The sequence below is a fragment of the Equus przewalskii genome, chromosome 4, assembly GCF_037783145.1.
Source record: "Equus przewalskii isolate Varuska chromosome 4, EquPr2, whole genome shotgun sequence".
Lineage (NCBI taxonomy): Eukaryota > Metazoa > Chordata > Mammalia > Perissodactyla > Equidae > Equus > Equus przewalskii.
Genome location: NC_091834.1, coordinates 40507985 through 40580073, shown reverse-complemented (window position 1 = coordinate 40580073; position 72089 = coordinate 40507985). Strand labels below are relative to the sequence as shown.

Here is a 72089-nt window from a genome sequence, read left to right as displayed (position 1 = left end):
GCTTAGCTTGTTCCTAATTCAGCTGGTGTATCTTGGTCAATTTAAAAGTTCTGGGTGGAGGATTTCTATTTAAAACATTGCTATCAACTCATACCATGTTCATTTGCAAATTGCTTAAAACTTTGCACTTAAGAGTATTAATTTTGTAAAAGTCTACCTTGGAATGAAAAGATAGAGTATTTTGGCAAAATTTCTTTTTTAACAGAGTGGATTATATATTCATATTAATCTATTAACTTTTCTCCCTTTTTCTACCTTCTTTAAAGAATAATAAACATTTTTAGGCAAAATTGAATTACCTTTAGAGACCCTTGCTCTGAGCATAGGGAATAAACTATATTTTACAAAGTCCATTGTCAAGGATCAACATTAAGAAGTAAATAATCTTATTCAACTGGATGTCAGCTTTTATTATTTAAATTTCACTGAGTATGCTTGAATGGCATACTTTTTAAAATTAAAACACCTAAAATTATTCAGGGTTATTTTTAAAGTACATATAAAAAGTAAAAATTAATAATTTTGAAAAAGTTGATTTACATTTGGATGAATTTATATAAATTCACTTTATATAAAGTGCTTTAATAAGCACTTTAACTTATTTTAAAAATTCCATAACATCTTATGGTTTAATATCTTAAAATGCATCACTTTGGAAGAGTGACGTCAGCATCATGGTGGAGTGAGCTTCCCCATAATCTCTCCCCTCCAACAAACAATGAAAAGGACATTCATACTCCAACAGAGGACATTCAAACACAACACAGAAAACTTCAAAGAGCCCCACTCAGCCATACAATGGAGAACAGAGAGGCTGGAATCCCCCTCAGAGGAGGTGGAATGGGATGAGAGAAAATTTCGCTCCCTCCCCTAAACACTGCAATCTGGGTGGCCAGCCCCATGGCCAAGTGGTTAGGTTCACATGCTCCACTTCAACGGCCCAGAGTTTCACTGGTTTGGATCCTGGGCCAGAACATGGCACCACTCATCAGGCCACGTTGAGGCGGCATCCCACATGCCACAAATAGAAGGACCCATAACTAAAATATACAACTATGTACTGGGGGGATTTGGGGAGAAAAAAAAGCAGGGAAAAAAAAAAGAAGATTGGCAACAGTTGTTAGCTCAGGTGCCAATCTTTAGAAAAAAAGAAAGACTGCAATCCAGGACTGCAGGAGGCCTCTGAGAGAGATGGAATGGGGGAGGGGACGTTCATTCATGGGAACACCAAGGATCCCTGAGGGCTCTTGCAGCCTAGAGGGAAGCCCTCTACCAGGGCAAAAGCTTTCACAGGGGGAGGGGGAGGGGGGCAACATTATCAAGCCAACACCCCAGGAGAGCAGATAGCAAGAGCAGAGTGAGATAACCCAGTGAGCACACAGGAGAAATCGCCCCTCCCCCCACCCACCCAACCCAACTCCACTGCCTGGTATCTTGCAGAAAGCAGAGGGGTCAGAATACCCAGCTCTTGACCCCCACCCAGTGGCGATAGGCAATAACTGCGACCAAATAACACCAGGATGCAAAAAACCAGCCACTCCCTCTAGCAATATCAAACATCATATTAGATCTCCAGATCGGAGAGAAAATAACAAGTACCCAGAAATCATTCCTGAGGACACAGAAATGTGTGATCTAAATGACAAAGAATTCAAAATAGCTATCAAAAAATCTCAATGAGTTAAAAGAGAATGTAGAGAAGCAATTCAGAAGCTATTTGACAAAAGAGATTGAAACTATAAAGAGGAATCAATCAGAAATATTAGAGATGAAAGAAACAATGGGAGAAATAAAACAAAATGTGGATTCCCTGAATGCTCATGGGGACATCATAAAGAAGTGTATCAGCATAATCTAAGATAGACAAGTTGAAATGCTCCAGATAGAGGAGGAGAGAGAACTAAGACTAAAAGGAAATGAAAAAAGTCTCCAAGAAATAGCTGACTCAATTAGAAAATGAAACATAAGAATTATAGGCATTTCAGAAGGAGAAGAGAAGAAGAATGCAGCAGAAAGCATGTTCAAAGAAATAATAGTGAGAACTTCCCGAAGCTAGGGAAAGAAATGGAAATCCATGTGGAAGAGACTATCAGATCTCCTAAATATGTCAATGTAAAAAGACCTACTGCAAGGCATAGAGTAGTGAAACTGGCAAAAGGCAATGACAAAGAAAGAATACTAAGGGCAGCAAGGCAGAAGAAAATAACCTACAAAGGAACCCCTATGAGACTTTCAGCAGATTTCTCTGCAGAAAACTTACAGGCTAGGAGAGACTGGCATGACATATTCAAATCTTTGGAGGACAAAAACTTTCAGCCAAGAATACTCTATCCAGAGAAAATATCCTGTAGAGAAGATGGAGAAATAAAAACTTTTCCAGACAAACATAAGCTAAGGGAGTTCGTTGCCGCAAGACCTCCTCTACAAGAAATCCTCAAGAAGGCCCTCACACCTGAAAAAAAAGGGAGAAAAGGGTTGCAAAGCATGGAGTAAGGAGATAAACAGGTAGAGAGAATCAGAGCAGGATAGGAAATACTCAAGTATAACATTGAAGACAAAGGGAAGGAAAACATCAAAAGCAAAGATAATCTTGTCATAACACAAGATGGAATAAGATGTGAGAAAAACAACTTAGGAGGGAGGAGGGAAGGGACTGAATTGGTTTAGTCTAAGGAAATAAGAGGCCATCAGAAAAGGGACTATCTTATCCAGGAGATTTTGAACACAAACCTCATGGTAACCACTAAACAAAAAAGCAGAAGAGAGACACAAATAATAAATAAGGAGATACAAAGAAACACAACATAAAAACTACATAACTTGACTGGTAGACCAAAATACACAGGCTGAGAAACAAAGGAAATGCAGGAGAACCAGAATATGAGGGATAAAATGCCAGCATTAAGCCCTCATATATCAATAATCACCCTAAACATAAATGGATTGAATTATCCAATCAAAAGACACAGAGTGGCAAGATGGATTAAAGAACAAGACCCAACAATATGCTGCCTCTAGGAAACACACCTCAGCTCCAGTGACAAACACAGGTTCAGAGTGAAGGGATGGATGATGAAACTCCAAGCTAATGACAAACAACAGAAAGCAGGTGTTGCCATACTTACATCAGACAAAGTAGACTTCAAGATAAGACAGGTAAAGGGAGACAAAGAGGGGTAGTATGTAATGATCAAAAGAACATTCCATCAAGTAGAAATAACACTTGTAATTATCTATGCACCCAACACAGGAGCACCAAAATACACAAAGCAAATACTAACAAACCTAAAAGAAGACATTAACAATAACACAATAATAGTAGGGGACCTCAACACTCCACTCACATCAATGGATATATCATCCAGACAGAAAATCAACATGGAAACAGTGGAATTAAATGAAAAGCTAAATCCGTTGGACTTAACAGACATATATAGAACACTCCATCCAAAAACAACAGAATACACATTCTTCTCAAGCGCACATGAAACATTCTCAAGGATAGACCATATGTTAGGAAACAAGGCAAACCTCAATAAATCTAAAGGGATTGAAATAATAACAAGCATCTTTTCTGATCACAATGCTATAAAGCTACAAATTAATTACAAGGAAAATGCTGAGAAAGGGACAAAGATGTGGAGACTAAACAACATGCTATTGAACAAGCAATGGATCATAGAAGAAATTAAAGGAGAAATCAAAAAATATCTGGGGACAAATGAAAATGAAAACATACCATACCAACTCATATGGGATGCAGCAAAAGATATATTAAGAGTGAGATTCATCGCAATACAGGCTCACCTTAACAAACAAGAAAAACCCCAAATAAGCAATCTCAAACTACACCTACTTGAATTAGAAAAAGAAGAGCAAACAAAGCCAAAAGTCAGCAGAAGGAGAGAAATAATAAAAATCAGAGTTGAATAAATGCTAGTGAAACAAACAGAGCAGTAGAAAGGATCAATGAAACAAAGAGCTGGTTCTTTGAGAAGATAAATAAAATTGACAAACCCCTAGCCAGACTTACAAAGAAAAAAGAGAGAAAGCTCAGATAAATAAAATTAGAAATGAAAGGTAGAAATAACAATGGATACCACAGAAATACAACAAATTATAAGAGAATACTATGAAGTGCTATATGCCAACAAAATGAACAATCTAGAAGAAATGGATAAATTCTTAGACCCTTACAACCTCCCAAAGCTGAATCAAGAAGAAATAGAGAATCTGAATAGACAAATCACAAGTAAAGAGATTGAAACAATAATCAAAAGCATACCGAAAAATAAAATTCCAGGACCGGATGGCTTCCCTGGGGAATTCTACCAAACTTTCAGAGAGGATTTAATACCTATCCTTCTCAAGCTATTCCAAAAAATTAGGAAAGATGGAATGCTTCCTAACACATTCTATGAGGCCAACATCACTCTGATACCAAAGCCTGACAAGGACAACACAAGAAAGGAAAACTACAGGCCAATATCACTGATGACTATAGATGCAAAAATCCTCAACAAAATATTGGCAACTCGAATACAGCAATATGTCAAAAAGATCATACATCATGATCAAGTGGGATTTATACCAAGGACACAGGGATGGGTAAACATGTGCAAATCAATCAATCAATGCGACACACCACATTAATAAAATGAGAAATAAAAACCACATGATCATCTCAATAGATGCAGAGAAAGCGTTTGACAAGATCCAACAGCCATTTATGATAAAAACTCTTAAAAAATAAGGATAGAAGGAAATTACCTCAACATAATAAAGACCATATATGACAAAACCACAGCCAACATCATACTCGATGGGGAAAACTGAATGCCATCCCTCTGAGAACAGAAACAAGACAAGGATACCCACTCTCACCACTCTTATTCAACATAGTACTGGAGGTTTTGCCAGAGCAATTAGGCAAGAGAAAGGAATGAAAGGAATCCAAATAGGGAGTGAAGAAGTGAAACTCCCACTGTTTGCAGACAACATTATCTTATATATAGAAAGCCCTAAAGAATCCATAGGAAAAGTATTAGAAATAATTAACAATTACAGTAAAGTGGCAGAGTACAAAATCAACTTACAAAAATCTGTTGCATTTCTATACTCTAATAAACAACTTACAGAAAGAGAACTTGAGAATACAATTGCATCTACAATTACAACAAAAAGAATAAAGTACCTAGGAATAAATTTAACTAAGGAGGTGAAGGACTTATACAATGAAAACCATAAGACATTATTGAAAGAAATAGATAATGACATAAAGAGATGGAAAGAGATTCCATGCACAGGGGCTAGAAGAATAAACATAGTTAAAATGTCCATACTACCCAAAGCAATCTACAGATTCAATGCAATCCCCATGAGAATCCCAATGACATTCTTCACAGAAATAGAACAAAGGATCCTAAAATTCATATGGGGCAACCGAAGACCATGATTGCTAAAGCAATCCTGAGAAAAAAGAACAAAGCTGGAGGCATCACAATCCCCGACTTCAAAATGTACTACAAAGCCATAGTAATCAAAACATCATGGTACTGGTACAAAAACAGGCACACAGATCAGTGCAACAGAACTGAAAGCCCAGAAATAAAACCACACATCTACAGACAGCTAATCTTTGACAAAGGTGCCAAGAACATATAAGGGAGAAAAGACAGTCTATTCGATAAACAGTGTTGGGAAAACTGGACAGCCACATGCAAAAGAATGAAAGTAGACCATTATCTCATGCTGTACGCAAAAATAAACTCAAAATGGATCAAAGACTTGAAGATAAGTCATGAATCCATAAAACTCCTTGAAGATAATCTAGGTAGTACACTCTTTGACATTGAACTTAAAAGGATCTTTTTGAATACCATGTCTTCTCAGACAAGCAAAACAAAAGAAAAAATCAACAAGTGGGAGTTCATCACACTACAGAGCTTCTTCAAGGCAAAAGAAACCAGGATCAAAACAAAAAGACAACCCACCAACTGGGAGAAAGTATTTATAAATCATTTATCCAATAAGGGGTTAATCTCCATAATATGTAAGGAACTTACACAACTGAACAACAAAAAAACAGCCTGATCAAAAAATTGGCAGAGGATATGAACAGACATTTTTCCAAAGATATACAGAGGGCCAGTAAACATGTGAAAAGATGTTCAACATCACTAATCATCAGGGGAATGCAAATCAAAACTACTCCAAGATACCACCTTATACCTGTTAAAAATGGCTGTAATCACTAAGACTAAAAGTAACAAATGTTGGAGAGGGTGTGGAGAAAAGGGAACCCTCATACACTGCTGGTGGGAGTGTAAACTGTTGCAGCCACTTTGGAAAACAGTATGGAGATTCCTCAAAAAACTAAAAATAGAACTATCATATGACCCAGCTATCCCACTACTGGGTATCTACCCAAACAACTTGAAATCAACAATCCAAAGTAACATATGTACCCCTATGTTCATTGCAGCACTATTCACAATAGTCAAGATGTGGAAGCGATCCAAGTGCCCATTGACCGATGATTGGATAGAGAAGACGTGTTATATATATACAATGGAATACTACTCAGCCATAAAGAAAGACAAAATCATCCCATTTGCAACAACATGGATGGACCTGGAGGGTATTATGCTAAGCAAAATAAGCCAGACTGAGAAAGACAAACACCACATGATTTCACTCATAGGTGGAATATAAACAAATACACGGTCAAAGAAAACAGTTCAGGGGAAATGGGGTAAGAAGTGGGCACAGGGGTGAAAGGGAGCACTTACGTGGTCACAGTCAAGAAATAAGGTACAACTGAAATTTCACAATGATGTAAACTATTATGAAATCCAATTAAAGAAATAAAAATTTTAAAAATTTAAAAAGAAAAAAAAATCCATCACTTCATGAAAATGCAAAATGACTTAAGACTTAGCCATCTGAGGATAAGACAGTTTTATTTTTCCAATAAATCCAAAATTTCTTTAGTCCTTTCCACCTGTAACTGAATCGATCAATTTGCTCCTGCCTCTCATGTTCAGTATGATTCTGCAAAACAGTCTTGGAATACTGTGTCATTTGTCAATAATGGGGGTGGAAATATCACTTGCCTTCTCTTTTATTTGTAAAATATTAGCCTCAAAATTCTTTTTCAGGGTCAGCAATTGTGATAGTAGACTGAATACATATGAACTGAACACATTTATAAGTTTATAAGATCTTAGGTTTCTGAAGAGTATTTGTCCCCGTTTCTTTCCTGAAACTCTCCTCTGTTCTTTTCCCTCTATGAAGGAGGTTCTCCCTTCTCTCTCCTCACTATAATCTGTCACCAAGAGGCAGCAGGAAAAGATGTGACCTAAAGATCACACACTCATTCTGAGTTTAAGTACCCATACTTTAGCATATGAGGGGCAAAAAGAGAATGCAAATAAACGGATTTACAGAAAACTAAGAATTAGCTACATAAAGGACATTGTATGCTTTCCTTTTGTCTTTTCCGTCACTACAAAGAGTAGGCGCTGGTAATTAGATCACATTTTCTAAAACATGAGATGGTAGCAAAAATGGAGATAACCCTTAATACCTTTTGGTCTAGAAAAGTCCTAGAAGGGATTGCCTCTAAACTGATAACGGGCAAGTTATACACGATGGTGACTTCCACACACCTGGAGGGGCCACTGCCTACATCCCAATAGTGAAGCCAAGAGCCCCTTCTATCATCTTCCTGGCCAGAAGACCTCAGGGAAGTTGGTGTCTTTATCATTCAGCCTAACCAAACAGTGGTTTGACCTTGGGCAAATTTCTTGACCTCTCTGAATCTGTTTTAATTCCTAGGATGTTATATGGGTCAAATCATAGACTGCTTGTAATATGTCGTAATTGCATCATAGCACTCAACAATGACAGAGAGGTGAAGAACCCTAACTGTTGATGACTGCCCCATCGTTCCATTTCCCTTCCTTGTCATTCCTACCAGTTCACCCTGTATGCAAAAAAAGAAAGTGGAAACATGAACAGATGCTGAATTGAAAAAACCAAAATCGATTCACAAGATACACATTCTTGATTTGGGTTTACTGCTCTGCAATTGAGTGCAGTTTATGAGCTACTGTGCTTTGGACTGCTCTCCTTTTCTCTCCTCTATTATTATGGCCATAGGTTATTTAGCAACACTCACATGTGAGTTAGGTTCTTTAGGAAACTGACCCCTGATGATGTGTTTCCAAAGGGAATGATGCTCACTTCCAATATGGAGGCTAGATGTGGCAGTTAAACAGAATGCAGCAGCTCCCTAATACCCAGATTGCCAGTGAGAGTGCCTGTCTTTCTGCTCCTTCCTCCTGTGAGCTCCTGGTGAGGAATTAGCTTGCCAGTGGCAGTAATGCTCCCCTCAGCCACTTGTACCATTCAATCACGAGAGCCCCAGGGGAGTTACAGGAGCTGGGCCCTCCGTCTGCATGAACCATCCTTGGCACTGTGCCTGAATGCTTCCTCCTGCTTCCCTTACCTGTGATGAAATTGTCAATTTCCTCATTTAGTGTCAGGTCTCAGGTTTAATTTCTTTCCCTCTGGTTTCTAGTTTATAGCTATCTCTTATCCAGCAATCTGGAAATGTTAACTTCAGTGCAACTAATGGGAAATTTCTCATGTTTATATATTTCATTGTATACTAACTCTGAGTAAGGAAATTTATGATCCGTTTCTTCAAGAAATTTCAGCCTTTTGCCTGCATAAAATTGTTTATAGTAATTTTTCCGTCCTTCTGTCACATCAATAAGTGATGGACATTGATTGATTATAGTATAGAGTGTTCAGAAACCTGGAAATTTTCATTTCTATGAAAGGGTGGGCACAAGCAAGGGAATAACAAGGTCAGAGATCAAAGTGAAATTTCCGAGATTCAGCAATTGTTAAGGAATGATTATATTCCAGCCATCATTTTTAAAGTTTGAGTTCCAAGATTTTTCCATTAAGATTTGCTTTTAGCATAAGTCAGTTTTCATGAATATGTAATGAATTTCAGTTTATCATTAGTTCCACCATTAAGTAAAACATCATCATACCAGAAGAAAACTTCTTTTATGACTCCCAGAAAAGTCTATTAAACTGAGATTCTAAAGCTCCAGCAGGTTTTATTTCTAATCATGTTGTGCCTTCAACACAGAGGGTTGGGGGCAACCCCAAGCCTATACTCTCTATGGCATGTAAATCATCTAGGTGGAAGAAAGAAAAGTAGAAAAACTGCTGGTTTCTGGTGCTATTCAACTGCAAAGAACTATATTCAGGGAACAGAAAACATTTTGGTTTTCAGGATAAATTAAAATTCATTGTTATTTCTTTTGAGAGTGGAGAATTATAACTTGAAGACATATAAGAAGTGACGATTAAAAAAATATATTACACTCATAGTAAGGTATCCAGAGTTGGCCAGAGCAGTGCCCGTTTCTAACAGGTGTGCAGGAATCTTGTAGCCAAATCTACCCTGAATATAATCGTAGACACTTAGTAAATCTAAATATATAACTCCCAGCTCTTGGCTGAGCCAGAAAACTTTTAAAGGCTGCCTGCCAACTCGTTATATGAAAAGGGGCATGTGGCAGCCAGAGACTCCAGGGCAAACTTTTTAGGAGAAAGAAGTAACCTGGAATCCAGACCTTTGGAAAAGACACCAATTTAGTAGTGGGAGATTATGAACATTTTAGCTGACGCCCTGAGCGCCCCCTCCTCTCATCCCACTCTCAGAAAAATGATGGGGTGGGGAGAGGAAGAGCGTTGGAAAGGGAAATGGCCTCAGCTTCATGGGTTCCCTCACCTTGAAAGACCGTGGACTCCACCATTCCAAATTGATCCGAAATAAGGCCATTGATCACACAGCAGTTTTGCTTCAAAGATTTCAAAACAATTTGCCACAGTTTTCAGGTAATAATAATTTTATCATTTGTATAGCTAAAAAATATTATCACCAGTGGTAATTACATTTTTCAGCTGCCAAATGTCAAAACTTTTACCTTACTTAGAGGAAGTTTGGCCTGGGTAAGATGATCAAGAGGATTCTTTGTCTTTTTCTCCAAAGGAAACAAAACTTCCAAGTTTAGTATAGTAAACTCAGAGATATTTTTCTCATCTCCCTGTGTCCCTGTTGTCTTCATCAGAATGCCCAAAACATCTTCCTTTGCCAAGAACTGAATCCAGTCATCTAAGAAGTCAAGAGTTGTAAGTTTCCAATAAGCACCTAGGACAGCTACATAAAAAGAACAAAAAGGAGATGTCTCCCTCTTGTACTATTTCCAACGTGGTCCTTCCCTCCTTCCTCTCATGTATCCATCATTTCAAGATGGGTGCTCTAAGCCTATTTTATAGTTAAAATTTTTCAGGTAAATAGAAAAATAGAGTATTATATGTTTAACATGGGTTCTTTTCTTTTTCACATATGGAATTTCACATTTGCTTTGAAATAAATAAAAAGCTTTCAGTCTGGGGAAGGAAAATGGCCAAATGATTCCCAATACAATGGGAGATGAAGTCCAGAGCACCACTATCAACAGTACAAGAATGTGGTTTTGAGTAAACCACAACATAGCTTGCCTATGCATCTGTTCAATGGGCATTAGAATTTTGTTCCAGGTATTTGGTTCTAGAGAAATAGTTAATCTTTTCCATTGCAGCAATGCTTAATTAGCTGTGCCCTGAGGATACCACCAATTGTCTCTGTAAGTTCATTGTAAGTTGTGTGGGCATTGTGATAAGGTGTGATACCATACATGGGAAAGCCACATAGCCCAAGCGTACAAGTTAACCTGTCAAGTTCTTGCTGCAACCTCTCTCATCATAGCCAGAAGCACATTCTCTTCAGAAGAGCAACTGAACCCAAAACTCTAGGCCAGCTTAGTACATTGTCAAGTTTATTTAATTTTAAAGATATTTGCATTTATCCTCCCCAGTCTTAGTGTAGGTAAATTTCTTAAGTAACTAGATGAATAATTTTTAACCTTTCTTCATAATATCATTGTTCTGAATACACACAAACTTTAAGAATGGATTATGAGAAAAGCATAAAAATGAAATTTTATCTAGTTTCTGAGAAACAAATAATGTTTATACCACAGTGTTCTACCACAGAGGCGGTTTTTATTTTTTTCCTAAAACATAACATAAATCATAAAATTGTTCACAAAATAACCTAGGTGTCATTTATCAATCCTATCAGACATTTGAAATATTTATCTCATTTGCAGAATGTATCCATTGGGAGGAAAAATTGTACATTCCATTGTAACATTCAGCATCATTTTTTTTCCCTGCTGCTGAAAATGAAAACAGAGTTTACTTTTCATTGGAGCAAATACATTATAAACTCTGTTAAAGGCGAAACTTGGGGATTACACATCTGAGAAAATAAATTTCCTTTAATTTGTTTAAAATATGCTCTTAGTATGTGGGAGGGAGCTGACTGGGTAATAAATACCAAAGCATCCACTATTTATTAAATCTGACTTCTTAAAAATGAGTGTAAGTCTAAAGAAGACCCACATGTTGAGTGGGCTACCAGCGATCGGTGTCAACGGAAAAGAAGTAACTATAAAGGGGAGAGGGAGCTAGATGTGTGTAAAGAAACCAAAGAAGAAATTGTTAGAAACTTGGAGCAAGGTGCCATGAAGGGCTCTATTTTCTCTTTTCCTTGGGGCGATGGCATCTTTGTTGTCTGAAACTTCAGCCCAGCTTGGTAGGACTAAAGTCTTTTCTTGAAGAAGAGAAGGTCACAGACAAGACCTTCTTGCTCAGAGTAGGTGGCCGAGTCTGCCGTTCTTAGTCACACTCTTGCAACCTATTTGCATCCTAACTCAGATTGTGCAGATTCTGTTCCTATGTTCTCCGGCCGTGTTAGGAGAGCATAAATGGGAAAGATACAGAAAAGGACAGAAAGGTGAATCCTAGGGAGAAATAGTAAGATGTCTGAAAGGCGAGCCTTTTGAAATTAAACATCCTGCCTTCGTTTGTCAGCCACTTCAAATATGTCTCAGATATTCCCCAGTCGGAATTACCCACTTCCTCCTCCGTGCGCCCACAGGATTTTGTTCTTACCTCAAGTGGAGCACTTATGACACTGTGTTATTGCTTGTTCACTTGCCTCCCATTCCCAGCAACACTTAGGTTTCTCAAGGAACCATCTCTATGTAGTCATAGTTGTCTCTTCAGCACCTAGAAAAGGGTCTGTACACAGTATTTGCTTAATGCATATTGGTTGACTAAACAATCAAGTACAAAAATAAATTTGACTGTACCCAGAGGTTATGTCACCTATTCCCCCTGTATTCTCAGTACCAGGCACAGTTCTTGACTAGCAAGGTCTTAGTATAAACTAGTAGGTAAGAAAGATTCAAGACTCTGATGGCAAATAGACCCGAGTTGAGCCCCAGCTTTACCACACATGAGCTATGTGAGCTGGAACAAAGTACTTTACGTCTCTGTGCTTCAGTTTTCTCACCTATAAAATGGGGTTAATGATAGATTAACCAGGTAACACATATAGGAAAGGCCTTGGTGCAGTACAGTTTTGACTAAGGCCTCACTTAAACATCAGCAAATCTTGTAGTAAAGTCTATAAGATTGACGTTAATTCTTCACTCTATATTTAGCCTGAATGTTCATTTAATTTTTGAGGTCCAAAATTCCATGAGAAAAAGGCTAATGTGATCATAAAAAGCTTTGCATATCTGGCATGTTATCCATGAAACAGTTGTGAGATATGGAATTACCCCAAAATCAAGGGGCTATAAAAGTCACAAATATTGACTGCCTCCAGTTAACTCTAGGTGTTCATTTAGCCGGCCCCACTGTTCACATGGTCACTGTCCATTGCCTTCGCCCCCAGCTCACCAACTTCTTTCTATGAGGTGAAAAGGCAGTGAGCTAGCATATCACAAGTTAAATTTGTTTACCACTTGATATCCCAGAGGCATTCTCAGAGCCTCATACACTGGAGCTTTAGTTTCACCACATTCTGTTGCCTGACACAGAAAATGTGATTCTTGTTTTTCAGACATCACTGGAGTTTGGATTAAGTAATCTGACCTAAGACAGTAAATATTTTTGTAAGGAAATATTTAACTCTCTGTTGAATGATAATTAGTGGTTGGATCATCCTAGCCCAGGGTCCAGGTCTGCCTTAACTAACTGGGCACACTTGGGTTCATCTTTTAACTTCTCTGAGCTTTAATGTCTTTATTTGTAAAATGTGAGTAATAGTCTCTGCTCCTCTTAACTCATGTAACTTTTGTGAAGATCATATAACATCACATACCTGAAACATTTTTAGAAGATGTAAAACAAATGTTAAATATTAAATCCTACATCAAGTGCCTCATGTCGGTTGCCTCTGTCTTTAAAAGGGTCTCTCTTTCAAAACATTGCTGGGACATAAACAAATGTTGCAGCAGTTTGCTTTGGAGGAATCTTTTCTCAATCGGCTCAAAGATTAATCAGTTCTCAAAGTTATCTAGCATGATTATATTGACTTAACAAATGAGGAAAGTGGAACACAGAAGCGCTCTAACTTGCTCTGATTTCCTACCGCAGGCTAGTGTGGTGGCTTCTACATCAAGAAACCAAGCCTAATGCTTTTCTGTTTACTGCACCAACCGCAGAATTAGGAGGCCTTTGTATTTTATGTGTAGAGAAATAAACCCAGAAGTAATGGGCTGACACAAATAGGCCGCCTGTTTTCCCAGAACTGAATCTTTTGAATATTCAGTTAAATATATATGATTTAGCAAAAGGGAAAGATACAGAGAATTGACATTTATTCGAGGCAGCGTCGGGGATTTGGAGCTCTGTAACTGTCTCCTTGAAGGAAGAAGCTCTCTGGAAAGCTTGTGTTGAAGCGCATACGGAACTGGTAGAACCCTGTTTGCACTTGCCTGTTCCTACTGCAGATAGCACCTGAGCTGTAATTGAGGCTGTGGCTGTAGCAGGTCCCTGGAAGGTCCTTCATTGTCTGTCACAGCCAAGAGAAGCAGCAGCAGCTGAGAGACCACAGGAGACAATGCCAGCAGCTACCCTGGAGCAGTGGTCATTAAGCAATATCTCGCAGCCTAGATAGAGTGTTTTGGTATGCCACCCAGCAGCAGGCCTGCAACCATTTCTAGCGTAAATAGAGATTCAGTTTTTCTCTTTGAATATCAACAGGGACAAGCAATTAATTTATTGACTGATTAATGGTGTGTGTTCAGCTCTATTATCGAAGATAATCATTCGGTCATGTTTAATGAGACACTCTGCCTTCATTAAAGTCAGAATCATTAATAAATAAATATATGATTGGATTTCACAGAAGTTGTACCTCATAATAGAGACTAGGCTAAGTCAACATTTCCCTGAAACAAACACTTAGAAAAAAAAACGAAAAAAATGGAGTTAATTCAACAGATGATCATTTTTCTCTGGAGTCAAAAATCACCAGTGTCCAAGAAGGACATAAAAGACGATCCTTTGAGACATAGGGAGAAAGTATTAGAATTTCCATTAATATTTCCTTTTAATCTGAAAAAAATAAGCAAGAAATTACCCTGGACACATTAATGTGTGCTGACACTGGTGCCCTCACTCTGACTACATCCCCCGCTGTCTTTTGTCATGAGGTATGCTGAGGTTTTCTACAATGCCACAGGTGACAGTGCTCTCATGCATTCGTTCAGTTTCACATTCAACAGATATTCACTGAGTGTCTCCTATGTGCCAGACCCCACTTGGGGTCCCTGGGATACCTCAACATTTCTGCCTGCATGGAAAATACATTCTGACAAGGGCAATGAGCTCAGCTAAGTGGACGTAGAAATTATATTGTTTAGTTGTAATTAATTTAACTAATTCTTCTCAAGCACACACACAACATTCTCTAGGATAAATTACATGTTAGGTCTTAACAAATTTAAGAAGATAGAAATCATATAAACTATCTTTTTGACCACAATGAAAATGACTAGAAATCAATAACAGTAATAAAATGGGAAAATTCACAAATATATGGAAACAAAACAGCACACTCTTGAATAACTGTTGGGCTGAAGAGAAAATCAACAGGGAATTGAAATAATATCTTGAGACAAGTGAAATGAAAACAAAACATACCAAAAATTACGGGATACAGCAAAAGCAATTTATAGTGATTTTTTAAAAGTTTATCATGATAAACACCTATATTTAAAAAAAGGAAAGATCTCAAATAAACAAACCAGCTTTTAAACCTCAAGGAACTAGAAAATGAAGAACAAACTAAGCCCAAGGAAGGAAATGATAAAAATTAGAGCAGAAATAGAGAATAGAAAAAAATCAACAAAACTGAGTTGGTTTTTACAAAAGATGAAAAAAAGTCAACAAACCCTTAGCTAGACTACAAAAAAAGAGAGAGAAGACTCAAAAAATATATAATCATAAACGAAAGAGGAGACATTACAATGGATGCCTCAGAAACAAAAAAGATTATAAGGGATTATTATGAACAATTATGTACCAACAAATGGATAACCTAGAAGAAACTGGTAAAATCCTAGACACATACAACCTACCAAGACTGAGTCAAGAAGAAAAAGAAAGATTGAACAGACCAGACCAATAATGCGGGAGGGGGGAAAAGGGGAGATGTTGGTCAAAGGATATAACGTTTCAGTTACACAAGATGAAGAGTTCTGAGGGTCTAATGTACAGCACTGTGACTATAGATAACAATAGTGTATTGTATACTTGAAATTTGCTAAGAGGGTAGATCTTGTGTTCTCACCACAAAAAAAGAACATGATAACTATGTGAGTTGATGGATTTCTTAATTAGCTTGATTGTAATTATTTTACAATATATACGTATATCAAAAATCAAGTTTCACACCTTCAATATATACAATCTTTATTTGTCAATTATACCTCAGTAAAGCTGAAAAAAAAAGAACAAAAAAGACCTTCAAAGTGTGGCATAAATATATGTTAAACTAAGATTTACAACTATAATGAAACACATTCCATCATTTTATACTTACTAACAATAATCTAGTGAGAAGTAAATGGTTTTTGTACCTTTAATTAATAAAATATTGTTTTAAAAATGCTACTTGCTTTTAGTTAATTCATCATTAAGTCTATTTTGCCTGTTTCACGATGTGCCTAATGTATTAATTATAGTATTCACTTCATGTAATTTACAAATAAATAGAAGAACATGCACTGAAAATGCATGCTTTTTAATTTTTTGTGTGTACAGCCGCAAACGTAGACTCCTGGACTATCTAACAAGCATGGTGGTGAATTTGTATATCCTGTTTCCTGCTGTAGAGTTTAGCCGGATATTAGATTCCCTGTGTTACAAAAGATCCCTAAACACAGAGGAAACTAGTCTCAGAGAAAGACTCCTGCTGGCTTGCTCAAACTTCTTGGCTGTTTCCATTCATTTGTTACACATGAAATTATATGAAAGAACATTGGTGATTTCAAAGTACTAAAAAGTTGAGAAAGTAGGTCTATCTACCTCAAGCTGCATAGTCTCTCTTTTTCTCCCTCTCTCTTCATTCTGCATGCTGGATATTAGAAATATTTAAATGTTGAATCTCACACCCATGAAGATGGCTATCACCCGCAAAAAACAAGAAATAACGAGAACTGGTGAGGATGTGGAGAAATTAGAAGACTTGTGGTTTACTGGTGGGAATACAAAATGACGCAGCCACTGTGGAAGACAATATGTATGGTGGTTCCTCAAAATATTTGGACCAGCCCTGGTGGCCTAGTGGTTAAGTTCAGTGTACTCCACTTCAGTGGCCCGGGTTCAGTGCCCGGTGCAGACCTACACCATTTATCTGTCAGTGGCCATGCTGCGGTGGGGCTCACATACAAAAAAAGGAATATTGGCAATAGATGTTAGCTCAGGGCAAATATTCCTCAGCAAAAGAAAAGAAAGAAAATTAAACATACAATTACCATGTGATCTAGCAATTTCACTTCTAGACATATACTCAAAAGAGTTGATAGCAGCAACTCAAACAGATATTTGTACACCTTTGTTCACAGAAGCAGTATTCACAAGAGCCAAAAGGCGGAAACAACCCAAATGTTCATTGATGGATGAATATAAACAAATAGTAGTATATACATATAATGCAATATTATTCAACCTTTAAAAAGAGTGAAATTCTGATATATGCCACAACATGGATGACCCTTGAAAACTTTATGCTAAGTAAAATAAGCCAGACACAAAAGGACAGATGTTATACAATTCCACTTATAATTGCCATTCCTAGAATAGGTAAATTCATACAGAAAAAAAGAAAGTGGCTACAGGGGCTGGAAGGAGAGAGGAATGTGGATTTACTGTTTAATGGGTACAGAGTTTCTGTTTGGGATGATGGAAAAGTTCTGGAGATGGACAGCAGAGGTGATTGCACTGCAACGTGAGAGTACTTAATGTCACTGAATTGTACACTCAAAAAGCATAAAGCAGGGGCCAGCCTGGTGGTGTAGTGGTTAAGTTCACACGCTCCACTTCAGCAGCCCAGGGTTTGCAGTTTTGGATCCCGGGAGTGGACCTAGCACCACTTGCCAAGCCATGCTGTGGTGCCATCCCACATAAAATAGAGGAAGACTGGCACAGATGTTGGCTCAGGGCCAATCTTCCTCACACACACAACAAAGCACTAAGGGGCTGACTTTGTGGCATAGTGGTTAAGTTCAGTGTGCTCCACTTCAGTGGCCTGGATGCACTGGTTTAGATCCTGGGCACAGATCTACACCCCAGTCAACCATGCTGTGGCAGTGACCCACATAGAAATTAGAGGAGGACTGGCACAGATGTTAGCTCAGGGCTAATCTTCCTCAAGCAAAAAAGGAGGAAGATTGGCAACAGATGTTAGCTCAGGATGAATCTTCCTCAGCAAAAAAAAAAAAAAAAAAAAAACAGAAACCAGCATTAAAATGGTAACTTTTATGTTTGTGTATTTTGCCAGAATTATTTTCTGAAATGCTGAATCTGTGGTCTTTATTTTCACAACCTCTTAGCCCATTTTCCACAGAACAGACATTTTTAAATGTCTCTTTGCTGTTGAAAGCTCCCCAGAGGCTTTCCTTTATACTTCACATGGAATCCAGAATGCTTTTCAGGGCCCCTGGTCCTATAGGGCCTGGCTCTCTTTCCTACCACTTCCCCTCACTCACTCTGCTCCAGCCACACTAGCCTTGCTGTACCCTAAATGTACCCTAACTGTACCCTCAGTCCTGCTCAAGGTCTTTACACTTCCTTTCCCCTGCCTGAAATACTCTTACCCTGAGTTGTCACCCCACTTGTCCCAATTAATCAAGTCTCTACTGAAGTGTCACCTTCTCAGAGAGGACTTCCCTGACCACCGGCCTAAGCCAGCACCTCCCTCGCCCCTACCCAATCTTTCTCTATCTTCTCACCCCACTTTATCTTCTTCAAATCACTTGCCATTATCAAAATTATATTATTTATAGATTGATTTGCCTTTTTATTATCTAATTCCCTTCCTAGAATGAGGGCAGAGACTTCTCATCACCATATCATCGCATCTAAAACAGTGCCCGATGCCCACCTCCAATGACCGGTGGAGGAGGGGGCACGGCCATTTCATCCAATGCAGGCCAACGCAGAAGGGCCATTTAGCTTCAGAGCAAGCCATGGGGTCTGCAGAGGCTGTCCTCGGGGATGACTCACAGTGCCACTTCTCCCTGTGTCCACATTGGTTCCCTTCCCTCCCTTTCACAGGTGCTGATGCCAAAACAGTCCCAAATGAACAACCTGTACGCTCAACTCCGTCTCAGCTCCACATCCCTGGGAAGCAACCTACAGCAACTCATATGTATAAAATAAATATGAAAGAAGCACATTCCAAATGTGTCCCCTTGAGTTATAGATGACCAAATGTGGTTTGTGAAAGCCTGACACCAATCAGACGCTTTAGAGTATTGCTGGTGGGGCTGGAGAAAGCTCCAGTGGTGGCAGATTTTTCCCACCTGGGGAGGGTTGTCCATGACCTTTGGGTCTAGGGTTGTGTTCATTTCATTACTCTACTATACTTGTGTGCCTCCTATGTTGCCTGCCCCCTAACTGGTAAGCAGGGATGAAATAAAGCAAAGGATTTACCCTTGGAAGTGGTAGGTGCCTGCTGGTACCATGAGGGGAGCAGGCCCAAGGAAAGACACCTACTTGGTGCGGTGCACACCGCAGGGGAGATGCCTTGGGCAGTTTGCTAAGAGGGAAGGTCCAAGCTTTAACAGCTCACAGATGAGCTTCAGGGGACCTGGAGTTTCCCCAAAATTACAAGCAAAATGTTGTGCGCATGCACGTTTTCCAGGAATCCAGATTATCAAAGGGGCCAATACCAATATAGTAAAAATGGTTGAGAAGACCTTGAGCTTTGAGAACTTTTGTCTCCAATTGTGTCCTGTAAGATTTCCCTATCTTGTCCTTGGTGCTTGCACTAGGGATTTATCAGCTGATAAATAAAATAAATAAATAAATAAAATAATAAATAAATTAATAAAATAAAATAAATAAATAAATAAGCCCCCAGATTCAGATAACTGGTCTCATCTGCCCCTTGAGTTTGTAGGTTTGTGTTTGTTCTAGATTCTTGGCTTAATGGATTGACCATAGCAGTTTACTTTTACTGTTTCATCTATTCTCCTTCTGGAATTTTATCTCGTAGTTTATTTTTCCCTTTTTGTCTCATATATCTTATTATCTTTTACTTTTCAAATGAGGAAAAGCTAGCACAAGGAAGATAGCCTCAAGCACAGCCCTGCTTGAATAAGGAATGAATTTTTACTCCTCAATTTACTCCTCAGGGGCTCTCCCAGGGTAGCAAACACAATTTCCAGGTTAGTAGCAAGCGTTTGGAGTAAAATCAGATTCCAGGAAAGCCTCATTTTAAACTGACTGGGCCCCGATGTGCACACTAACATGAAAACACACAAGCACACACACAAACAAGGAAGAATTTGTGCCTTCCTGTCACACCACCATTTGCAAAACAAATTATAAATGCAAACATTAAACCTACTCTTCCCCACCTCTAAAAGTGGATTTGAAGATGAACTCTCTATTTTTTCTTGGAGATGGCCAATATTTATTAGCTAATTTGGGCATTTAGCCATATTAGACTGACCCCGAGGAAATCATGAAGCAGTCAGCTTGTTGGGTGTCTTGACATCTCCTTTCCTGAATATCAAACATTTGGCATCTACTATGTGCAGACATGGATAAAGCATAATTTCTACCCTCAATATACGCAGAATTTATTATGACATGCGAGCCTGTTCTTGGAGCCCTGTGACTGGCACTGATAAAATACGAGAGCAAATTGTGTCTAATTGTGTGTGCAAGGCCATGTGTATATGTAAGTTTAGCCCCTAAATCTAATGACTTCTTGGTTGCTTCTTCACTCATTCTTACTGACACTCATTACTCATGAATGGTCCTATCATTGGTGTCTCCATTTCAGGGTCTCCAGCTCAGACAAGTTCCATAGAGTGGTGTTAACATCAATCTTTATATGTCAAAGAACCAGTCCTTAGATATTTAAACTCTGAAACTTTTTCTGCTGTAATATTTAGTTCTAGCTTTATATTTGGGAAGCAACTTCCTAGCATACCACAGATGGAGAGTTCCTCTACAATGTAAATGTCTCTTATAAGGGTAAGTAAATTCTACTTTTCAGTTAGTTTCTTTCCTGTCTGCAAAGTAACTAGCCTCAAATAATCATCATGCCAAAGAGACATATCTTGGGGTGGCCATTTCCAGGTCCCCACACTACCAACATTTTTTTTGAGATGACCTTTGTATCTATATTTGTAATTATGTTTAATTGATTTGTCCCCTTGTTTTCTTGGGTATTTACACTGGGCTATGTTTATGCTTCCTCAATGCATTTTTAACAAATGTTTTATTATGTGGTTATGCATAGATTAGATCAAGAGGGTAGACTGTGGGCATATGTGTGTAACAATCTTCCCATTAGATATCCTTAAAATATTGTAAAATATATATTTGAAGATAAAACTTCAAAATAATACAAGGGAAGTCTTAATATGTAAAAATTTAAAATGATATGAGTATATACTTATCCCCAAACTCAGAGTTGTATATATTAAATATGTTCAGCTCTTTATATGCCAATCATACCTCAATAAAGTAGTTTAAAACAAAAAGAATTTAAAATGGTAAAGAATGTGAACACGTGGAACTGGATGAGGAGTGGAGTCAATAAATGATGAGGTTGTTAACGTGTTCAGTGGAAGGGGAAAGGCAAGAATTGATTCTAAACAAGAAGATAAAAACATAGCTTCAACATGCACTTCAAAATGTTATTGTAAACACTTAAAGATAGATATAGGGTGCATAACTTCAAAATGACTAGAAAGAAAGAAAATAGAATACTTCACAATTAAAATAACAAACCTTAATCCAACAAAACACAAGGAAAAGAAACAAAAAGAAGACAGCAAGGTGTATGAAGATTAAGTTTGGCTTCATATGACAGAATACCCGAAATACCAGTGAGTCAAGCATTTAAGAAATGCATTCAAGAACAACAGAACAACAGCAGAGCTAGGCAATCCAAAACAGGTAAGGGTGCTCCAAACTCTCAGGAACACAGGCTCCTTCTCTATTTCTCAGAATACTCCAAACGTGTGACTTGTTTCTGTAAGGCCGCTTCATGATGTAAGAAGGCTTCTGGAGCTCAAGCGTGATATCTGTGTTGCACACCAAATCAAGAAGAAAACATAAAACAATGAAAAGGAGTATACTTTTCAGTCAGTCAGACTTCCTATAAGCAATTTTCCCAAGGGAAACAAGGGACGGAGATAAAGGGGGGAGTCACACACTCACACACACACACACACCCCTAGAGTGGTCTGAACAATTACCTGGGCCACTGGGAGAATGAACAACTGCTTTATCCCCAATTTTGGTTCCTATGTTAATGCAAATAATCCATAACCAGTCTATAAATGAATATTGGGGTGAGTTTATTCTGAGCCAAAATGTGAGGACCATATAACCCAGGGCCTTCCTTCCCCAAAGAAGGAAGGGCACCAAAGATGTGGGGTGTACAGAGTGGTTATATACCCTCAAAGAGGATGATTCCCATATGATTGAAATGTCCCTTTTACAATAGTCACGAGACTGCTCTGTCAGCACAGTGATGGATGGACACAGCAGGTAGTAGGTCTGTTGTCTCGGTGGACACCACAGGGTCGCAGGTCTGTTGTCTTGAGCTGGGTCAATGAAATGGGGCCAGCCCAGTGGCCGAGTGGTTAAGTTCATGTGCTACACTTCCGTGGCTCGGGGTTTCACCGGTTTGGGTCCTGGGCATGGACATGGCACCGATCATCAGGCCATGTTGAGGCAGTGTCCCACATAGTACAACCTGAGGGACCTACAACTAGAATATACAACTGTGCACTGGGGGGCTTTGGGGAGAAGAAAAAGAAAGAAAAAAAAGGAGACTGGTAACAGTTATTAGCTCAGGTGCCAATCTTTTAAAAAAAAAAAAAAACAATGAAATCTTTCCCAGACACTCCCTTAGCACACTTATTGGTCAGATCATGTCTCCTTGCCTTTGTCTAACACAGTCACTGCCAGGGGAGTGAGATTACTAGAATTGTCTTAGATTTGTCGGGAGTTAGCCTGAGCTGGGAGAGGGTCACCCTCCCTGAGAAATGAACACCTATACAAAACTGGGCTCATTTAAAAAGAAGAAGATATGGATATTAGAGAGGCAAACATAATTTTCTGCTACAATGGTTGATTGTATGGAAATAATAACAATAATAATAATGTTTGCTAAATATGCACTACGAGCTTGGCACAGAGCTGCCTAAACACTTTCTATGAAATATCTTAAATTTATGAGACAGGTGCTAATATCAGCTCCAATTTGTAGATTAGGAAATAAGCTTAAAGACTGTAAATAACATGTCCCAAAAGATAGGAAGTAGAAATGGGCAGAATCTGTGTTCTTAACGACTTCACATTGTATACTCCTTCATGTGTTCTAAGATGGTCTCTCATGTACTTTTTTCTTATTTGTATACTTGCTTTAAGAATGCTTGCTCTTTTGAATTTATTGTGATAAAGTCTGGAGAAGTTGCAAGCTATTCTCTATTGCAAACCATACCTAAAGTACAAACCTGGATATCTGGGGTTTTCATGAAGGACCAAGCCCCCAGTTCTATTTCCTCTACAGTTTCTTCATTCCATTCTCATTTTCCTCACTTCTCATACATCCAATGAAAAAAGCTGGAAATAGCAATCTCTATATTTTAATTATTATTCCCCTACGCCCTCCCCTTTTATCATCAGATCCATATTATGAGTTGACTTACCGCTTAAGTGTCACAACAAAGCACATTCTTTCACAACATATTCCATCTGCCAAAACCCGGAGTCTCAGTAGGGGATACTGCCAGTGACTTAATTTGACGTCCTTCTGCCAGAAGCTCCTTCTAGGCCCCTGCACAAGATGGAGTTGTGGAGGTCCGAAGGCCCTACTCCGGGAAACGCCTAATGAGGAAGTGTAAATTTCATTATGTATGACATTTTGTTGTCTGAGCCTTGCTACAGGCTATTAATACCTAGCACCAGACTGCAAGACAGGATTTCATAAGCACAAAATTTGCTTAAAGCTGTAGTTTTTTTTAAGTTTTTGTTTGCATTTGTTGCTCACTCTTCAGATGTGTTTAAGTTTCTGAGAGGGAAGGTTAAACTTTGCAGGTGATTCATCAAAGCTTCTGGTCTCCAGTCTGATAAATGGGGGGGTTAAGTATTGAATTTGGATATATCTGAGTGAGCTTCAAAGTCAAAGATGAATCATCTGAACGTGTTTAATTTAGGATTTCTTTGGAATTTAAAACATTACAGTTGTGTGTGTGTGTGTGTGTGTGTGTGTGTTTAACACGGCGGGTGAGACCAAACACTGAGAACTTTTTTTGAAGTATGCCATTTGATGCAGAGATGGAAAACTGTCATTTTAAAATCGTACCAAGTCTTCTGCCTTGTTAAGAACAAAAGCTTAAATTATTCCTGAAAAAGCCTCATGTTGGATAATGGGAAAAGTTGGTCTGGTCCAAAATGCTTGGTTTGTCAGTAAGAAAGCAATTGAAGAGGCTTCCCCAAGGTCACCCTGGTCATTAGTATCAGCACTGAAGCAGGACCCTGTTTCTACTTCTCAGACCAAGGCCCTTTCCCTTCACGCACACTGCCACCTGTCACTCCTCAGCTCGGAAGGGCCCTGTACTTAGGGTTTAATGTTCTACAGTCACCATCCTGAAATTCTTAATATTTTTATCTCTGAATTTGTAACTGAAGTCCAATGGAATGATGCCTAAACAAGTTCAAGTTGGTTTTCTGACCCTTGCAACTAAAAGAGATTTGACATATTTTGTAGATCTTTATAGGCCTATGAAATATCCACATGGGAATGGTACACTACTTATCAAGTACTCCTATCATGTCAGAATTTGATTTGAAGACGGTGGGATCCTATGAGACTTATTTGCATGAAATTTTAAATCTTAGGATGACCTCTCTTCACTCTCTAGCATGTTGGCATGTAAGCTGCTTCATCTTTAAATATATGAAAATTGATGGATTGCAGCCTTTTGGAGACAGAAAGCACCAGAAACTAAAACTTCGTAATTTATTCGGAGCAAAAATAATTGAATTATTTGTCCAAAGGAGATGGATATTTGTCTTAAACACTGACATTAGGAATAATACAATTAAAAGGAAAGTAGCTTCCATCTGGAACAGACTTTGACACACGCTATCACGTTAATCCAAAGGAGATAAGTAGTACATTGCAATGAAGAAAACAAAATCTAAAAGGTAAAAATGTCGGCTGTTTTTCTGCAAAGAAAGAACACACATTTTTTGAAAGTTAAGATGAGCCAAAATAATGAAGTTTTCTTCAATGAGAGAAAGCCTTTATGGCAGGCTCGCAAATTTGTCAGGCTGCCAAATCCCTGCTGTTATCTGTGCTGGCATTTTGCTCACAGGCCCTCAGGCCCTGCCTGGCTCAGATGAAAGGCTTTGCTGTGCTGTAGACCTTGTGAAACAGTGTTTGGAGAGATCCTGCCCTGGGACTCCGCAAAGCCTCTGTTCTCCTCTCATCCAAGTTCCTGCTAAGTAACCTTAATAAAGTTGCACTCAGCATTCCCCTCGGAAGGCGAGGGGCCGCAGCTCTTCCGTGCTTGGTACAAGCCCGTGCTGCTTGCACCTGTACTAAGGTTCAGCTCTTTTCCCTTAAGCGTGGGTGGTTTTTTCCCATTACTTTCAAATTGGAAAGATTTCTTAGCATTTGAGAAAGAAAAAAAATCACTTCTATCTCATCTGCTATGGTTCAGTGTCATTCTGCAAGCACTTACAAACTTTTCTCCCAAACAAATGGAACTGTTAACTCTAAATCTCATGAAAGTACAAGGAAAGACTAGGGCTTTTTCCTGGAATTTTCAAAATCCTCTGTTGCACATACAGTAAGTCAGAACATCCTTTTAACATCCTTTTAACCCACAAGTCCAGGGTGAGTAGCAATAGGAGGATACGAGTCACCGTTGTTTAAAAAGCGAACTATAGCTCTCAATATATTCAATCTCATATAACTGTTAAGTCACTAACACTAACATTGCTTAGCGAGTGTTTCTTGTTGACCAACTAAAGTAAATTCTTCTTTTTGTGATACAACAGAATTTTTATAATAGTCCTCCCCAAGAGCAAGTGTGTTCCACCTAAGTCATTCGTAGTCTAGGTAGAGTGTGTGTGTGAATGGTCGGGGGTAGGAGGGCGGGAGGTCTTCTTAGATTTTTACATACGTTGGACATTAGCCACTGTTTCATGCTCAAAGAAAATCAAATCACAAGAACACTTTCTTCCATCTTCCTCACTACTCACAATTTACATCAATTGTCAAAGAAAGAATTACAAGATTGAAAATTGATTACACTATGCGAGTTGCAGAGATAAGATGTATTCTGATGTAAAAAAAAAACAAAAACAAAGAAAACCAGCCTTCCATATTACACACCCTGGCTCCAGGAGGAAAGCCACCCCTAGACCTTGAGAGGAATCCTGTAGAAATATTTCTGTAATAAATAATGATTCTAGCCTGACTTCTACTTAGTATTCAGGTCAGATTAAAATGACCTTGTAAATCAGTCAACAAATATGTATTACGCATTTACAGGAAAGAAGATTGCAGATGACACTGTCAACTGGAAATCTGACACACAACACAGAAGATGCTTCTTGGTTATCATAACTTTCATGAGATGGACAATCAACTCATAAAAACAGTACATACATTGCCATAGCACCCACGAAAGTATGTCCGTCTCCAGGAGACACAAAAATGGCCCTGGGATTTTACCCTAAGGAACCCCAGAATTCCCCGGCAATTACATGCTCCAATGTGCCTAACGATTGCAGAAGAGGCTTCCTCTAAACTTCTCAGTTCTAACTCAAGTCTGAAAGGCCAGGGGCCACGTGGTACATCATCTTCAACCCTTCTGAAGGTTCTGGGTGGCAGAATCGGCATGCAACAGAGCCAGTCATGGGCACAACAGTGAAGTAAACAAAGATGGACTTTGATGTCGTACCCTCTTCCATTCACCAGCATCCCTCCAGGCCTTCTGCGTCTCCCTACTTTGCATTCCACTCCTCTCCTCAGAAGACTAACTAAATCACTCCATGAAGAACTACTGATCCGTGCTAGTATGTCCATTTTAATTGTGATCCTCCACAGAAAGGTTTGGTGGGATTTCCAGTATCATTTCTGGAAGTATAAAATAATGAAAAAGAGAACACACATTTGGAGTCAGGGAAACCTGGGTTCAGATTCAATTCCTGCACTTTGTATATGAGTGATCTTAGGCAAGATACCTAAATTGTCTGAGTCCTTTGTTATTTTCTATAAAATGGGTAGTGATAATATTAATCTATCTCATTTAAGACAATTTATGCAGTAGTGTTTTTTTAACCTTTTAAGATAATTGTAGATTTACATACAGATGTAAGATATATTACAGAGGGAATCCATGTACCCTTCACTCTGATTTCCCCCAATGATAATATCTTGAATAACCATAGAACAATATCACAACCAGGAAACTGACATTTATACAATCCACCAACTTTATTTAGATTTCACGAATTTTTTAATACATTTCTGTACATGTGTATTTAATTCTATTAATTTTATCCTGTGTGCAGATTTGTGTGACTACTACCATAGTCACGATACAGAACAATTTCATTATAAGGATCCTTCTTGCTACCCTGTTATAGCCACAGCTACCTACCTCCTCTCTCTGGCAACCACTATCTGTCCTCCATCTCTATAAGTTTCCTATGGCAAGAATGATATTTAAAGAAATCTTACAGTATATCACTTTTTGAGATTGACTTTTTCCACTCAGCATAATTCATTTGAGATCTGTCCAATTTGTTGCAGGTATTAATAGCTCCTTTTTATTGGGTGAGCAGTATTCCATGGTGCTGGTATACTAGAGTTTGTTTAACCATTCACTTGTTGAAGGACTTCTGGAGTTGTTTCCAGTGTTTGGCCATTATGAATAAAGCTGCTCTAAACATTCGTGTACAGGTTTTTGTGTGAACTCTAGTTTTCATTTCCCTGGGATAAACGCCCAAAAATGTAGTTGCTGGGTCATATGTTAAGCACACATTTAGTTTTGGAAGAAACCACCATACTCTTCCCCAAAGTGACTGTTCCATTCTACATTCCCACCAGCACTGTATGACCACTCCAGTTTCTCTGTGTCTTCACCAGCATTTGGTGTTACAACTTTTTCATTTTAGCCATTCTGATAAGTGTGTAATAGTTCATTGTAGTTTTAACTTGCATTTTCCTAATGGTTAATGGTGTTGAACAACTTACCATGTGCTTCTTTGCCACCTGTATATCCACTTCAGTTAAATGTCTCTTCATGTCTTTTGCCCATTTTCTAATTGAATTGTTTGAGTTTTCTACTGTTGAATTTTGAGAGTTCTTTGTATGTTCTATATATTTGTCCTTTGTTAAATATGTGATTTGAAAATATTTTTACCCACTCTGTAGCTTGTCTTTTCATCATCTTCACAGGGTCTTTTGCAGAGAAAAAGTTTTTAACTTTGATGAGGTCCAATTTATCAATTTTCCTTTTATGGATTTTGTGTTGAATGTCAAGTCTAAGAATGTTTTGCTTAGCCTGAGATCCTGAATGTTTTCTCCTATGTTGTAAGAGTATTTTATTAAAAAAGAATTTTGCAGGTGTCAGTCATCACATCTTCTCAACAGCTTATTTGTCAATATTGTTCTATCCTTCTCAGAGGCTCTCTGAGGCCAAAGTCTATTAAGAAAGCTCTAGGGGTGCCTGCCTGGTGGCGCAGTAGTTAAGTTCACATGTTCCCCTTCGGCAGCCCGGGGTCCACTGGTTCGGATCCCAAGTAGATCAGTTCGCAAACTCTGCTTCTGTAGCCCAGGGTCTTGCAGGTTCGGATCTTGGGTAAGGACATGGCACCGCTCATCAAGCCATGCTGAGGTGGCGTCCCACATAGCACAACCAAAGGACCTACAACTAGAATAAACAACTATGTACTGGGGGGCTTTGGGGAGAAGAAGAAAAATATATAAGATTGGCAACAGATGTTAGCTCAGGTGCCAATATTTAAGAAAAAAAAAAAGAAAGCTCTAAAGCAGTTCCATTCTGGTCTAGGGTCTTAGAAAAGCCAGAAGCCAATAGCCTGTGTTTTAAAGCCACAAACTATGAAGGTAATGTGCTATTGTTTTAAGTAAATCTTGCAAATGTTGGGTGCCTACTATGAGTTAACCAATTTCTAGACCCAGGGGAAACAAAGATGAGTAAGACCAGGTCCCTGCTCTCAAGGAGCTCAAAATTAAGCCAAGAAGATTGTGCCAGAACAGCATGGAAACTCACCCAAATGGCATTTAATAATAAAATGGTGGTTTCCTAAATTCAACAAGCATTTATTGAGCACCAACTGTGTACCAAACATTATATCTGGGAATGCAAAGATGAGTCATATTTAGGCCCTGCCCTGAGAAGCTTATTGTCAGTGGAAGAAAGAGAGACATGTAAGAAATATCCACAACATGAGAACATGATGGTGCACTGGGAAAAGCATACAATTTGAAGTCAGGAAAATCTCAGCTCTGACACTTACAAGGTGTATGAACTTGGACAAGTTACATAATATCTGTGAGTCTGCATCATCCCTTACAAAATGGAGATGTTAATACATAATTTGCAGTTTTTTATGAGTAGTAGGCAAAAATGTTATGTAGAGAATCTTTCACAGAAAATAAACATAAATACAACTCAGACAGCACCTCTTAGTAAAGGAAAGTGCAAAGTTCACAAGTGACAAAGTAGAATGAGTGACTAATAAATACTTACTGGAAAGAGAGGATATTAGGAAAAGTTCCAAAGAGGAGTGAATACTAAGTGGCCAGACAGAGAGGTGCGGTTGGGTGTTTCAAACAGGATCAACAGCATGGGTCATATGAGCAAAACCGTATCTAGTTCAGTTTCACTCAGAAGAAGTGAGAGGGAATGGAGAGAGCTGGGGAGATAAAGCCAGAGAGGCAGCCAGGCCCCAGTGGAACCAGGGGTGGTCCTTCCCCACCCCACAGGGAATGGACATTTTGGAAGGTGATTGTTGCTGGCAGATGACAGTAGGGACAAGGGATGCTAAACATCCAGCTGTGCAGGGCAAAGTGACATACAGTGAATAAGCATCCCACCCAAAATGTCAGTGATACTCCTGTTGAGAAGCTGGATGAGACTATGAGGAGTGGTGTAATAATTTTGATAATGATGATGATAATTACTATAATGATGATAATAGCAACCACAGCTTAATAGCCCTTACTGCATGCCAGACACTCTGCAAAGCACTAGAAATACAGTGTCACCTTTAATCTTTAAAAAACCTTGATGAGGGGCCGGCCCCGTGGCCCAGTGGTTGGGTTCTCACACTCCGCTTCAGCCACCCAGGGTTTTGCCCATTGGAATCCTGGGTGTGGACATGGCATGGCTCATCGGGCCAAGCTGAGGAGGCGTCCCACATACCACAACTAGAAGGACCCATAACTAAAATATATATACAACTATGTACTGGGGGGCTTTGGGGAGAAAAAGGAAAAATAAAATCTTTAAAAAAAAAACAAAAACCTTGATGAAATACATACTATTCTTATTCTCATCTCAGAGATGATGAAACCTAGAGATCAAACAACTTGCCCCAAATCACAAAGCTAGTAAGTGACGAAGTGAAGAGTAGGGCCCAATTCAGTCTGATTCCAGAACTTACTCTCTTGAGCTCTATGGCATTCTGTAGAGTCTAGATCCAGGATGTACAGAGTAAACAATATTACTAATGCCTATTTGTACCCTAGACCAATTAAATCAGCCTTGGGATTGGGTCCCAGGCATCAGGATTTTTTCAAAGCTTCCTAGTTGATTCAAATGGCAGCCAGCTTTGAGAACCACTGCCCTTCTCCAAGGCCAGTCAGAGACCAGAGTCAAGGGGTTTTATGCAGGGAAGAGAAGTTACCATATTTGTGCTTTAGAAAGAGTGAACCCTAGTTCTGGATGGAATAAGGAAAATGAATTTGAGGGGGCATTTACAAAAGGTAGGAAGACCTATGAGAGGGCACTTGCAAAAGTTCTACCAAAAGATGCTAAGGGTTTGGGTGAAGATCACAATGAAAACAAACAGCAGGTAATTATTGGAAGGGAAGGTCAACAGGATTTGGTAAAGGATGGGATGTGTATGAGGTGATAGGAAGTAAGAAGTACAGGATGGTTCCCAGGTTTCTCATCCTTGCACATTGTCCATGAATTTACTCTAAGTTTTCTTAGTGCTAATGGAGTCCCCAACAGGCAACATATATACAGACTAGAGGAATAGCTTTGGTTGTTTTGTTTGGGGCCAGGGACACATTGGTCAGGAGGAAGATCAGAGAGACACATGAGAGAAGATGGAGACTTTGGTGCCTGTGCAGCCTCCAGAGATGCCTGATGAATAGTTGAAAAAACAATCTGAGCTTAAGTTAAAAATGTCACTGAAAACAGTCATTAGCAAGTAGGCACTCATCGCGACTTTTCCTATCCTGGCAACAAGATCAAGCAGGTTTCCGTCTGGACTTGTTAAAAAATTTCTTTTTAATTCAACCTCAGTTGTTTTTGTCCTATTGCAAGTCCCCTTTAGAACTGTAAAGGGCACATCTAAATATATATACTGTGATCCGTCAATGGATCCATCAATGGATTTCCGCTAATGGATCATGAGTTTCTGGACTTTTTTCAACAAACCACAACCTGTAGAATCCCTTATATTTAAATGGCACTTTTCAATTTGCAAAACCCTTGCCCATTCATCAAGTCACCTGATTCTTACAAAATCTCTTCCAAATGAGGAAACTCAGACTTAAATTGCTGAGATGACTTGACCAAACTGACACAGGTAGTAAGCGGAAGAGCTGGTCCTCACGTTCCCTTCTTTTGACTCCTAAGCCAGCACTGAGTGGAAACTGGGCTGCAATACATCCCAACTTTTCCCGGCACATCAGGCTCCCAGAATCAAACTTTGTGGACTCTGTTGCCTCAATATTCTGAGGGGGTGTTAGGGAAAATGGAAACTCCCAAGAATTTAGTTGAATGTTCAGTATTAGAGTGGACTAAGCTACTAGCATGGCACTAAGAAATTCTCGCATTCCTTCATGATTTAATTTGTGCATTTTGATTGATATTTTGCCTCATGCATATGAGAAAAGCAATGTCTAAGGCAATTCTTTCAAACTGTAAACTATATTCATCTTTATTCATGTGTTCTCTTTCTCTGCTAAAGGTCAGAGTTAACAAAGAAGGTGGCATCCATGATCAGTCTGAAATTATTGAAGACCTGCGATATGCTGCTGCAATCTCTGAACTGAAAAGCCCCCACTTGTTCTCCAGAAACAAAGGTAAGATGAGTCAAATGACACTGTACACAGCTTCAATTGTTTTTGTGGAGAACAATTTATTATTATCTCTTGTCTTGGGTAGCTGTCATCTGCCTGGGGATTTGATGAATAGAGTGTGTAGACGTGTGGGCCTCAGTGAATTAGCCAGTGATTCAGACCTATTGGAAGGTCACATCTCATTTTTCATGCCTAGTTGAAAATCTGAAGTGCTAACAGTGTAGGATACCCAAAACTGCCTTGCAGCCCTTCAGACAAATTATGTTTTTAATCAGTATTTTAATACTAAATTTATTCAATAATGAAATAAATATATTCAAAACCTAGTTGTTTCTTAAGATTTTAAGTTCTTTATAAACTTTATTATGTTACAAATCTGGCAAAGTTTAAAAATAATTTTAAGAGGTTTTTGATTAATGATTGGTCCGAATTTCAAACTAATTTAACTAGATCCCTTAGATATTTTAACCCTCATTTATAAATTTAACATTTTTGATTACTTTACATGCACTACTTCCATTCATATCCTACAGGCCATGCTCAAAGCAAGGAAACCTGGGAAATGCAGTCTCGACATAGGTGACTATGTCTCCAACTAAAGCACGAATAGATTCTATTTTTAAAAGGAAAAAGAAGACTGGGCGCTAAGGGGACATTAGCAGTCTCTGCCACATCCGTGTTGCCTCTGATAAGTTAGACCAGTAGCTGATCCTCCCAACCTTATTTTTTTCCCAGCAGCCTCTTGGGGTCCAGCACCTCTCTGTAATTACTACGGGAGCCTCAAGCACATATACACTCAGGATACGGCCCTGGCATTGGTACAGGTCTCCTAGGTCATGGCATCTTTCTGGTGGAATTGTTATGTAGAGACTGGAGCTATATGAAAGTACGGCTAAGGGATACAATTCCGCCAGGTATGTCAACTCTGCATAATCAACTATGTTCATAGCGATGTTCTTCAGAAGTATCTCCATATAGGGTCTTGAATATCGAGGATTTTCAAACTTGTCCCTCTGTGATCCTCTATATTCAGAACCTTGGTTTGGGGGAGCTAAGAAGAGGCAAATTAGAAAATGAATGTGAGGTCAAAAATCTTCACTTAAAAAATAAAACAAAACTGGGTATTAAAGCCTTTTTGATGAAGGCTATTTCTGCCTAATTGACTCAGGCTGTGGAAGGAAAGTTTACATAGAGGTTAGTAGCTATATACGTTTAACAACAAATCAGATCTGAACCCAAACAGTCAACTTATTTTCTTAAAGGTCTTTGATATTTTCTAAAAGATCACATTTCCAAACTACTATTTAGCTGGAGGGATTTTTTTTTTCCCATAGACTTTGCTTGGCATTTGAAAAAGTTATTTCTTTTTGATAGCTTAATAAATCTCTAGTCTTTCCTGTATCAATAACCTGAGCTCAAACGTAGGACAGAAAAACAAGGCTGATTGAGAAAGACAAGAAGGAGCTACGTGAGGATAAAGGATAACGGAACAACCAAGTTTCTTCTCCTTTAACACAAATAAGGCTTTATTTTCAAAACATAAATCATTTCACACTGCTTTCCATTATTGCTACAAATTCCTGAATCTATCTACCAGGTGAAAAGTTATTGTATTTCAAACAAAAGCCTCCCATCAATATAGGAATAGGTAATTTATATTAGATTATTCTCAGAGGTTTTGCTACTATTTCTACATCAAGCTAGAGAGAGAGAACCATTACTTTTTACATCTTATTTTGTTTCCTTTCCACTTGGTTGAGCACGAGCCTTCAGATGTATGTTTCCTGAGCCTGCTTACTTGCTTTCAGGCGTTCTCCCTTCCACTCGTGCAGTTAGCACAGAGGGAGGAGAGCTAGCCTGTGCTAGGAAAGAGGTGGACTCAGCTTTTACCCTGGGCGGGTGTCAGGGGGTCTGGAAACTGCTCATGGCGTTGTCTGTAAGAACATATTTCAGTTTTCTGAGGAGAGCCTCCAAAAGTTTTCATTAGATTCTCAAAGGTACCTGTCACCGAAGGTAGGTTTAAAATTGTGTTCTTTATTCCTTCTCTTAATTCTAGAGGACATCACTTACCTCTAAGGAAGTGCCCATGTTCCACATCTCCTTTCTCCACCTGGGGGAGGTATGGTGGAGGCTGAGAGAAAGGCCAGGATAAGAAGGTTGGCTGTGAATAAAAAGAGATGTAGTGGTCAAAGCAGGAAGAGCCATCCCACCTCTCGGGCGTCTGCCATTCTGATCCAGCCTGGGCTCCTCCATGACATTTCTCCACTCAGTGCTTCAGGTTCTCCATTTGTAAAGTGTATGTTTTAGGCAGGAAAACACTGCCTAGCCCTTGTTTCCTCAAGACGTGTATTTTAGACAGCAATTCCCAGGTAGGAGTAGACTAAACTCTTAGCCTTCTTGCAATATGCCTCAGGTATAGTAAGTGTTCCACAAAGGCTTACTGAATTGAATTAAGCATAAGAATTAGATATGTTTCATACTGTGTGTTTATCAGGTCACTTGGGATTTATAAAAAATCCTGTTCCTCTGATTTATTAAACAAGCAAAATTTCCCTTGGGCTTCAAGTACTGTGCAAAGTAACAAATTCAATTGCATCTAGCAGCAAAATTCCCCATAGACAAAAATCACATTCGTACCTACTGGAGAATTCCTTTCACTTAACACAGGAATTAGCCCTATACATGCTGGATCTCCCTCCTTCAGTTCGTCTATAAACTTAGACATGTGGACATGTCCAGAAAAAAAGAATGACCCATAGAAAATGCCCAGCCTTTGCTCTGCTGAGATTTAAACCAAGGTATATTTATATCATTTTATTATTGGTTGTAGTTGATGTTTAACTAGATACATCCACTTAATGTTATGTATTTAATTGGTTTTTGTTCTTGTAGTTTTTTTCTCCTTAGAGTACAAAAGACTTCGAATAAACAAACTATGAATTAAATATCCTAATCCAGAGTAATTGATAAGGAGAACAGAAACAACAAATAGAAGGAAATTAAAAAGGAAGGAAATGTATGTAGTCCAAGAGCTTTATCTTATCTCTTGGGCTTTTATTTGTTCTGTTTGATATGACCACAAGTATTTGTTGAGCACCTACGGCAGGCTCTGTGCCAGGCATGAGAAGTACAATGAAGAATAAGACAAAGATGATGCCCTCAATCATTGGGGGACATAAATAACTAAAAACTTCAGAATCACAGACACAGAGAGTAGGATGGTGGTTGCCAGGGGCTGGGGTTGGGGGAAAATGAGGAGATGTTGGTTAAAGGGTGTAAGATGAATAAGTTCTGGGGATCTAAGGTATAGCCTGGTGACTATAATTAACAATACTGTATTATATAATAGAAAGTTGCTGTGAAAGTAGAACTGTAATGTTCTCACTGTAACAACAACAAAATGGTAATTATGTGAGGTGATGGCTGTGTTAGCTAACCTTATTGTCGTAAACATTTCACAATATATATGCATATCAAATCATCACATTGTACACTTTAAACTTACATATGTTATATGTCAATTATATCTCAATAAAGCTGGAAAAAATGAGAATAGGATTTATCCAACTCACCTTCAACCTCAACACATTATTTTGTTCTGAATAACTCATCATATTTACCACCAACTAGCCCCATCCCACTTGCCAGACATACACACACCTTGGAATCCACATACTCATAACTGTTTTCTAAATATTTCAAGCATAAATAGTTAATTCCATGACCAACTGCTAATGAGAACCACCTTCTCTCTCCACCCACCCAATCACCCCACTCCCACCATCTCCCTCCTGAAAACTGTCTAGAAAGCAATCCTCAACTTACAAGACAGCCAAGAAAGTTTTCCACTTTCAGGCAACAGCCAAGAGACATTTTGAATGTTTAATAGGTTAAGGTTTTAGGAAGAAGAAATTAAAACTTTGTTTAAAAATGCATATGCAGTTTTTTTATTCCTATTTAAAATTAAAGCAGATGTTCACATTGTAATAAAAAGAAATCTAAATGTCCAACAGTAGAGGAATAGTTAAATATTAATACCTATATATATTAAAATACCATGTAGCTGTTTAAAATTGTTTAGGAAAATCATTTAATGATGTGGAAAAATGCACAGTACTGCATGATAAATTAAGTGAAGGAAGCAAACCACAAAACAGGATATGAAAGAAGCAAAGCAGAAAACAGGATATTTTACTGCATTTATAAAGTATGTAAATGAATAGAAAAACATTGAAGTATAAACTTCAAAATATTATGTGATGGGATTGTGAGTGATTTTTATTTCCTTTATACTTTTCTGTATTTTCCAAATTTTTAAGCACAAATATGTGTTGCTTTAAAGTAATTATAAAGGTCAAAATTATTTTAAAAAGAGGGGAAAAAGTTTTTCTATAGCTTGCTCAAATACCAAGAATCTCAAAAAGCTATTGCTTTTGAATTTCACATTTGACTCAGGGAAAAAATGGAATGGCTGTTGATTGAAGTAAAGGGAATTGAATTATAGAATAACTTTCCCTCTTTCTTTAGGCAGAACACAGCACCCTGCAGAGAATTCTCCACCTACCCCCATCAGTATGTCCCCTTTCCTTGTCCTTCCCTAGCTGCAGTTTGGAGAGGCAGAGCAATCTACCTTCCCAAGAACTTATTAACATCGTTGGCCCATCTATCCCCCAGAGGTCCAGTGTCCAACGTCTCAGACCCCACAGGGAACAGCCTCTTTTAGTTCAGAGATAAAGACATGTATCTTCAGGGGAAAAAAATTAAAGAAAAAAGAAAACTACAGAAGCCTCTAGGGGGTTACATGTGCCTCTTACAAGTAAACAGTTGTTATGCAAGGCGAAAACCTCCCGTATACCATGAACTGCTTCAATTCCACCTTCCTACTATACTGATAGCTACCTTGTCCTCTCAATTTTCAATGCCTTTTCTGTAAACTGAAACATCTGCCTAAAGACCTAACTCATGGATGACAGAATATGCATGTGCCCTTTGTTTTCCACTGGTCCTAATCTAGGGATCAAGGTTTAAAGACACATCCCAAAGGAAAATGTGAGAAAAGGCTCCAATGTCATTTGTTTATCAAAAAATAATTCTAGCAGAAAGGGCCTGCCTTCCTAGTAGGGCATCTTGGATTCCACGTACGCCTGTGACCTAACATCTGGTACAGAAATTCTTCTTCAGGAGTTAGTTTTACCATATTATTTCAGGATGATTTTCTTCCTGATTTTCTTCAGCTACCTCCTACTCTTCCTTTCCTCCTTCTAGGCACTTAGCCAATGATCAATTTCTGCAACCTTATTAAAAGCTAGCTGTTAATGATGGACATTTGCCATAAAGTGTTAGCTTCTATATTATTTGCTCTGAGCACAAGAGCATCTTAAGAAGATACTCTTTTTTTTTTTTTTTTTTTTTTTGAGGAAGGTTAGCCCTGAGCTAACATCTGCTGCCAATCCTCCTCTTTTTGCTGAGGAAGCCTGGCCCTATGCTAACATCCGTGCCCATCCCCTCTACTTTATATGTGGGACACCTACCACAGCATGGCTTGCCAAGCAGTGCCATGTCCACACCCGGGATCCGAACCGGCGAACCCTGGGTCGCTGAAGGAGAACATGCACATTTAACCGCTGCGCCACAGGGCTGGGCCCAAGAACATACTCTTTAGAACAACAAAAAAATCTCCAGTTCTAATAGGGATAGATTCCTAATGGTGGAATTCTAGATCCTACGAAAGCTGAGATGCAAAGAATACTTTGAGCAAGAGGTCCTCTTGTACACCCTCAAAGCATTCATCTCTGGAAACTTCCAGATCTGCCAGCAAGCCAGGGCTCTACCTCAGACTTGGAATCAGAAGTGCCTTGAGCTGTTTTTCCAGAGGTGGGAATGAGTTTGGGTTGACCCAGCTCCTATGTTGGCGGTCCAGCATGTGATCAGTCATAGTGATCTGTAAGACCAAAAGTGTGCACTTAATTCCATCTCCTTGAGGAACCCTAGATGCTCTCACACTTTCTAAGGAAACTTCAACATTATCTGTCTCTCTGAGAAACACAGTTTACCCATAACTTTGACTTAATCACAATGAAGACTGTATCTTTGGCCAAAGGAGTTGGGCCACTTACATCAACTCTGGTATCACCACATTCTTTGTTAGATAAATGTCCTATCACAGACGGTGCAGGGTACCCAGCATAAGATCAACCAAACGTAGGAAGCCTACGAACCTCTATTACAGAAAAAGTTCAGGTTTGTAGTTTTCCATTTATTTACCTATCCATTAAACAAATATTTATTGAGAACCTACTATGTGTCAGGAATTGAATTCCTAGGTGCTAGGAATTCAGCAGTATGTGGTAGAGGTTAGTGAGAAAAATCTCCCTGCTCTAATAGAATCTCTGTCTAAAAAGGGGAAACTGATGATAGCAAAATAAACCAGCACAATACGTATACATTAGTTGCTAATAATTGCTACAAGGAAAAATAAAGCAAGGAAGGGGAATAAAAAGATTCATGTCTTGGAGGGGGAGGGAGGGTATTACATTTTAAATACAATGACTAGGGAAGGTGTCCTTTGAGTAAAGGCCTGGAGCTGGGAGGAGGGGAGCAATGTAGATAGCTGGGCAGGAAGCATTACAAGAAGCAAGAACTGAAGTGCAAGAGCCCATAGGCATGGGCATTCCTCCTGTGTCTGAAGAGCGACAAAGAGGCCAGGGTGGCTAGAAGGGAGTGAGCAAGGGGAGGAAGTGGAAGAGGAGGTCAGAGAGGTCGAGGGGCAGGGCCACGCTGACCACGTAGGGATTTAAGTTTTGCTCTGAGAGACATGAGAAGGAGTCAGAGCAAACTTATTTTAACACATCACTCTAGTTGTTGTGTTGAGCATAAGTTGCAGCAAGGTAAGGGCAGGAGCACAGAGTCCAGATGGAAGATTTCTGCAAAAATCCAGACCAAATACGATGGTGAATTGGGCCAGCCAGGTAGCAAGTGGAAGCAGTAAGTTTTAAAACTACTCAACTAAACACGCCATTTATTCTTAATGATACCATATCTACACAGAAAAGAAAATGAGTGTTTGTTCCCTGCTGGAATATCCAACTCCAGGAGAATTTGAACAGGCTTTTATACTGATTGAATTAATTATAACACAATTGGTAAAACAACAGTCAGTGTTAACTACTATACGGTGGGTGAGCAAATTTAAATATAATTTCCCATAACAAACACACAAGGAGTGACTATAGTTTCCCACATCCAGTAAGTAAACAAGCATTGTAGATTCAAGGTTAATAGCTGTCTAACAATAAACCATTGCAGGAAATTTCTTGCAAATAAACTAGCCAGCACTCATTTTATGATGACAAGATAGAAAAAAGATATAAATCTGACAAGAAAGCATCTTCATTCCAAACTGGCCAGTGTTTATAGTCTGGGGATCTTTAAGATAGCCGATTTATAAACAGACCCCAGACTTCTTCCCTCATTGAAAGGAGGTGGGACAGGAGGCTCTTTGGGAATTCAGACCCCTGGGGCCTAGACTGTCTCTACGCTTTCAAGATTCTTCATTCAAATGCTGATTGAACTTTGTGGCCTATATCACAAACCAACGCTAACACTCTCCAAGGCTGAATCAAAGAATCCAGGCCTCGCATTTCTCAGTGCTCTGCCTATGCTGTGTCCAGCCATAAGAAGCTCTCCCCAAACAGGGATGATGATTGGTAGGCCAACTGGACTTCCCCTTTGGGAATTCAAATTATGGAAAATCTGAAAGATTCGAACAACTGGCAACTGCAGAAATGGAGGGAAAGAAAGAGCAGCAGAGCTACACTCACAGGACGGGGCAGAAGTGCCTACAACCGCTGTGGATCCTGACCCGCCCCAGGGCCGGTCTCCATGAGGCTGCCACATCTCAGTCCTGTTTTCAGATTCCTCTCCCTTCCATCACCTTAGGAATCCTTGCTTGAGGTACCATGAGTGAGCTGGCTTCTTGCACCTAGAAGTGCCTCCACAGAGACTGAGAAAAAGAGACTAAGACTTATTTCTAACTTATGACAGTAAGATACTTTAAGAAAAAGAAAGAACGGTTTATCTTTAAGACTTACCTCACTAGCCCATGAACTGTATATTAGGAATGATTTTTCTGGAAGAGGTATGGGCTTGCTTTCAGACATTAATTCATATCAAGTCTATGGCCACTATGGAACAGAAAAAAAGGCAACTCAATCTTTCTTGTCCTCATAAGCTCTGTAATCAATTTAATTCCACTCTATAATTTACCTTTTTCAGGAAGCACATGGCCTTGTGAGTAAAACTATTTACTGATGGTCCATTCGTAAACGTGATATACATAGTAAGGTTATTAACTACTATTTACCAGTACTTTGTAGGTGTCAGGCCCTGTGCTAGGAGCTTTATGTACGTTATTGTAATTAATCCTCACAACAAACCTAAGAGGCCATTTTTATCCACTTTAAAGGAGGAGAGACCTATAGCTTAGAGAAGTTGCATGAGCTGCTAGAGTCACACAGCTAGTGAGTAAGAGCCAGGATTTGAATCCAGGTATGTCTGTCGGCCCCTTCCCTATTCCCCACCCACATCAAAAACCAAGAGGAACTCTGATGCTGGTGGTGTGGGTGGGCAGGGGCAGGGTTGTTGGGAGTGGTGACTTTCTGTGGGTACAGAGCTAGTGAGGAGCTGGAACACCATGAATGCCTGCTGCCAGCCGATATTTAGTCTCAAGATGCCCGAATGCCTCATGATGACCAGGCAGAGAAAGCAGGAAGTTTAGGGTCAAAGGGCACTAACCTGGTTAGGGCCAGGAGGACTCAGTCATACTGTTCAGATTGCTCAGTGGTTTATGTGGACAAACAAGAGAAAAGACCTACCCATGTGCCTGTCCTTTAACCTCAGGGATTAGTTTCTCTTCTGACTGCAAACTCTTTCAAAATGCATAACAGCCCTCATACAGACATTCCCTCTCTAAACTTTCCATTTTGTAGTCAATTCCACATCTAAATACCTCTTGCCTCTCAGCCACTTACACACAAAAGCCCATGTGGAATATCATAAAATATGACTAAGGGTATGTGTTTATTCCTCAGGGAAATTGTCTTACATGATTAAGCTTTTATGAAAATAGCAAGAATGACATAAAAAGCTTCTTGGCTCGGGGTGGCTAATTAGTAGCCCAGAGTCTTAGTTCTCAGGTAACATTTCAAGATAGTCAATTATTCATGGATAGCTTCCCCAGATTCAAAGGCTGAGTGCAAGCCCCAGATGACTTCAGGAAAGCCCGCAAGTTGTTCACCATGCACTTGACTGAATTAACCGTCTGAGAAAATGCATTCGACAGTAAAACTGTTTTGTGAGGCAGAACCTCAGTAAGTAATACAATTCATGGCCCCCAGTAACTGTTTTGTCATCTGCCACCCTGCCACAACCACCACTGCCCCCTCAAAGCACAGGGCAGGTGTTCATGTCAGCAGCAGACTGGATGCGGGAAGAACAAAACGAAAAGTAAATAACCTGCAGCTTGTGCATCTTCACAAATAGAAACAAAGCACCTGAGGTGCCGGGACGGAAAGGAGCCCAGTGTTGGTGTTACAGCACAGAAGGCCCACAGCCTGGGGACAGTCCATCAGAGCAGAGGACCACCCCTCTCCCTATAGTACCTTCTCCTCCCACCCCAGCCCCTTCCTGGCTAGCATCACAGTTAGCAAAAGAGGACCATGGATTTTCGTAAAGAAGGTTGTCAAGTCCTTTGGGTTTAAACAGTCTTCCTGAATATTTTCTCACGACAACAGCCATTTCCGTAGCCTCTGTTCCATTTCCACTCCTACTGGGTTTACTACAAGTCAGTTCTGACAATAACTACCCAGAACTAAAAACCAGAGGTTTAGGGGCAAGGTTCTCCATAAGCCCCCTCTCACCTCAGAGGCCAACTGCAAGTTCTACATGTCTCCAGGCAACTCACACTTCTGACTTGACTACCCATTTGAGGGTTCCCATGTTTCCTCTCAGTTTTGACAATTTCCAAGAACAACTCTCAGAATTCAGGAAGGCGCTATATTTACAATTATAGTTTTATTACAAAGGATCCACATAGGGCAAATTCTAGAAGAGTCCTGGATGCAGAATTTCCATGCCCTCTCCCCATGCAGTCAGGATGTGTCACCCTCCTGGCACATCCATGTGTTCCCCAACCAGGAAACTCCACCAAGCCTCGGTGTCCAGTTTTTATTGGGGCTTTCATTAGTTTTCATTATGTAGGCATGATTGATTAAATCATTGGCCATGGGATTGAAACTCAATCTCTAGCCCTACTCCCCTCTCTGGGCTGGCCCAAAATTCAAACTCTCTAATCACATGTTTGGTCTTTCTGGTGATCAGCCTCCATCCTGAAGCTATCTGGAGGTCCAACATGAGTCACTTGATTAGCATAACAAAGGCATTCCTATCACTTAGAAAATCCCAAGGGGTTTTGAAGCTCTTCGCCAAGAACTAAAGACAAAGAGCAGATATATTATTTATTTTACCACGGCCCCCATTATCACATATATGATAATACTCCTTGAATTTATATCATCTTTGATCCCTAGACTTGAATATCCAGCTTCCTATTTGACATCTCCATTTGGCTGTCTCACAGGCCCTTCAAATTCAGTACAGATCAAATTAAATGGATTTTCCTCTAACACAATGTATCCATCAGGGTTCAACCAGAGAAACAGAACCACTAGATGCAACAGGTAATAAGATATTTACCATAGTGACTGCAATTGATGCAGGTATGGGAACTGGTTAAACCATCTACGTGAGGCTGTGGTCTTTGCACTTGGTGCTGGAGCCTTAAGTTAGCAGGGAAGGAAAGATGGATGTGAAGGAGGGTAGAGCCAGGAAAACTGAAACACGTGAAGATGAGCTGGAAGTCACATTGGTCTCTCACTGCTTCCAAGACTCCAACTTGCATGATGCGTCCTTCAACAGAAGGTGGCGCCCTTCATTATGGAGCTATACATGCATCTCATCCAGGAGTCAGAGAAGCTAAAGGAAGATTCAGCAGGAGCTAGAAGAGCTGCAAGCCTGGCTGCTGCCCCCACACTAACAAGGTGCACCTGTAGATAAATGACAACACTGATGAGCTGAAATGACCTCTGATGTTCCCACACCAATCTTCTGGCGTACAAATATGGCTGCTGTTTCACTTGTGCTTTCCAAGTCTTATGCAAAACAGCTGTTGTTGCCTCTGCTAATTTGGAATTATTCAGGGAAGGGGAGTCTGAGAAATGTAGTTCCAACTTAGCTAAATTGATATAATACCAATCAACAGTGCACAAACCCAAGAAAAATTATTCCTCCTAACATTCTCCCATATCTCACTGAATGGACCCCTCCTCTACCCAGACCTTTAAGTCATAAATATTGAGGAGACATCCTCAGCTCCTCCTTCTCCCACATAGTCTTTTCAATTATACCTCCTAATTTTTGACTCCCTTGCTTCCCACTACTCCTATCAAGTCGAAGCCACTATCAGGGTTTAATTTCCTCAATAACCCCTTGGCTGGATTCTCCACACTGTAGGGGAGGAGAAATACTCCTCTAGGTTCTTCTGGCTGGTCTAAGAATTATATTGACATGAGACAGAATAACGGGAGAAAGTCAAACAAATTTAATAGCATGTATATATGGGAGAAACCCAGGAAAACTGAGTAACTTACCAAAATGGCTGAAGCCACCACCTTAAATACCGTATTTAGTTAAAGACAAAGGAGAATATTGGGGATAATGGTTTGGGACTTCCATGGGGAGGAAAGCAATTCACATGGAGATGTAAAAGCAAATGTTTGGTAAACTAATGTTTGCTGGGCCATCTATAATCAATGAGAGGGAACTGATAAAATGGGCTTTGCTAGGTGCCTTCCTGTCTACCACACCTAGAGTTATTTATGGCAACAGCTCCTCTCTGGGACAGGCCTTTCATCCTAAACTCTTTTAGGCAGTTAGGGGGAAGGTCAAAGTTTGTTTCTGAGTCTTTTGTTCTTAAAAATAATCAAGCCAGAGAGACACATTTTGGGGTGGCAAATTCTGATCCCCCACAATACCAAAGGCAAAAATATAGTCTAAAATCATTTCCAAAGTGTGTAAGGCTCTTCACAATCTGCCTGTTGCTTACCTTACTGCCTCTCCTACACCTGGCCACACTGGGCAGATTTCAATTCCTCACATGTTCCATGATCTCTCTGCCCTCAGGGCCTTGGCACCTGCTTTGCCCTCTAATGGATCATTCTTCTCCTCACTCCTGGCCTAGCTAAAAGCTCCAACTCCTCTCTGACAGTGATAAAAGAGATGAAATTATGAAGCATTTGCCAGTGAAAAGACCAAAAGCTTCCCTTCTTCTTGTTCAAGGGAGAAAACACTTGTCAACATACAATTCACATGCGTATCTTCTAAGTGGGGGACTGTCTCTTACTGGATCAATCTTGGGCCCTGCCTTTCTTGTGGCAGCTGGGGTAATGAGTCAGCTGACAATGGGAGAAAAAAGGCCAAAGACAATAAATTACTCTACCTTAAAAAGCCTAAACTGGAGAAGATAGAGAGGAAGAGTCAGGAAAATAAGGGAGCTAAGTTTGGGGAATAATTTTTTGGGTCCTTTACATGTAGAGTGTAAAGGGAGAAAAGAAAAGAACAAAAAAGAGGCTTTTAAGAAATGTTGCTTTCTAAGTGACATTACAACTGTTACCACACAAAATTGGGATTCTCTTGCCTGATGCACATAAACAGCCACTTGATTATGGCATCACTTTTGGGGAGAAATCGCTTTATTCTGTGAGATCAATCTGCAGGGAGACGGAGCATGTGTCCTCAGATCTGTCTCCCAGATTCAGGATTTAGGGTGAAATTTAAGAGGTTAGGGAGAACAGGCTGGTGCACAGAAAGGCTGGTGGGACAGGTTTTGATTGGTGGGTTTCAAGCATTTATGGTAAAGTTTTAAACATATATGACAATGTTCTGAACATTTATGATGAGGTTCTAAACTTTCGTGATAAGGTTCTAAATGTTTATGATGAGGTAGAGAAAGAATTTTAAGACCAGATCTTCCTGAATAAGGGACCCCTCACTTCAGATTAAAGTCCAACTTTTAAGTTCCAGTCATGTCCCAGTCCTTGGGAGGAGAATCTTTGGTTCTGTGGTTGTTTCAGGTCAAGATTTCTTCTGCACATGCTCTGCTGTGTGTCTTCGCTAATTTTCTGAAAGGCAATTCTTAATCACTCTGATGATAAGAAATAGGGTCAGTTGAACTGGTCCTGGAGAGCTGTGGTTATGCAAAGAAGTGGTTAAGAATCAGAATATTTGGATTTAAGTCCAATTTCTGTTACTTACTAGCTGTGTGACCTTAGGCAGTTACTTAATCTCCCTGTGGTTCAGCGTCCTTATTCATAAAACAGGGGCATTCATAGTTTCTACCCCATAAGAATGCTATGCCTCACACATCGTACCTGCCTTGGTACTCATACCATGTTCTGTAGGAAATCCTTCTTTGGCATTTTGTCAAGAAACTGCACTAAAATTTTAATTTTCAATGATTTTTGGAAGCCAGAGTGATATTTCTGGAAATGTGTCACCACAACAAGACGGTGTCATGATGTGAGCCTTCTAATTGTATCTCAAAGATGACCTTGGCCAAGTCCCTCCATTACAGAATCTCACCCCCTCCCCCCCAATGTCTTGGCAACACTCATCTCATGTGACAGTTCTTTGATGTCTGATCCCCAGTGGGACATAAACTCCAAAAGGGCATGAACCATGTATCTCTTACTCATCCCTGTATCCCCAGCAGGTAGCAGAGTGCCTAGAAGCTAGTAGGTGCTCAATATACATTCTTTGAATGGATAAATGAATGAATGAATGAATGAACAAATCAATCCATGCCTAAAGCCAGGACAGGAAATACGAAGCACTGTGCCTCTAACTCTTCACAGTTAATACATGCCTGTCCATTGACTCCAGAGGAGGATCTGACACATGTCATGCCACCTCTTGGCATTGTATTGAAGGCAATCCCAGAACTAGGTTTGGGTGACATGAGAAGCCCATCAGCAATGCCATACACTGAGTTTGCGGCTATTTCCTTAACCCTTCCAGAATTGGCCAACATGTGACAATTGGGCAAGTATCAATACACGTAAGATTTAGTAATGAGTAAAAGACCTTTTGCTTTGAAAATTTTCTTTAGATATTATCTTTCCATGTCATTATGATATAATATAGAAGTTAGAAAAGAATCAAGATAATTATATCATCGCTAAAAACCAAACCCAGAAAAGAATAACAAAAAATTCATGATAATTATAAATCAAATATAAAAAATTTTAAAGATTGGTAGATTACCCTGAGCCCAGCAAAATGGAGCTCAAGGCCATGAGCGGGTATTCCAGCACAGCGAAACTGGCTGTCTTCCCCCATCTGACTGTGGTGTGCTTGGCCATTGGCATGTTTTTCACTGCCTGGTTCTTCGTTTATGAAGACACCTCCACCAAAGACACTCGGGCTACCTACAAAGAGCTCCCACTGTGCATGGACTTTGGAGCCCTCTTCTTGCTGCTCTGGGTTGGCATCTAGGTACGAGCTCCCAAGGGTTCCAATCAGGTGACTTCACTGAGTCCCTGCTTTTGTAAATTAATTTTTTATTATTGCTGGAAGTATCCCACCTGCTGCTCACAATAAATGCAGATGTGTGACAAAAAAAAGACAAAGATCCTATGACTTGATTATGACAGGAACTGTGTGAAGACAATGACTAAAAATGAGTGCTCTGGTAAACTGAAGATATGAAACTTAAATGAAATATTGCTGATTATCTCTAATTTGCAAGGCACCATTCCACAGTTACTGAACTGAGGGATATTATCATTGACTGGCAGGCACTCTAGTCAGTACAAAACCCAGAAATGATGAATTTGATGTGATTGTAACTGACAATGTAAGTGTAACATACTCTTAATTAATTATATCACTGGACTTTAGCCTTTGGATATTGTCACAGAAATTTTATGAAGCCATTTTATCCTCAGTGACTCCTGCATATGCTGATTTTTTTAAACCAAGGAAGATCGGCTGTAATCGTCTCCTCCTCTAGCTGTTCTACCCTGAGATCCCCTGTCTCATCAATATTTCTCCAGATTGTGAAACTTACACTTAATAAACTTGCTCAACACAGATTCAGAACTACTGAAATTTTTGTTTTTCTCTAATTTGCCCCCAAAGCAACCAAAATTATCAGCCATGACGGGTTAGTCACAGCTAAATTGTGTTTTGGATGTTACTGCACAGTCTTTCAAAACAAAATTTCTAAGAACCATTCATGAGGAATCTTGATTGACAGGCTAGGAGATACACATTGGCAAACTGTAAATATTTATTCAATTATACTAAGAGACTAAAATCTGGCCTATCTTTGTTAATATTGTTAATCAATTTTAAGGTTTACATTGTTTGCATGGGCTTGCAGATTCCTTGGGAAGTGGTAATAACTCACCAATTCACCCAACTACTTACTGAGCACTTCTCAAGGCAGCCCGTTCCCTCCAGAGAGGAGGAAATCACCTTCCCCTCTCCCCGCTTACCATTCCTGCCCTCTGGCAGTTCACTCGGTCCTGCAACCCGCTCTACTCTAGGGAAGGCTCCAAAAGGAGAGGAAATCACTCTCCTGAACCTCCCCTTCAGAATTTTCAGGGCAGCACATGGCTTGAACACTGGAGCAAAGAAGGCTATGTTCTGCGCTATCGCAGCGTGAGCTTCACAGAAGGAAGGGGAACTCTGTGATCCTCTCAGGGTGCACATGGGCTTCATGGGGCATTGCCCCTGGACTCAGCTCTGGCGGCCCAGGCCTCCTGTGCTAACAATAGAAGTTAGCATTTGGGGCTCTCTCTGTATGCCAGGCAATTCACATACTTTACGACATTTAATAGTGCCAACAACACTATGAGGGAGGTACTGGTATTATGTCTACTGTATAGATGTATAAACTGTGTCATAGAGAGTCTAAGCAGTTTGCCCAAGATGTTGCAAGAATCAGACTCAGAGCCATGTCTCTTAAATTCCCAAGTCTCTGCTTTTGATCACGATACCGTATTGAGGTCCCGTTTAATACTAAAAATAAAAACAAAAATAAATCCATACATGCTAAGTCATTGGTTCCTTCAATATGACAAGAATGGCAAGCAGTAGGATATTTGAGTACATGAGGAAGCCATTTGGTGTAAACTTTATTCAGCCTGACTTTGTTTTTCCAAAAGGGCCTGACATGACCTTTGAGCTTGCATTTTATATCTATTTTAAGCATTTGTTATGTCTCACAGACAAGAACAAATGGCCTTAAGATAAAGGTGCAACTGTGGGCATCTCCTTAAGGATAAGCATCTCTCCCTAGGCTAGGAACTGATTGCTGCGCTCACCTGTGACCACGCAGCTCAAGACAACAGACCTGCCACTCTGCTCTGTCTACTGAGACAGCAGACCACTGCCTGCTGTGTCCATCAATTGCTGTGCCCAACAGAACAGTCCTGTGACTACTGTAAAAGGGACATTTCAATCATATGGGAAACACGCTCTTTGAGGGTACACAACCACTGTATACACCCCACTGTTTTAGTGCCCTTCCTTCCTCAGGGAAGGAAGGCCCCGGGCTATATGGTTCTCACGTTTTGGCTCAGAATAAGCTCACCCCAATTCTCATTTATAGATTGGTTATGGATTATTTGCATTGACAAATGTGTTTTGAGCACATGCTCTGTGCCACTGTGTAAGGCCAGCATCTCCCCTGCATACTGGATCCCACCTCCTCTCACCACTCAAGGATGTCACTCCTGCAACCCTCTCCTCTCTCTGCATCATCAGCTTTTCCATCTCTGTTAGACTGTTCCCATCAATACGCAAGTATGCTGTTATTTCTTCCATCTTAAAACAGTTATTTCTTGACCCCACATCCCCCTCCACCTACCACGCCATTTCTCTCTTACCCTTTAGGGAAAAACTCACCAAATAAATCATGTATTCTCACTGGCATTCAGTAACCCAAGTGGCTTTGTATTCCTTCTATATTGTCCACCAGAATCTGAGGTTTAAAATTATGGAGACGTCTTCAGCACCTTTTCCCTGGGCCATTTCTGTGAGCAGATTGAGTATTCAATTGTAGTTTTCATTTCAAATGTGGCTGGGTTTTTTGACATTAAGTTGGAATTTAGCAGTTAAGAGGCCTAAATTCAGCCTTGGAAGGGACAGTAAATTCTGTTGTTTCCTTGGCCACTCTTGCCATTTTGCCAGCATTGCAGGATGCCAGAGTTGGGAGTATGGAGAATCAGTGGAAACCCATTGCCACAACTGAAAGAAAGGAAGTTCCCTCCTAGTGATGTCTGAGAAGTGTTCTTTTCCTACAGAGTCTATTTGATGCAATATTTTGCTATAAAGTTTATATATAAAGGATTTTCTGTAAATGAAATTATGTTTTAAGCATAGTTCAGGACCTTGCTCTGTAAAAAGACAGGTGAGACAGAATGAGCAAAAAGAACATAGAGGCGCAAAAGAGCATTATGTGAATTATTGTGGATCCTTTTGTAATCCAGAGAATGCTTTTGTAATGAAAGCATTTATCTTGTGTGCAGCTCCGAATGTTTGTGTATCACCTCTTCTTTACCAAGCACACCTGTGAAGGAAGGACAGCATTATTTGTTACTCTGTATTTTGTAGACGTTCTTTTTGTATTGCATGATTCATTTGAAATTCTATAATGAGCATATATTTGGGAGTTTCTCTCTTTCAAATGAATTTTAAAAGCAGTTTTAAATGACCCTCGTGAAATATAGTACTCAGAAAGCAACGTCATGTGGTAATTCTGATATGGTTATTTGCATAAACTTGTGTCCCAGTGGTTTACTCAGTGTTCTCAGAAAGGAGGTTGGGGACTATGGACTGAGAACAAACTCTCTAAAAGAAACTCTGGTATAAGGTTTTTACACAAATGTAAACTGTTGTAGGAAGGAAGAGTGGGAATGAAAGAAGGAAGAGAGGGAGAATGGAGGGGGATAGGAGGAGAGAGAGAGGAGGGTAAAAAAATGGAAAGGAAGGAAAACAAGCTGTTTCCTAGAATAACTAACGTGTCATCAATGAGTTCAGGAATGCCCTTATCTGTACAAGAGGTAAATCTGGGACCAAACTGCTAAATCATAAGTAGCTACTTTTTCAATGATTAACAAAATTTTAAAAATAAGTAACTACTTTTTCAACAATTAAAAAAGTGTTAAATAATATTCTTAATTTTGGATATGAAGAAACTGTATTTGGCTAATCATATATAGATTTTTAAATCCTTGCAAAATAGACTGATAAGATGCATTTTCAAATTTCCTACAAATCAACAGGAAAAAACAATCCAATTAAAAATAGGAAAAAATTTAAACTGCAAATTAAAATCACTGTTAAATACCAAAATACAGAATGAAAAAGAATGAGAATACTGCTATGCAGCAACTAGCACTGCCGTATAGGGCTGGTGGGAGTTAACTTGGTATAACCATTTTGAAAATTATTTTGCATTGTCTACTGAAGCTGAACATATGCATATCCTGTGGCCCAGCTATTCCAATCCTCTATATATAACCAACAAAATGCATATTTATAGGCACCAAAAGACATGTACAGGAATGTTCATAGAAGCATAATTCATAGCAGCCAAAAGCCAGAAACAACCCAGATGTGTATCAGCAGTAGAATACATAAATAAATCATGGTATATTTATAAATAAATCATGGCATATATTAAGCAATGGGATATTAAGCAACAGGAATAAATGAATTACTGCCACATAAAACAGCATGGATGAACCTCAGAAACAAAAGGCTGAGCAACAGAAGCCCAGACAAAAAAGAGTAAATATGTATGATTTCATTTATATGAAGTTCAAAAACATAAAAACTACTCTATAGTGAGAAAAGTCAGGATGCTGGTGATCTTCAGGGAGGATAGTGTAAATGAATGAGAAAGGGTGTAAGGGAGTTTTTGGGTGCTGGTGATTATCCATTTTTTGATCTGGGTGCTAGTGAATGGGTCTGTTCCTGTTGCAGAAGTTCACGCAGCTGTGCATGTATGACCTGAGCAGTTTTCTATACATGTATTTCAACTAAAAATTTAATTAAACAATGAATCGCATTGGTGAGATAGACAACTGCATGTGGTTTCTTCACTGTTGAAATATATCTTCCATACTGGACATAGGCAAGGTCTGTCTCTGCCCCTTCCTGGGTGCCCCTCCCCATGGGAGGACCATCCTCCCTGCCCCTTTGGATGGCAGGTTTGGCCATGCTCAGAATTCAAAATGCCCTTATGGCATGTCCTTTATGAAAGAAGACCCCACTAGACAGCCTCTGTTTAAATCCCACCCCTACCACTTTGGACTTGTGTGACTTCAGACAAAGGATGTAACCTAAGGCCTCAGTTTCCTCATCTGTAAAGCAGGATTAATACTGCAAAGTCTTGTTTTGAAAATTATGTGACTGAATTCAGGTCAGCACATAGGGCAACCCCTGGCTCATAGTAAACCCTCAATAAACACAAGTTAGTGTTATTATTGGAGCAGGTGGCAGGGTCTAGGTTCCACAGGGCTCCTGCGGCCTCAGAAAGAATCTGGTTTTATTCAGAGTATATGGCAAGAACTGCAGGAATAAGCCCATAGCGAGAGGCCTACACAAGGAAGAAAACAAAGATAGTGACCGTTAACTGTGCCTCCCCTGTGCTTAGGACTCAGGAAATAGGGAGGCTTTTGGGTGATTTGATAGGAAGAGCTTTGACAGACCTTCGCTGATGCAGTCTATTGGCACCAGACCCCATGCTAAAGTCAGGATAATACGCAGCTTTGGCCCCATCTGGGATGCTGCCAATTTTCTGGCTTCCTGAAAAGCTCCCCCATCCTCATCCTTTTGTCTCAAATTTGACTGCTATATTTTCAGTCTTGTGCCTTAGTGAAAAAAAAAAAATCCCCTAGAAGAGGTGACTGTATCGAGAGCAAGAAAGCGGCAAGGAGAGGCACTAGATGCCAAGAATGGAGAGAGGGTCATTGAGAAGAAAAGTAGAAAGATGTTAAGATAATCTAAAACTCTCACACATGCAAATCTTGCCTTTCAAAGAAGTTACTGGCATAGTCCACAGTATAGCATAATGCTGAGAACTCAAAATGTGCTTAATAAATCCTTGTGAACAAAATCTCCACACAGATCTAATAATTCTCAAATATGTAAATGTAGATTTTTCAGGACTCAAAACGGGAGACTGTGAATTTAGGACTAACCCAGATTGGAAAAGCATAAATCTATTTCAGGCTCAGGTTAACAAAACAATATTGCCCTTTTTTGCCACAAGTAAAATATCTTGTTTTTCAAACAGCATTTGTAACTTCAATGCAGTAATATCTGAAATTTTTGAAAACCATACTTACAGGGAACACTCTACATTTTGAGTCTGGGCCAACCTCTGAGTTAGATGTAGTACCTCATTTTCTATAATAAGTAAGTAGTGGTACTCACGAGAGCCCATTGTTAAATCTTCAGGAAATTTGTGAGCCAGTTCTGTCGGTAACTTGAAATCTGCAATGATGAGAGAATTTACACCTTGGAAATTGGCACATATCACAAATCAGCCTCCCCTCCAGAGAGCCAGTTGTTATGCATTTACCAGCTCACCATTGCACTGATTATTATGCTCATCTTATAAATAAGGAAACTTGGGCTCAGACAGGTTATGTGTCCTCTCCAAAGTTACCCATTTATTACTGCAGTCAGGTTTCTGAGCTGGGTCTCCAACTTCAAAACCCATGCTTTATCCCTGAAGTCTAGATTTATAATTTGAGATCATCACTAATGATCCACTTCATTAGGGATATAATTTGAGTTTAATTGAAAAGCCTAACTTGAAATTTAAACAATCATTTTCTTAATTTGTTATGTTACTACTTGATTATTAAAAAATTATAAGGACCCTTCAAATGGCACAGCTGAGGGAAACTTACTTAATTATGTTTTCATTAATTTTGCTAAGACAGTCCGATGCCAATGACTGCATAATTTGGTCCCAGAAGCAAAATCACTTGGAGTGCAGGTCTTGCTCAGAAAAAGATGGCTCCCATCTAATGAAAACAAAGCAGTTCCCTGGTAATAATCCTATTGATTTACTCAACATCAGGAGACCAGCAACCTCAGAGTAGTGATTTGTTACCAAGAGAGACAACTGTGGAAGGCAAAGCTGTGAAATCAGTGACACCAAATCCTGCTGTTCAGGAAATGAAGTGAAATCCTAGGACAGTGATTTCTTAACCCTGGCTGCATATTACATTTAAAAATGTCTGGGACTCCCCCCAGACGAATGTAATCAATCAGAATCTCTGGAGATGGGACCCGGGCATTGGTATTTCTTACCAAGCACTCAGGTGATAATTCATCCAAGACCAAATCCCATCAAAAGACTTGTTTTCTTCCTCTTTCACATTGTCACACAATACTGTTGTGTCAATGGTTGGATCTCCCTCCCTATCAATATAGACTATCCTGCTAGTCCCATCTTCTAACTGCACATTCTATGCTCTGGCACCCCCTGCCAGCACACTACACTTCTTCCAAAGAGCTCAGAACTGGACAAAAGAGTACCTTGTCTACCTTGCTTCCATCTCTAGAATAAGCAGATTGCAATTCATACATGATTAAAATCTCATTTATTCTCACTCAGTTAAGATGAATTACTTGCCTTTATACTCCATATTCACTCATTCATTCTTTTCTTCATTCTGTCCAGCATTGAAAGAATATATCTTTTGAGTCTAGTTTCTTGTCCCATTTCTCTCTCTGCCTCTGTTCTTTAGAAGCTGTGTGACAATAGACAAATGCTTGATTTTCCAAGCCTATGTCCTTTCCTACAATATGTGAATACCAATGCCTAACTTGTACTAGATTTATGAAAACTAAGGGAAATGTTATATACAAAGTACCTACCATGGTGTCTGGTACATGGCATATACTCATTAAATGATAATGTCATCAACTGATTCTTTAAACAAATGTTTTTGAGCTCTACATAGCATTATATGATGAACTATCAAAAAGTAGGAAGATGAATAAGTTAAGGACCTGTCCTCTAAAAGTCTGGACGACTAGATGAACTCACAAATTTCAAGAAGATAGGAAGTACACACTTCCATAAAAGAGACATAGAGACAAGGAGAGAAATTATGGCTTTTAATAGAGAATGGGATGGAGAAGAAGCCAATTTCACTTAATGCTCTGAGTCTGCAGATGATGAGCGCCAGGACTAAGGTTATTCAGGTAAAATAGACCTCCCACTTCAAATCTTATCTTTCTGTGCTGCCTAGAAATGTTACCTGGAAGCCAAGAGTTATATCGAACAAATATTTATTGAACATTCACCTTTCTGATCTTCTCAGTGCATCCTACCATGGCCTCTGTGCCTTGGTCAGGACTGTCTCTCCTCATTGTGCCTTCTTGTAGGGCCCATTCCCACCTGCAGGCCCTGGCTCGTGACATGTTCTTTCATGTGAAAGATTCATCTCTCCTTTCCAGACATAAAAACCCAAGTCATGGTTTAAGACCCACCTCACCTCTTCCTTCAGGTCTTCCCTGACAGAAATTTGGCCTAAAATAGCCTTTCAAGTACTTGATTAGAAGCTCCACTTGTCATGTTCCTCAAAATGAATTACCTGGAGCGTTTTCAAAAATGCTGTTCCCAGGCCTTAAACCAAATCTACTGAATCTGAATCTCTGGCAGTAGAGGCCCCAAAATCTGCATTTTATATGCATGGTAGATGATTTATACATTATACACATTAATGTTTAAGAGCCATCTCCCAGTCTATTTTATTTCATTTGTTTATGTTGTTACCTCAACAAGGATGCAAATTGTTGATTCACAAAAGAGTAAATCTTTTGTAGCCTTCAGCCTCACAATAGTTTATTTCCACAACCAACACCTACCACTGTGCTAAGTGTAGAGCAATAGAAGGAAACGGGCACACTAACCTTGTGTGTGTGCTCTTATGCATTAGGTTGCCCATAGGCAATTGAAGGAACCTGGGGACCTTACTTGGGGACCATTGCTGAGCGCGGAATTTCTCCAGTTTTTGAAAGAAAGGGTTTACGGGATGAAAGTGTCATCCTATTTGTCAAATGTAATTATTGTAAATAAGATTTTAGAATTATGGTGGCATTCTCCTTTGCTTTTAATAATTTGCTGAGATTAATTTCTGAAAGAAATGGAGGTAAGATTTGTTTAAACATTGATCTTGTTTATTGTTTTTGATCTTGTCATTTCTCAGAACTTTTATCATTCAGGCTTATTGCTACCTTAGCATTTGACCTCAAGCTGCCTTAGCCTGTGTGGGTTTTTTTTCCTGAGGAAGGAGTTTCTATAAACAATTTTCTAATGTACCTATTTCTCCTGTAGAAACAGATAATTATAAGCTTACTATTGTTTAACTCAGCCTTGGCTAGAAAATATAATTGCTGTACAAGAAACTTTAATGGGAAAAAGAATGAGAAACTTGACATAAGGCTTTGAGAAGACCCATCAGGCAGTAATTGCATCTTGTTGGATAAGGAAAAGCTTAGAAAGATGTACATACCAATTGCCATAGACATTAAGTAAAATTTGAGTTTCTGTCTTAGACTGTTTTCTTGGAAAGACAAAATGCTTCTCTGCAATATGAAAAGTTTTGTTTTAATATTTCCAAAGGCTGTCAACTTGTAACCTTGAGCCTAAGGACATTTATCATCAGTAACATTGATTAAAATATTATTGTAAAAATTGTATGTCCACTTACAATTAACTTTGTCAATTAACTTTGCCCCAGCTTTGTCAAGATTACTCATTAACTAAGACATTAGAGATCTAGCTCTAATTAGCTCAACCATACTAAAAAGAGGTGTAGATTCCCTTAAACTCAGAAACATACATAGCTAAGGTATTCCTCTTTCTACAAATAAAAAAAATTTCTTTAAAACCCAGAGCAGAAACTCAATTTTACATTTCAAATTCCTGGCTAGAAGAAATATGTTTCTATAAAATTCCAACTAGCATAGGCAGAACGTTTAGAAAAACAAAAATAAATTCAGCATAGACTTCTGTTTCTGGCAACAAGGTAGACTAGAGATCACTATGCAGTCTGGCTCCAAAATGTCCAAAGATGCAAGGAAAAAAAATGGATACAATATTCTTTTAAATCAATGGAAGAACTGAGAAGACAGTAAAAAATAAATAAATAAATAAAAAGAAAAAAATCTCTCAGAGGAACCAAGAAGGAAGGACGCCATGTCGATCTCTAGGAATATAGAGCCTAAGAGGAGCCAAGGGGGTGATACCGGGGTCTAAACCTTGAACCCATGTTGGTAGAGTGTCAGAAGAAAGACCACACCACAAAAGGCTAGGAATCAGGACAGACTATAAATTGAGGGAAATGCTCGGCAGGGGCAGAAAGCAAGGACAAGAAAATTTATAATCTGGAGGAAGATACTCATCGCACATACGGTTGACACAGTGTTAGGATCAGGATCACACAAATAACTCCTAAAAAGAAAAAGGCAAATGACTCCACAGTGCAATGGACAAAAGACATGAACAGGCAGCTCACAGATGAGAAAACACACTGCCAATAAATACAAGAAAATATTCTCAATCTTCTTTAGAATTAGAGAAGTGTGATTTGGGGAGTACTTCACTTAAACAAGGAGAATGTTGATAAATGCATGAAGGCTAAAAGTCCCATGGTGCTTCCACCACTGTATGTCCCAGAACCCTGAAAAGCAGCCCTTTACCAGCCAAGCAGAAAATTGTAAGAGATTTATCTAAGAAAACTGATCACCCTGGAGGAAAGACCTAAACATATTATCAAGTCTTCTTCCAGATAGCTCAACGACATCACCCAAGAGTTAGCCTCCAGTCAACAGCCCTACCCATGTGCTCAGAGATTCCAATAAGCTATGTATCCCCTGTTCTTAATCATGAGTATACAGCCAAGGAAAATTTCCAACGTGGAAGATAGAAACCACAAATAACATATAATAATAAAATGAAAATAAAATAACTTGGAGGAAACAGAAACTATGCAGGGAACTATGCTGGTTGCAAGAAGAAAATTTCTTATCCTCAGAAGGATAAGAGAGGATTTTGAACCCATAAAATAAGAATCTGATGCAACTGGGCGGGGCTGGGGGTAGGGGATGTGAGGAACATTCAGATCAGCCTGAATCAGCTGAGAGAATGTTGAAAGACGGTTTTCTGTAGGTCATTCATGTTTCTGCACATCTTCCCAGTAAGATACTTACTGTTCTTTGTTCTAGACCATCTATTAAAGGATGTTTCCAAAGCAAAAAGCCTTGGAATATAAAGACAGTGTCTCCCCCTGGAGCAAAGGGCAGACATGCTTACTGCCTGTTAACAAAGATTCAAGTCACCTAACCTCAGGGTTCCTCTCCTATAAGACAACCTACTATATGTGCAGCTACCATCTGTTCCTCTTTGCATCTCTTGGTGGAATTAAATCTCTGGAAACCAGCTCAAAGAATTCTGATAGCTGATGGCTATTGCTGTTACTATGAGTAATATACTGTCTCTTATCTCTGACTCATGAGTCTCATGTCTTCTCCCAGCACCCATGAAAGTGCATCAGACTAACTTGCTGGGTTGCAAGTGGGATAAAAATCTCAAACGCTTCACAGTTCTCAACATGGAACTCATTTCTTCTTCTTTGATCTTCTCTTGAGAGCCAAAATTGGCCCCTACTGAGTTTAAAAGCAGGAAATGCAGAGCAGGTTTTAGATTGTTTTATTTTGTAAAACTGAGTAGCAAGTTCAAACCTAGCTGGGAAAGGAAGGGGAACTCTTGACTATATTAGATGAAGGCTCTCAAGAAGAGAGAGCCATGATTTACCATGGCCTAGTTTCAGCTTTCCTGGGAGTTTGCTAGAGCCCTTCATACAATAGTAGGTAGGCAGTCATGAGTGGTTCCTGGGAAACATAAGACTTACCATTCCTGGGGTATCTAGCTGCAGAGTGAATTGGGTAATATGAAAAAAGTATATATATCTTTCTACGCTTGATGCATTTTGCAATAGAAAAATCATTTTAAAGTTAATACATTCAAGATAAAGCCTATTGTAGTTCCATCATCTTCAGTTTTCCCTTCAGTTAACAGTCTTGCAAACTGACGGCTAAGTTGTGTCTATGACCTGATAACTGTCTTGTTCTAACATAAACACCTCAATTCCAGAAAGAAAGAGTGACGTACTTAAGAATGTGAGGAGCTGTGTGTCTCTTTTGTAGATAACAGGCTTATATTACCCTCAAATTCCAGGAAATTGTAAAACTGTAATAATGCTTTTTCACCTGGCCCCATCCCCTAGAAACTGAATAACATTTGGCAAAATTGAGTTCAATGAGATGCTCCCTATAGGAAACTATTTAAGTGGGCCTGCTGATTGACTTAAAGCTTATTTTCAAGATCTCACTCATGATGCATTAACTAAAATAACACATGCGAAAATAATATAGTTTGAATGAAAGAGAAGATGAAAATATTGTTATTGGGTAAGATGTACTGAAAAAAACTTAAGCTAAAGAGAGAGCAATGGATCTTTTTAAATTAATAACTCCACAGAAGAGAACATACCTGAGGAGAAGACAATATCAGCAGATATTCTGTACTTTTCCTTAGTGCCCTAAATTTGAGGATATAACTTTTAATTCTTCAAAATGCTTACATTTGGAGTTTGTTCCCACAAAATGTGAAAAATGATAAATCAAAGTAAGAGATAATTTCAAAGCTTTCCCTCATCTAGGCATTATCAATAATAAAGATATATTGACAGGATTTTTTAAACTTTCTCTACAGTAATATTATATAATGATATTCTTTCCTAGTACATGATAATGTATTCTAAATAGATTAAACCTTTTGGATAAATACATTATTCTGCATCTATAATCTTTTCTCACAAACATGATTCACTAATATTAAGCCATAAAATGTATTCTATAATTCCAAGGAAAAACATTTAAGGCTGATTTTTGTAATGCCATTACATTTTAATGGTTTCTTCTGTGCCAACTTCTTAATATGACTCCAAGACATTTATTTCTACCAGTTTAGTAGGAGAGAAGCTTGTTGGACTACTCCAACAAAGCACACTGGGAAAAGTCTTTCATTCATCGATTCAACACACATTGATTGATCATTTGTAGCTGTTAAGCACTGAGATAAATACCATGGGGAAACAATAATAAGTTGTAAACTGAGGCTAGCATCAAACAACTTACTGTCTAGTAGGAGAATGACGTGTCCACAAATGATGAAAACGTGGTGAGTGCCATCAGAGAAATACAGATAAAGGATGATAAGTTCTCTGAGGATAGAGACCACTTACATCCTACTTTCTGTTGGCTCTTCTGCACCAGGAAGATACCTGGGCATGTAGTAGGTGTTCCCTGAAAAATAAGCAAACAGGTAGCATTCGACCCAGGTTTGAAAGATGTAATGATATGTGCAAGAGATGATAAACCAAGCATGTTTGTAAAAATCAGAATTATATTTGTGGGTTTTATTTAACTAATTCAGTCCTTTTCCAGCTTGTGATAAATGGCACAATACAGTTCCAAACCAACCCCTCCATATTTTCCTGTCATTGCAAGTCAGGAAGTCATCAATAGGCCTAAGGGCATTGCCAGCCCAGTAGGAAACACACTGAATAATGGTCCATCCATCCAACAAGTACTGTTTTTTTCAAAGGAGTCACTTTGAAATACGCTTAGCTCAATTACGCTACTATCATTCAATACACACTTGAAATTATTCTTTGTAAATTACCTTCAGAGTCTGCATCAGTTGGTTTTAAATATCTTGATGATCCTCAGTATTCACAAAGGATTAGAAATCAGAACGGCCTCAGACCTCTCAATAAACAAAAAATGGAAACTAAGTGACAGTAGAGCAAAGCCTGCAAAATTCTGAAGGAACTGTATTACAGGACATATTTACTGTCTATATTATAGATTTCTGAATCTTTTTAATCTTTCACAAAGATTATGTAATATAATATGTTAGTATTTGAGGGGGGGAAACAAAGGTTGAGAAAAACAATGTGTCTTCCTCCAGCCCAAATCACTATTAGTGTGACAGAAAATGCCCGTTTTCTAAGTATATATCTCAGCAGTTTCTACTTCTGCCTTTGATAAAAATGCTCTCTGACTTGTCATTGCTTCTTTTTTGTTTTTTAATTTATTTTTATTGAGATATACTGGACGTACAACATCGTAAGCTTAAGATGTACAACATGTTCATTTGATATATTTGTATATTGCAGTATGATTGCTACTGTGGCGTCAGCCAACACCTTTATCATGTCACATAATTATTATTTCTCTTTTGTGGTGAGAACAATTAAGATCTAGTCTCCTGGTGACTTTGAAGTATGTAATACAGTATTGTTGACTATAATCTCTATGCTGTGTATTATATCTCCAGGACTTATTTATCTACCGGTTACATGTTTATATCCTTAACAGCATCTCCCCTGTTCCCCCACTTCCCAGCCCCTGGTAACCACCATTCCACTCTGCTTTTATGAGTTTGGCTTATTTTTTTATTTATTTACTTATTTTCAATTATTTTATTGAAGTCATATTGGTTTATAACCTAGTGTAATTTCACATATACAATATTATATATCAGTTTCTGTATAGATTGCATCATGCTCACCACCAATAGTCTAATTTTTATCTATCATCATACATATGTGCTCCTTTACCCCTTTCAGTCACTCCCTCACCCCCCTACTCCCTTCTTCTCTGGTAACCACTAATCTGTTCTCTTTATCTATGTGTTTATCTTCCACAAACGAGAGAAATTGTACCGTGTTTGTCTTTCTCTGTCTGGCTTATTTCGCTTATCATCATACCCTCAAGGTCCATCCATGTTGTTGCAAATGGGATGATTTTGTCTTTTTTATGGCTAAGTAGTACTCCATTGTGTGTGTATATATATATATCTATATATCTATATATATATACACACACACACACAAAAGATACTCAATCTGATTTCAATCTTCTTAAATTTGCTAATATTTGTTTTGTATCCTATATATATATATACCACATCTTCTTCACCCATTCATCAGTTGATGGGCATTTGGGTTGCTTCCATGTCTAGACTATTGTGAATAATGCTGCAACGAATAAAGGGGTGCATAGGTCTCTTTGAATTGTTCATTTCAAGTTCTTTAGATAAATATCCAGTAGTAGGACAGCCAGATTGTACTATATTTCTATTTGTAATTTTTTGAGAAATCTCCAGGGGCCGGCCCTGTGGCCGAGTCTTTAAGTTCATGCGCTCCGCTGCGGCGGCCCAGGGTTTCACTGGTTCGGATCCTGGGCGTGGACATGGCACTGCTTGTCGGGCCATGTTGAGGTGGTGTCCCATATTCCACAACTAGAAGGACCTGCAACTAAGATATACAACTATGTACCAGGGGGGATGTGGGGAGATGAAGCAGGAAAAAAAAAAAAAAGACTGGCCACAGTTGTTACCTCAGGTGCCAATCTTTAAGGAAAAAAAAAAGAAATCTCCATTCTATTTTCCATAGTGGCTGCACCAGTTTGAATTCCTACCAGCAGTGTGTAAGAGTTCCTATTTCTCTGCATCCTCTCCAACATTTATTTTTTGTCTTGGTAATTATAGGAGTTTGGCTTCTTTAGATTCCACATATAAGTGATATCATAGAGAATTTGTCTTTCTCATTCTGTCTTGCCTCACTTAGCATAATGCTCTCAAGTTCTGTCTATGTTGTCACAAATGGCAGAATTCCCTTCTTTCTCATGGCTGAATGTTTCATTGTATTTATATATATATCACATTTTCTTTATCCACTCATCCATTGACAGACATTCAGGTTGTTTCCATACCTTAGCTATTGTGAATAATGCTACAGTGAACATGGGAATGCAGATATCTCTTCTATATCCTGTTTTCATTTCCTTTGGATATATACCCAGAAGTGTGATTCCTGGATCACATGGTAGTCCTATTTTTAATTTTTTGAGGAGTCTCCATACTGTGTTCCATAATGGCTACACCAATTTACATTCTCACCAACAATATCCAATGCTTTCCTTTTCTCTAAATCCTCGCTACCACTTACTACCTCTTGTCTTCTTGATGATAGCCATTCTAACAGGTGTGAGGTAATATCTCACTATGGTTTTGATTTGCATTTCTCTGATGATTAGTGACGTTGAGCATCTTTTTATGTACCTATTGGCTATTTGGATGTCTTCTTTGGAAAAATGTCTATTTAGTTCCTCTGCCCATTTTTTAATAGGATTGTTGGCTTTTGTTATTGAGTTGTATAAGCTCTTTACATATTTTGGACATTAACACCTTATCTGATATATGGTTTGCAAATATTTTCTCCCATTCCATGGATTTCCTTCTCCTTTTTTGATTGTTTATTTTGCTGTGCAGAAGCTTTTTAATTTGATGCAGTCCCATTTGTTAATTTTTGCTTTTGTTGCCTGTGCTCTTGGTATCACATCTAAAAGTTCATTGCCAAGACCAATGTCTAAGAGCTTCTTCCCTATGCTTTCTTAGAGGAGTTTTATGGTATCAGATCTTATGCCTGATCTTTAATCCATCTTGAGCTTTTGGGGGGTTTTTTTGAGGAAGATTAGCCCTGAGCTAACTGCTGCCAATCCTCCTCTTTTCGCTGAGGAAGACTGGCCCTGAGCTAACTGCTGCCAATCCTCCTCTTTTCGTTGAGGAAGACTGGCCCTGAGCTAACATCTGTGCCCATCTTCCTGTACTTTATAAGTGGGACACCTACCACAGCATGGCATGTCAAGCAGTGCCATGTCCACACCTGGGAACCGAACCAGCAAACCCCGGGCCACCAAAGCAGAATGTGCACACTTAACTGCTGCACCACTGGGACGGCCCCTGAGTTATTTTTTGTGAGTGGTGTAATATGGAATCCAATTGGATTTTTCAGCATGTGATTATCTAGTTTTCCCAATAACATTTGTTGAGGCAACTATCCTTTACTCATTGAGTGTTCTTGGCTCCCTTGTCAAATGTTAGTTGACCATAAGTGCAGGGGTTTATTTCTGGCCTCTCTATTGATTCCTTTGGTCTTATATGTCTATTTTTATGCCAGTACCATACTGAGGAAAAGGTTTCAATATTTCACTGCTGAGTATAATGTTAGCCGTCAGTTTGTCATATATGGCCTTTATTGTGTTGCGGTATGTTCCTTCTATACCCAATTTCTTGATTTTTATCATAAAAAGGATATTGTATTTTGTCAAATGCTTTTTCTGCAGCTATCAAGATGATCTTGTGATTTTTATCTTTCATTCTGTTAATGCGGTGTACCACATTTGATTTGTGTATATTGAACCATCCTTGCGTTTCAGGGATAAATGTCATTTGGTCATGGTGTACAATCCTTTCAATGTGTTGTTGAATTTGGTTTGCTAATATTTCTTAGAGATTTTTTTGCTTCTATATTCATCTGGGATATTGGTCTAGTTCTCTTTGTTTGTAGTGTCCTTGTCTGGCTTTGGTATCAGGGTCATGCTGGTGATGTAAAATGAGTTTGGAAGTGTTCTCTCTTCTTTGATTTTTTGGGAGAGTTTGAGAAGGATTGGCATTAATTCTTCTTTAACTGGTAGAATTCATAAGTGAAGCCATATAGCCCTGGCCTTTTCTGTGTTAAGAAGTTTTGATTACTGATTCAATCTCCTTGGTAGTAATTAGTCTGTTCAGATTTTCTGTTTCTTCCTGATTGAGTCTGGGTAGTTGTATGTTTCTATGCATTTATCCATTTCTAGGTTATCCAATTTGTTAGCATATGATTGTTTAATAGTAGTCTCTTATGATCTTCTATTTCTGTAGTATGTTTTCTTTTTTAAAGATTCGCACCTGAGCTAACATCTGTTGCCAATCTTCTTCCTTTTTTCTTCTTCTTCTCCCCAAAGCCCACCAGTATATAGTTGTATATTCTAGTTGTGTCTGTAGTATGTTTTAATATTTCCTCTTTCATTTCTAATTTTATTTATGTCTTCACTTTTTTTATTAGTTAGTCTAGCTAAAGGTTTAACTATTTTGTTTATCTTTTTGATAAACCAGCTCTTAATTTTGTTGATTTTTTTCCTATTGTTTTTCTGGTCTCCATTTCATTTATTTCCTCTGATCTTTGTTATTTCCTTCCTTCTGCTAACTTTGGGCTTAGTTTGTTCTTCTTTTTTTATTTCCTTTAGGTGTAAAATTAGTTTGTTTATTTGAGATATTTCTATTTTCTTATTATATGCATTTATTGCTATAAACTTCCCTCTCAGAACTCCTTTTGCATCATCCCATAGATTTTGTTATGTGTGTTTCCATTTTCTTTTATTTTGAGATTTTTTAAATTTCCCTTCTGATTCCTTCTTTGATCCATTGGTTGTTCAGGAGCACAATGATTTATTTCCACATATTTGTAGATTTTCCAGCTCTCCTTTTGTTGTTGATTTCTAGTTTTACACACCGTTGTAGTCAAAAAAGATACTCAATCTGATTTCAATCTTCTTAAATTTGCTAAGATTTGTTTTGTATCCTATTATATAGTTTGTCCTGGAGAATGCTCCACGTGCACTAGAGAAGAATGTGTGTTTTATTGCTGTTGGATGGATTGTTCTATGCATGTCTGTTAGGTCCATTTGGTCTAATGTATGGTTCAAGTCTATTTCCTTATTGATTTCCTATCTGGGTGATCTATCCATCACTGAAAGCAGGGTGTTCAAGTCCCCTAGTATTTTTGTAGTGTTGTCTATTTCTCCCTTCTGATATGTTAGCGTGTGCTTAATATTTTTAAGTACTCCAATATTGGGTGTTTATATATTTACAACTGTTATATCTTCTGATGAATTGACCCCTTTATCATTATATAATGATCATCTTTGTCTCTTTTTACTATTTTTGGCTTAAAGTCTATTTGTCTGATATAAATATAGCTGCTTTCTTTTTCATTTCCACTTGCATGGAATAGCATTTTTCCATCCCTTCACTTTGAGCCTATATTTGTCCATAAAGCTGAAGTGAGTCTCTTGTAAGCAGCATATAGTTGGGTCTTATTTTTTTTATCCATCCAGCCACTTTGTCTTTTGATTGGAGAATTAAATCCATTTACATTTAGAGTTATTATTGATATGCAGGAACTTACAAATGACATCTTATTAATTGCTTTCTGGTTATTCTGTATGTTCATTGTTTCTTTTCCCCTCTGTTTCTCCCTACCTTTGTAAATTGGTGATTTTTTTCTGGTGGTACACTCTATTTTCCCTTTCTTTATCTTTTGCAAGCCTACTCTAGGTTTTTGCTTTGTGGTTACCATGAGGCTTACATAAGATATCTCACAGATAAAACAGTCCATTCTAAACAAAAACTTCACTCTTTTATTCCCCATTTTATGTTTTTTATGTTATTACTTACCTCTCTTTGTATTGTATATTTGTTAACAAATTTCAATTTTATAATTATTTTGAATACTCCTTTCCTTTAACCTCTATACTATAATTTAGTAGTTAACACACCATCCGACTACAGAATTAGAGTTTTCTAAGTCTACTTGTATTGTATACTTTCATATGTTTTCATGTCACTGATTAGTGCCTTTTCATTTCAGCTTGAAGCACTCCTTTCAGCATTTCTTGCAAGGCAGATCTAGTGGTGATAAAGTCCCTCAGTTATTGTTTATCTGGGAAAGTCTGTATTTCTCCTTCATATCTGAAAATAAGTCTACCAGGTTGTGTGTTTCTTGGCAGGTTTTTTTTCTTTCACTACTTTAAATGTCATTCTACTCTCTCCTGGCCTATAGGGCTTCTGCTGAGAAATCTGATGGCCCAATGGGAGTTCCTTTGTAGATTACAATCTTTTCCACTCTGGTTGCCTTTAGGATTCCCTTTATCTTTAAGTCTGGATAGTTTTGTTATAATGTGTCTTAGAGAAGGCCTTTTTCATTGAGTTAATGGAGTGATCTATTAGCTTTATGAACTTGGATGTCCAAATCTATCCCTAGGTTTGGGAAGTTCTCAGCAATTATTTCTTTAAATAAACTTTCTCCCTCTCTCCCCTTCTCTTCTCCTTCTGGAATCCCAATTATTCTAATATTTGTTCTTTTGATGGTTTCCCATAGATCATGTAGACTTTCTTCATTTTTTCCTTGTTTTAAATTTCTTCTTACTAGGTTATTTCAAAATTCCTATCTTCTAACTCATTTATTTTGTCTCTCATATGCATGTAAACCTCAACAATATATTCTTTCATACGTTTAAAGTTAAGTGGTAATATACTGTAGTTTTCTTTTATAACTTGCATTTTTTGCTCAACAGTATGTTATTATATATAGTTCTGGTTCATTGATGGACTTATAGTTTGTTTCCTTTTTTTTCTCTCATAAAGAATACTACCCTGAAGATTTTTGCTCATTTCCCCTGAGTTCATGAGTGAGCTTCTATTTAGGTTATGAACCATGAGTAGATTTGCAGGCTTTCATGGATTACTGGCATCTTCAATTTACCATCTATTACTAAGTTGCTTTTCATAGCAGTTGAATCAATTTATACTTCCACAAGGAGTTACAAAATTACAATTGCTTCACATCTTCCTCACACTTTTTAAATTGTATTAATCTGATGTATGTTTTAATTTTTGCTAAAATTACTGACCACTAGTAAGAGTATCTTTGTGTATGTGTGTGTATTTCCCCTCCTGGTTTCTCTTCTATGAATTGCTGCTAACATTTTCTGCCCTTTTTTCTATTAAGTTGTGTATTTCTTTTTTTATTTTTGAGGAAGATTAGCCCTGAGCTAACATCCACTACCAATCCTCCTCTTTTTGCTGAGGAAGGTTGGCCCTAAGTTAACATCTGTGCCCATCTTCCTCTATTTTATTTGTGAGACACCTGCCACAGCATGGCGTGATAAGTAGTGTGTAGGTCCATGCCTGGGATCCAAACCAGCAAACCCCAGGCTACCGAAGCAGAGCACACGAACTTAACCACTACATTACCAGGCCAGCCTTGTATACTTCTTTTTAACTTGTAGTAGAAGTTCTTCATATATCCTGGGTACTACACACATATGTTGCAAATAGCTTTTCCCATTCTGAGAATTGTCTCTTTATCTTGATTCTGCTATCTTTTACTAAATAAAAGTTTTAATATTCATGTAGTCAAATTACTTAATTTTTTAAATGATGATTTGTGCTCCTATACTTTCCCTATCTTGTGGTTATAAGGCTATTCTTCTGTATTTTCTTCTAAAAGAAAATCTTTTATGTATGGTGTGAGGTAGGGATTCGATTTTATTGCTTTCCATTTTGGTAACTAATTGTCTTGGCACCATTCACTAGCTAGTTCATCCTTTCTAATTGTCTACAAAGCCATCTCTGTCAAATCAAGTTTTTATATATGTCTGTGTCTAGGCTATCCATTCTGTTCCATTGGCAACTACCAATCTCCAAATCAATGCCATACTCTTTTAATTAATGCAACTTTATTATAAGTCTTGATATCTAGTAGGGCAAATCTGACCCACCCTGAACCTTCTTCTTCTTCAAGAATATCTCAGACAATTATGCTCCTTTCATGTACATTTTGGACCATTACTTTTTTCTCATACATTTTCAGATTAGCTTGTCAAGTTTCATGAAAAACTGTATTTTAGTTTTGATTAGAATTGCTAAGTAATGTTTTGGAAGAAAGGTATAAAAATCATATAGATTGGTCAGTGTGACTTTTGCAACCTGATTCAGTGTAAGACAAAAAAAAATCTTTTTAAGTAACGATTGTAAAAGTGTGAAATCCCATCTATAATTTAAATAGCTTAATATTCCATTGACTCTTCTGGATTAAGAAACTACAGTAGTTTTTACAATATAGGAGAGATCAATTTTAAGCCTTTGAATTTCAGTAGCTCTTATTTTACATACAAACATTTACTTTTGATTTTTGAGGGAAATAAAATTTCTTTTCCAGAACTTCTTGGATTTTCATAGCAATTGCAAGTATAGTAAGCAAACATATGACAACCAAGTATTGCACATGTTTTTGCCACTGCAACGAAATAGTTGCCCATTTATATTAACAGCAAGACAAATAAGGAGAAATAAAGCAGTATTGGGGGACTGAAAATAAGTAACAACATAGTTATAGTCTGTCTCCTCTGATGTGTATTTGTGTTGGGGAGTTTACCAAGGGAGAATGCTGAGATCAAAATAATTTGAGAATTATAGAACAGAGTAACAGAGCTGGAAAAAAATGAAAAGAGTAAATATATTATTATTCAAAATATTATGCTTAAGGGAATCAGGTGTACTGTTTTATCAAAAATTCTACTAGTAAATATGATCATGTCTTCAACTCTCTTCTCCTCCTAGACTGTTTTGTGAAATTACCTTTTTGTCATGTCTTGCATTGTTCCCACAAGCTTTTTACTATGTTCTCCCCTACTGTATTGTTCACTGTCCTCTAACAGTTTTGAATTTAATTAACTACTGATTGTTCCTAAAGATGTAGCCAAAGCCAAGTTTTCCAGGACTGTTTTTCACAGTTTGTTAAAAGAATGATAACTGACTTTTATAGTTCCTGAGTTACTAAGGTACTTCAAAAGCTTTAGTAATAATGCAGTATTTATAGCTAATGTTTATTAAGCCAAGACAATGTGCCAATTATTGGATTAATCTTTTTACATGTATTATCTTTGCATTTTCTCAACAATCATATGAGGGCTTTGTATGTAAGGCTTAGAGAAATTAAATAACTTGCCCAAGTTCACACATGCAGTAAATGTCAGATGCAAGACATGAACTGAGATGTCCAGCTCTAAATTTCACAGTTTTTTTTTTTTTTTTTTTTTTTTTGCTGAAGAAGATTCACCTGAGCTAACATCCATTGCCAATCTTCCTCTTTTTGTAGGTGAACCGCCACCACAGCATGGCCACTGACAGACTAGTGATGTAAGTCTGTGCCTGGGAACTGAACCCAGGCCACTGAAGTAGAGTGTGCCAAACTTAACCACTAGGCCACTGGGACTGGACCCTAAATTTGACAGTCTTGGACACTGATGCCTCTTCATTATTTCTCAGTATTACCATAACACACAGTTTACTTATCTGACAAAATACAAAGTGTATTCCATTTTTTTGTGTTGTTAATTTCAGTTGAAGCAACAGTTTTACATATGTTACAGAACACAAAATCATTCTTTTCACCAGAAACAACACTCACCTCCACTATTATCTCATTGAAAATGATCTCCTGTCTCTTACTGAAGCACTCAAATATTTACTTGCATTATGGTTTGTGAATAGGCGTAAGCTTGGAACTGAGACTTACCTATGCAGTAATTCTCTAAGCGAATTCAAGATGTTCTTTCAACCAATATAATGAGCACCTAATTTATGCAAACGTTACTCTGGATGCTAGAAATTCAAAGATGAACTGGGTTTGGTTCCTGCCCTCAAAGATCTGTGACTATAATAGATAAGTAAACAATTACAATATAAGCCTTAAAAGTCTTGAAGTATTTGTCACTTACCAAATCCAGAACAAGGGAGTAAAATGAGAGAGAACTTTCTGGAGGAAATGATGAATTAAACGAGTTTTTGAAGAGTGACTGCAAAGTCTCGATGACTCAATCCGCCACGAGAGAGGGTGGATGATCAGGGAACTGCAAGTTGTCCACAATGTTAGAAACACAGAGCATGAGGGAGAAAACAGCAAGAAATGAGATCAGGCAGGAAAGCAGAGAGACATCGGGTTATAAAGGGCTTCATTTGGCCTCCTTCATGAGCTACAGAAGGATTTTTAAGGAGAGCATAGTATGATCAATTAGCAATTTAGAATAAGTCAAAGTCTCTTGGCTGTGGGGAGGACTAGAGAGGCAAGTCAAGAGGCAAAGGAAAAGATGGGAAGCTATTACTGAGATAAGATGAAGCTGTCAGTGAAGTTGGAGTCAATGAGAAGGGGGGGAAAAGGGATGAACAGGAAAGATTCTGAATAATATAACTGGTAGGATCTGATGCCAGGTCTGGACTAGCAGAGTTCAGAATGAATGGTGGTAGCAAACTCAGAAAGATAAAAGATATGGGAAGGATTTTCCATATGTTGAACTTCAATGAGACATCTTAGCATTTCAGTAAGAGATAGATGCCATTTTTCAAGGAGATAGTAGTGGAGGTTATGGTTGTTTCCAACCAAAAGAATAACTCTCTACCCCAAACATCTTATTGTTATATGCTATTATTCTCAAAACTCTTCCAATTTCTTTACGCTCTTATTTTGCTGCTCTTATCCTTAGATTTGCTCAGGTAATTATCAGAATTTCAAAATTATATCACTAAGATTTCATAATGTTTAATAATGACAGGAGGATGAGATAAATTACATAATGTAGAGTGAAAAACAAAAGATTTTTCTTTAAAAACCCCAATATTCCAGACCAAACACTATTTACAAAATAACATTCCAGGATATATGAATAAAATAAATTATACAGTGACTTCTTAGGCTGAGCAAATATATACTATGCCCTCATTACTATTTCACAAACAAGAACAATTTTGTTTCCATGGCTAAGTAATTGAAATGGCAACTGTCACAATGCTGTTAATTGTTAATGTAATACATGGTTAGCCTACTTGGCACTCCATATATTTCAAATCGAAAATAGCTCTCTGGCCAAATGAGAATATAAACAACTTTTAGAAAATGATAACACAAGAATATTTTCTCATGGCAGTAAAGTAAGTATCATATGTTTCTAACTTGCATAATGTACAAAAATATTTTTTTCTGATAATATTGCTGACCTGAAGTTATATAACTATCCCAGATTTCCAAAGCCTCTGATACTCAATGTCTCTATTGCCTTCATATAGTCAGGGCTCCAAAAAATAGAAACGTTGGTTTATGAAAGAAGGCTGAGCCTATGGACTATCCTCAAGTCAGGGACCATAGATTTTCTGGAAGGCAGTGGTGAGGAGAGAGCTGGTCTGGTTAGGACGGGTATGTGAACTTGTAAAAATGAATAACGTACTTGCTATCTCTAGAAAGAAATCATAAATGAAAACATTCATTTCAGCGTGTGAGGAAAAGACAGATTATTTTTTAATGGTGGCGGGAACACTTGCTAGCTGATCAGAAAAAAGAAGAGGATTTGGAGAAAGAGGATGTCTTTCTCCAAAATAATTTCCAGGTAGATCAAAAACATCACAGGGATAAAAGGAAGAGGAACGGTGTATCTGATTGGTGAATTTGGATGAATATTTTTATATATTAGAGAGAGCAAAGTCTTTCCTACTATGCTATCCCACTCCAATCTAAGTGGAAAATATTCTTGGGGATGGTCTGGTGGTGTCGTGGTTAAGTTCATGCACTCTGCTTCGGTGGCCCACAGTTCACCAGTTCAGATCCTGAGTGTGGACATGGCACCATTTATCAAGCCATGCTGTGGTAGGCGTCCCACATATAAAGTAGAGGAAGATGGGCAGGGATGTTAGCTCAGGGCCAGTCTTCCTCAGCAAAAAAAAGGAGAATCGGCAGTGGATGTTAGCTCAAAGCTAATCTTCCTCAAAAAAAAAAATATAAAAGGAAAACATTCTTGAACTTAACTATCCCAAAGTTTTTTAAAATAAATAAATAAAAACTTGAAAAGAATCATCAAATTTGTGTATTTGCATCAATATATCTAATAAAGGATTATCCCCAACATAAAAATGGTTTCAATAATAGATGGACTGGGTGGTAGGAAAATCTGACAAAAGACACTAACGGGCAGTTCAAAGAATTAAAAATGCAAATTGTTAATAATACATGAAATTATAGAAATCCAATTTCAAATGAAGATGCTATGTTTCACCTATCATATTGGTAAATATTTTTATAAAACACTGAAAATATCTTGAATTGGTAAGAGCATG

At 38.5% G+C, this 72089-nt stretch overlaps 2 long non-coding RNA genes and 1 pseudogene across 2 annotated transcripts; 1 reads left to right on the top strand and 2 right to left on the bottom strand.

Moving 5' to 3' along the window:
- Positions 1-21349: 21349 nt before the first annotated feature.
- Positions 21350-34205, bottom strand: LOC139082792 (uncharacterized). The gene is made up of 3 exons (XR_011539037.1): positions 34115-34205; positions 23394-23571; positions 21350-21758 (listed from the first exon to the last, which is right to left on the bottom strand). It is a non-coding gene; the product is annotated as an uncharacterized lncRNA (long non-coding RNA).
- Positions 34206-46435: 12230 nt separating this feature from the next.
- Positions 46436-46651, top strand: LOC103555346 (dolichyl-diphosphooligosaccharide--protein glycosyltransferase subunit TMEM258 pseudogene; annotated as a pseudogene).
- A 2418-nt stretch (positions 46652-49069) lies between these two features.
- On the bottom strand, positions 49070-59563 carry LOC139082793 (uncharacterized). The gene is made up of 3 exons (XR_011539038.1): positions 59396-59563; positions 52607-52666; positions 49070-49733 (listed from the first exon to the last, which is right to left on the bottom strand). It is a non-coding gene; the product is annotated as an uncharacterized lncRNA (long non-coding RNA).
- Positions 59564-72089: the final 12526 nt, after the last annotated feature.